This window comes from Rattus rattus, chromosome 8 (assembly GCF_011064425.1).
Source record: "Rattus rattus isolate New Zealand chromosome 8, Rrattus_CSIRO_v1, whole genome shotgun sequence".
NCBI classification, from domain to species: domain Eukaryota; kingdom Metazoa; phylum Chordata; class Mammalia; order Rodentia; family Muridae; genus Rattus; species Rattus rattus.
Genome location: NC_046161.1, coordinates 31,986,167 through 32,058,255, shown reverse-complemented (window position 1 = coordinate 32,058,255; position 72,089 = coordinate 31,986,167). Strand labels below are relative to the sequence as shown.

Genomic DNA, 72,089 nt, shown 5'->3' with positions numbered 1-72,089 from the left:
TATTTCAGTTTTCTTATTTGGATGAAACTTGTTTTGCATCCAGTTACGTGGTGTATTTTGAAGCAAGTTCAAGATGCTTCTGCAAATAAAATACATTTTCTGTGTTTTCTTGAAATGTCCATTTGACTTGTGATTTCAGTTAATTACTGCATTTCACGGTTCAGCTTTCTATCTGTATGATCTCTCTCTATTGGTGAAAAAAGGTATTGAAGTCACCTTCCATCACTGTGAGATGGTCAAGGTGTGATTTTAGTCCTACTAATGTTTTGTTTTGTTTTTTTTCTTTTATGAAACTGGCTGCTCTTTTGCTTGATGCTTAAATGTTTAAAATTGCAATTTTCTATAAGTAGATGTTTTATTTGATGAGTTTTTTCCTATCATTCTGTGGTGACTTCACTTCCCTATCTTTCTGGATTTCAAGGAGACAAAATAATCATGTTGTATGCAAGTCTCTGCTTTCATAACTCCTGTGAGCCTACCCAAACTCCTAGTCCATCCTATTTCTAATGTTAACTCACCAACCACAGAAGCACATTCTACTTGGAAACTCCAGTATCCACACATTTCCTGATCACAAAAATTACCCACCAGACAAGACACAGCCACCACATTTTCCTAAATACTTGAGAAAAAATTGAAACCAAAGAGAAAACACTCACCCAAAAAGACAAAACAAGATATCATCACCTATACTTATAACCATCTCAATTACATATATCTAGATGACAGTATAAAAACACAATCAATAACAGTAAAGAAAATATGTCTTTACCAAAACCCTTACCAGAACAGGCTCCAAATATTCTAACATGGTTTGAGTCCAAGTGGGGGAAGTATTAAGCAGCCTACATGAATATAATAGAGCCCATTAAGGGAGAAAAATAATAACTCATGGAAATCAAGGATAACACCAACAAAATGGGAAGGAAATGAAAAAAGCTATTCAGAATGTGCAAATGGAAGTAGAATCAATAAAGAAAACCAAGTCTAAGGTAATTCTGGAAATGAAAATCTTCAGAATTCAAGCTTCATCAATAGGATACAAGAGATTAAAGAAAGAATCTCAGGCATTAAAGACATGATAGGAAAAAATGGAAACATCTATCAAAGAAAATGTTAAATCTAAACAAAACAACAAAACAAACAAACAAACAAAAAACCCAAACAAACAACAAAAAACACCAGACACAAAATATCCAGAAAATGTGGGACATTATGAGAAGACAAAACCTAATAATAATAGGAAATGAAGAAGAAGGAACCCAAGTCAAGGCATAGAAAATATTAAAAATAATAAAAGAAAACTTTCTTAACCTGAAGCAGATATCTGCAAAAGTACAATAAGCATACACAACACCATAGCCTGTGCCAAAAAAGAAAGTCCTCTTGGAAGATAATAATGAAAATACTAAACATATAGAATAAAGAAATAATATCAAAAGCTGCAAGAGAAAAATATCAAGAAATAGTATAAAAGCTTACATATTAAAATTACCCCTGACTTTTCAATTCAGACTATAAAAGCTAGAAAGGCCTGGGCAGATAGATGGCTGTAGTCTCTAACACACCACAGATACCAGCCAAGACCACTATAGTCAATGAAGTTTTCAATCACCATAGATGAAAAAAATAAAATATCCATGACAAAATCAAATTTAAGCAATATCTAAGTACAAATCTAGCCCTATAAAAGGTACAAAAAGGAAATCTCCAACAAAAGAGGATTAACGACAACAACAAAAGCACAGGAAATAATATCAGATAATCAAAGAACTGTAGTGCACATTCACACACACACACAACACACTACACACACACACACACACACACACACACACACATACACCCGGCACACACACACACAGCACTGCCTCCACCAATAACAACATCAACAATAACAACTACCATGACAACAAAATAACAAGAATAAGCAAATGCTTATTGATATCTCTCAACATCAATGGTCTCAATTTCCCCAGTAAAAAAACACAAACTAACAAGGTAGATGCAAACACAGAATTCAATGTTTTGCTGCATATGAAAAACACACCTCAACATCAAGGAGCGATATTCCCTCTGGCTAAAGGGTTGGAAAAGAGTATTCTAATAGACCTAATAAGCAAATGAAGCCATTTTAATTTCCAACACAATAGACTTCAAGCCAAATATAATCTAAACAGTTAGAGAATGACACAATATACTCCCCAAAAGGAAAAACAACCAACCTGACATTCTAACTCTTAAGATCTATGTCACTAACACAAGGACAGACAAGTTTTAAAAATAAACACCACTACAGTTTAAATCACATACTAATAGGTGGTGACTTTAGTACCCCACTCTCATCAATGATAGGTCATCTGGGCAAAAATTAAACAAAAAATGCTAGAAATAACAGACATTTTAAACCGAATGGACCTAACATATGTACAGAATATTTTACCAATATTTTACATCTCTGTACCTCATGGGACTTTCTCCAAAATTAGCTCAGACTCAGACACAAAGCAAGTTTCAGAGGATCCAGGAAAACTGAAATTATTTCCTGCCTTCTATCAGACTTTCATGGATTATTAACACTTAGAGAAACAATAGAAAGCTTACAAGCTCATGGAAACTAAACAACTCTCTACAGAATGAAAAAGAGGTCATTGCAGAAATAAATAATTAAACACTTTCTACAGTTGAATGAAAAGTAATATATAACATATGCAACCTTACGGGGCACAATGAAAACAGTTCTGAACAAAAAGTTCATAGTACTAAGTACCTACTTAAAAATTGGAGATAATTCATATGGGCAAACTACAGTGGAATTCTAGTAGAATTATTGTATCTAAGGGAACTATTAAAAGAAATAGTTGTTTTTTATTGTGTCTAGGGTAAATATCAGAATGAATAGCCACTCTGTACAAGTACTTTGACATTGAAGAATCATTGTAGAGAATAGTGAGTGTTTTATGTTATCTATAGAGTTGTTTCCATGAAGAAGGTTTACACAGCTTTTGCATGACGTGGTCAAAAGATGGTCCTTGCACACTTGAAATGTTTTATATTATTGTGCATGGCAAACAGGGCACATGATGGACTAAAGTGACACAGATGTGATATTTTCTTTCATAAGACATATAGATTAGATTAGGAGCTTTGATGTGAGGAAAGTGTTTTACCCAAAAATAACTTCGTGTAACAAACAATAAATATGCTTCTGGACTGCTCTTTGTAGCCCAGTTCATTGAAGTTTGATTTCCCTGCTACCTGAAAGGCCATATTTCATTGTGGAATGACACTCTTTCTTTAATCATCCTGAGTGACCCAGAACATGAATAGGTTAAAGAAACACTTAAAAACGGATGAGGATATATGGAGAAAAAACAACACTCTTGCATTGCTAGTGGGATTGCAAACTGGTATAATCACTTGAGAACTCAATCTGGTAGTTCCTCAGAAAATTGGAAATACTTGTTCTTGAAAACTCAGCTATATCACTCCTGGCCATAACCCAAAAGATGCTCCAGCAAATCACAAGGACACATGCTCCACTATGCTCATAACAGCCTTATTTATAATGGCCAGATGAAAACAACCCAAATGTCCCTCAGCAGAAGAATGAATACAGAAAATGTGATATATTTCCACAATGGAATACTACTCAGCTATTAAAAGCAAGGGCATCATGAATATTTCAGGCAAATGGATGGAACTAGAAAATATCTTTCTGATGAGGTAACCCAGACTCAAAAGGACATACATGCTATATACTCAGTGATGAGTGATTTTAGCCAAAAAATTTCAGAATACCCCAAAGCTGTTGCCTGTCTTGAAATAGGTTTCTTTAGCTGGGCTGCCTTGTCTGGTAGCAGTGGGTGTAGATCTGCCTAGCCCTGCAAAGACTTAAGGTACTAGGGTAGGTGTATAGCCAGGGAGAGCCTCCACTCCCTCCAAGGAAAAGGGGAGGGGGATGAATGTAGGGACTGTGGGAGGGGAGATCAGGAGTAGGGGCAGTGATTGTGATGTAAAGTTAATGATAGATAGATAGATAGATAGATAGATAGATAGATAGATAGATAGATAGACTTAAAAATATTCAGCATTCTTAGCCATCAAGAATTTTCAAATCAAATTAGTATATGATTTTACCTGCCCTAAAGACTAAGATCAATAACACAAGTGACCACTCATGTTGACAAAGTTGTGGAGTAAAGAGAACACTCCAACATGGCTTGTGACAGTGCAAAGTTGTACAAGTGCTATGGAAATCACTATGCTGGTTCCTCAGATTACTGGGAGCCAATCTACCTCAAAACCTGATTATACGACTCCTGCGTAGATATCCAAAGTGTCCTTTTGGAATGTTGATCACTGCTCTATTCACAGAAATTGGAAACAACCTAGAAGTCCTTCAACAGAAGAATGAATAAAGAAAATGTACATTTACACAATGGAGCATATTCAGCTGTCAAAATTACATTGTAAAATTAGCAGGGGAATGGTTAGAATTATAAAAATAACCAAGAACCAAAAAGATAAATATGGTATGCATTATCTTTATGTGGATATTGTCATTAAATAAATAATAGCCAATTAAAATCTGTAGACAAGAGAGGTTATCTATAGGAGATGACCCTAGAGGGAAAGAGAGAACTTCCTGGAGGGACTCATAGAATAGATTTTTATGGGTGGACTGGGGTTGGGGAGAATGGAATGAAAGGATCAGGTTGATAGGTGTAAGAAATATAAGAAGCATATATAATTGAGGGGCATTTGAGTGGTTAAATAGAAATCTAGTGTAGTGGAAACTTCCTAGAGCATATGAAGTTGATCCTAGTGAAGACTCCAAATAATGGGCGAGATTCAACTATCCATCTTTTGTCACCAAGGAAAGCTTTCAATACTAGAACTGGATTACATTCAATTAGGTTGTTGGCCGAAGTGGTCCTGTGGAAACCCACAAACAACCATGTCTGTTGCCGAGAGCAATATGTTACTCTATACAAACTTACAAGACCAAATTGCTGAAGACAATATTCACGCAAGTCACAGAATGTGTTGATATCAAGCTATCAGGTACACAGAACCTTCACCCCTGTGTTTTAGTGACATTAATACAGGAAAGTATTCTGAAGGCTTCTGTAAGGGAAGTGTATACACCAAAAAAAAACCATAAAAATATTTGATCTACAATATTATACTGACTATAAAATATGCTAAGGCAATACTGCCATAATGTTCGTGGTAGTAATCAACCAATTTCTGACTTGATTTAAGGCCTAATTCATGAAACAAAATATATACCCAACAGGTGAGTTTGAGTAACCAAGAACCAGAGTCTCAGTATCTCAGAGACCTATGTAAAAGCAAATACTACTGGTATTAAAACAAAATAAAAAACGATTCCTTCTAATGCTATTCTGCTATACTCATATATAGATGTCTTTTTTACCCATCATCAAAAAAGCTTCCTCCTGCAGCAGATGGGATGAAATGCAAATACCCACAGTCAGACACTATACAGAGACAGAGAGAGAGAGAGAGAGAGAGAGAGAGAGAGAGAGACAGAGAGACAGAGAGACAGAGAGACAGAGACAGAGAGAGACAGAGAGAAAGAGAGACAGAGAGAGACAGAGACAGAGAGACAGAGACAGAGACAGAGAGAGACAGAGAGAAAGACAGAGAGACCTTGGAACACACTCTAAATGGGATGTCTCCATCAAGTCCCTCCTCCCCAAAGCCTAGAGAACCCAGCAGAAGAGGAGGCTGAAAGAGTGTAAGAGCTAGAGGGTGTGAAGAACAGCAAGATAACATGGTCTTCGAAATTACCCAAGCAAAGCTAATAGGAATTCACAGAGATTGAAAAAGTAATTATGCTTATGGTTTGAACAAGTCTGTACCATGTCCTTTGCACATGCATTATAGCTTTAGTGTTTTGAAAGCACTCCTGAGTGTGTGAATGAGTGCGTCTCTGATTGGATGACTTCTCTTAGGACTCTTTTCCTTTTGTTGGTTTTCCTTGTCCAAGTTTGATGTGATAGGTTTTTTTTTTTAATCATATTTTTGTTTTATGTTTTGCTGTTATCTTCTAGAAGCCTGTATTTCCTGATGAGAAAGAAAGTAGATCGAAATGGTGACAGAGGTTTGGAGGTACTGGAGGAATGGCTGGAAGAGAAACTATAATTAGGATATTTCATAGGAGAAAAAAATCTATTTCAATAAAAGGAGAAAATAAATAAATAAGTCAGTTGATATATTATGTAAAAATAAAGAAAAAGAAACGAAATAGAATTGCATCCCTTTCTTTGTCTCTGTCTTTCCTCAAGCCTCTTCCCATTCTTAAGCTGGTGTTATTTTTATTTATTATATACAGTTGTAAAATGGAGATACTAATGAATACTTATAGTATGGTATGGTTTGCACGTTAAAGCTAAAACTATAAATTAAACCTTTCAAACTGGTGCTTTTAAAGATAACAACAAAAAATGCATTTCACTATTGAACTTGTGGGAGATAACCTGATCCACAGGGTAGCTCAGCATGTCCTTCGTGGGCCCTCTGAAGCCTGGTTTACCAACTTCTTGATGTCATCATGCTTGGAAGTTTTTTCCACATTGCGTGTCAGATCCATGAGGGATGCATTGAGGATAGGAACACCAGAAGGCTATGTCACTGAGCTTTCCATTCATCTCTGGGATGACCATGCCAATACCTTTGGCAGAACCTTAGGAATGATGTTCTGGGCAGCCCTACAGTCATAATGCCACAGTTTTCCAGAAAGGCCATCCACAATCTTCTGTGTATCAGTAATGGCATGGATGATGGTATGAATCATTCCACAATGCCAACATATCATGGATAACCTTCCCCAGGGATACTAGCAGCTGGTGGTACAAGAACCATTGCTGAAAAGCCTAAGTGAGTTTTCATTCTTATCATGGTTCACAACAATCACTGAAACAGGAGCATCTCCAGAAGGGGCAGATATGATAAACCTTTTGGCCCAACCTTTCAATTGGACTGTATCCTTCTCTGTGGTGGTGAAGACAACTTTCAACTCTGCAACAAACATGGAACTAGCAACATCCCATTTGATGTTGGTGGGATCTTACTCATAGAAGATGATGATGGCCTTCTGGTGATGACACATTTCCATTCTCAGCCTTAAGTCTACCCTGAAACTTTCCATGTGTAAAGTCATACTAGCACATATAGACCATGTAAGTTGAGGTCAATGAATGTTTCATTGATAGTAAAAGTATCCACTTGGCCACAGTTGATGGCAACCCTGATTACCAGGCATCCAAAACTGCCAGATCCATTCACTTAGACCTTCCTCATTGGGTTTGAGGGACTTGACTGGCACTACACACAATGATGATGTTATCTCTGAAAAGTAGAAGTTCAGAGAGCCTCCCCTTAAAAATTATTAACTTTGCCTTTTTTGATGTTCCTTAAGCATTGTGTGCAAAAGTTGTGTTGTTAATGTACCTATTATGGGAAGGCTCCCAAAGATCATTTTGTCTCTGCACCATGTCCTCAATTTACTGATAGGTAATTTCAAATTATAAACAAGGCAAAGCTTATTTCAAATTACATGAATGCAATTCAAAGCCTGATTAAATTGTGTGTAAATAACAAATTTTAATACATGAGAAGGAAAAATTAATATGCTCAAATATAACTATATTTCAAGTTAACATACCAAAGCAAAAGGAGCTAGCATGCTGTATCCAGAAGTCATGGGCATTTAAATAATAACCTGAGGGTCAAGCACAAAATGCCTTCCATGAGTTTACGGCTAGAGAAATCCAAGAAGATCCAAAAAGATGTATCCAAAAAGCTATTATCATTGTTACTCTTGGTTATTTATAAGAACCAAAATGATAAGAGCCTATTTATAAAGACATTGCACATTTTAGATACATGACACAGAGAGGGAAAGGTGCATCTAAGCTACAAACTTCTTTCTTCCTAGTTAGTTTTAGCAAAAGTCTAACTCAACCACAAACTATGCATGCTACAATAATGACCTGCCAGGCTGTATACGATTGCCCGGTGATGCAATGGTGACAATAATATTGGGGGGATAACCAATCATTTTGTGATTTGACTTTATTTCTGTTTCATATGAAATACTATACATCCAACACTATAGCCTTTTTCAAATGTATACTGTGAAAGATAACATAATCCTGAAGGATGACAATATACCATTGTTTCCCTAAATGAATATGTGGTGGTCAAGTTGCCTTCCAATTTTTCATCTTTATACCCATAGAGTAGTACTGCTCTTAGTCTGAGACAAAGAAGTGTTTTTTATTTCATAATTAATGCAAAAACTCATATTTCAAAGTCCTAGAAAAATATTAATGAATATGTCTCAGCTATAAATGAGACTTCTGCATCACTCCTTTTCCTAAGGCCCAGGGAATATTACAGAGAGACAGAGATAATTTAGAAGCTAAGATGATGGAGGAAAGTATCTTGATACTCTCAGCTCTGTGTAATCACCCTTACATGGGAATCCAGGAATAATATGTTCTTTTAAATATTGATTATAACCTTTTAAAATGTTTACATTCAATTGAATTTAAATATATACAATATCTTTTTTCATTTACATACCAAACTTTGAACTGCATAAAATCAATTGCACTTTTCAACTTCAGATATGTCAAACTATCAAAGGCAAAAACCTAATAATCAGAAAGTTTTTACAGTGTTGAACTGCAACTATTGAAGAGGCCACCAAAAATGTCATCTAATATTGAACAGAAGTATCTATATCCATCCTAAAAAGAAATAGACCAAGGCTTCTGCTTGGAGAGGTGATACCACAGAAATGCTTGCCTGTCCTGGAAAAGTCACAAAAGGGTTAGGAGGATGGAAAAGTTTGCTCCTTGGGTACAGGAAATGAAAGACTGCCCAGAAACGCAAGCTACCAGAGTGACCATTGCCCCTGCCTATAACTGCCATAGCTGCTATAAGATGTATGTCCCTGCTAGGTTGTCATAATGCAAGAGACAATGACATATACCCTGTCCTTGCTCCTAATAGGGCCATAGTGTGCTAACATATCATACCTCCTTACTTTTGGCTTCACCAGACTGCTTTCTAGACAACAATACCAGTACAACCATGATGAATTTACAATGGATCCAAGTCACCCAGGACAGGCATGGCCTCAATATCTGAAAGTGTGACAGAGGCTTTTGTTAGAAAACTCTTTCTTAACATTATTTCATGGAAGGGCAAGAGTAAACACCATGGAGAGATGAGCTTGAGGCCTTTCAAGACCATCAAATGAAGAACTTAGAACTCTCAGTGCCATTAGAGGATGGATTGGGCTACATGGGTAAACATACTCTATTTCATAAGCCTATTTACTCTCCTAAACTGAGCCAGGCTGTTTGCTGAATATTCTGCATCTGGTTCTGCTGATGACTGCAATGGAGCATGTGTACACTTTATTTATTTATTTATATTGTGCCCGTGGGTCATATTCTTTCTCTGCTTAATCAAAGTAATGAATAGTAAAAGAAAAAAACATTGAAAAGTCTCTAGGCACTCAGGCTTCCTTAAAAATCTTCAAGAATCTGATCACTATTATAGTGAACAGAAATGTTTAACTCTCTATGTTCCACTAATTTTAGCAGATTGGTTTAACTTTTCAAAGGCATCAATTTTCTATTTCTACAATTCTAGGCCATATATCTTGGAATTTTTCAAATATTGTTCCATAAAAATTATACCTGAATAATTCACTGTATTCTAAGCACTATATATGCACTACTTTGTAACTCTTTTTTTTTAAATTGAAATATTCCCTCCTAGAGATAATTCAGGTGCTTCTAATACCCAAGACACTCACAAAACCTGTTATCTTCATAAGACACTGCCTAAGAACATATTATCAGTATATGGTTTCTGGGGGAAAACAGACTGTAAAATAAAGCTGACCACAAGATGAGCATGGAGCTTTACCAAGGGAAGTTAGACATGCAACAGCAATGCTTCTGGGAGTTCTTCAGTGAACACTGCAGAGAGTTTCTCCTACTCAACACAGATAATAACAAAACATAATACAAGGCAAATAATTAGCTGAGTAAAATCAAAGCCGATTATAGTAACTTACAGATTTCCGCTATCTTTTTGAAGTTAAAATTCTAGAATAAGAACACAATCAAATTGTCTTTTCATATTCTTGAATGAATGTGCAGGTAATAAGCCCTGCAAATAAGGAAAAATACTGAAGTTGTATAGAAAAAAAAAAGAAAGAAACAAATTAGAAATAAAGCACAGAATACCAGGCATTTCATTACCTGAGAGAAAATTGCAACCAGTGACATGAAGAGGATTCAACAGTTAAGTTCTTTTATGGCTCTTACAAAATATCTCAGTTCCATTACCAGCCCCAGCATGGTGTCTTACAGATCCCTGTAACTCCACTACTAGGTAATATAACAACCTCATCTCTCCCCATCAGGCTCCTGCATTCACATAGTACACATAAACTCAAGGATGCTCACACACAGATATATAATTTTAAAATAAATGCACAACTATTTTTTCATGGAAAAGTATTAAGAATTTTTATTTAAATGTAACATAAAATGAAAAAGCAAAGTCTCTTAATCTTATAGAGGCAGTAGACATGGCATCATCCTAAACACATCGAATTTAAGGATGTCTCATATCCTCATTTATACATAGAGACATTGTGCATGGAGAAAAAGGAGGATATGTTGGTATAGTGTAAATGCTATCAATGCTACTGAAGGACAAAAGCAAGGAAAATAATAGAATGTATACAATGTAAATATAAGACAATAGGAGAAAGACATCAAACTGGATTTGATGAGGCTAGGGAAGATATCAATGGGTAAATTAATATGTGAGTCTCTTCCAGGTTTTTTTCACAGCAAGTTTGACATCCTTGTTTCTGAGGCTATAAATAAGAGGATTCAACATGGGCACCAAAAAGGTGTAAAATACCGAGAAAAATTTTCCCTGGCCCACAGTCTCAGCAGAGGATGGCTTGACATAAGCAAGCAGCCCAGATCCATAAAAGAGACTAACAGTTATGATGTGGGACCCACAAGTTCCCAAGGCTTTGGACCAACCCTTACCTGATGACATATGAATGATATTGTAAAGGATCATAGCATAAGAGATTAAGATAATGAGGCAGCATAAAATGATAGCTGTACCCACCACAGCAGAGCTCACAAGTTCATTGACATAGGTGCTACTGCAAGAGAGCCGAAGGAGAGGGAAGATGTCACACATGTAGTGGTTGATGATGTTAGAATCACAAAAGTTGAGCCTTATCATAAAACCTGTGTGGAACAAGGCACTAACAAACCCCATCAAGTAAGTACCAAATATCAACAGACAACAGATCCCAGGTGACATAACAACTTTATAGAGCAGTGGCTTACAGATGGCCACATAACGATCATAGGCCATCGCTGTCAGCACATAACTCTCAGAGTTCACAAAAAATAAGAAGAAAAACAGCTGAGTCATGCATCCTCTGAAGGAGATGGTGTTCTTCTCCAAAACAAAACTCATCAGCATTTTGGGAGTAAAGACCATTGAATAACAGAGATCAATGAAGGACAGATTGAAGATGAAAAAGTACATGGGAGTGTGAAGATTTGAGTTTAGGCAAATGAGATTCATTAAGCACAAGTTTCCCATCACAGTGGCTGTGTAGTTCACCAAGAACAGAGCAAATAAGGGCAGCTGGAGCTCAGGCTGGTCTGTCAGTCCCATAAGAATAAACTCAGACACAGAGGAACCATTTTCCATAGTCATGTGCATCATGTGTGGCATCTGTAGTGTAGTAAGTATAGAAGTCAGTATTAACACATAAACCATTCTTCACGCCAAGGGCAGAGCTGGAATTGTTGGTTTCTATGCCTGAGTTGGGGAACATCAGTCTTGAGGAATCCCTATTTCCTCTTCCCTTTTCTGTCCAGAAAGATGCTGGGAAACCTTATTTTCCTCAAACAAAGCATCCTTTCTTTCATTTATTATTTACCAATATTAAAGGTTGCCAAGATCAATGCATGCACATTTTCCAGAATTTATGATTCATCTAGCAGTGGGAATGAAGACAAAAACTCAAGATAAAGATTACTCAGTGCTCACCTTTGATCACCTGGAGCCATCCCTGACATTGGAGCTCATGGTATCTTCCTCTCCTCTGTGCAGAGAGGGCCAAAGTTGTTAATAATGAAGCAGGTAATTGTGATCAGTGCAGAAAGTGTATCTCACTTGCTAGAAGTTCCCTTGAGAAAAATGACATGGTTACTCTTTGAGAATTTCTCCAAGACTCATGTCTCATACAAAAAAGAAAATAGCTTTTTTATATGAGTCTTCAAAGTCTCAAGGTCAAGATTTTTGACAAAAGTTATTAGAATCACAGAAAAGTATTCTCTTCTTTAAGATAGTCTTCATGTTGGATGAGTAGCTTGAGGGTTAAACTGATGAGTTTGTACCAGAGAACTAACATCAGTTCTTTGGAGATTCAACATTTTATCAATTTATAATTTTCCAGCAGGAGTATCTGATCCCCAGAGCAGAGGCGGCCCCATTGTTTTTCTCTTCATTAAGTTCCACACAGCTGTACAAGAAGAAATGTCCAGGGACATATTTACTTGTCACTTGTTTTTATATGATTTCATTAATAAACTGTAGACCAAGGATTAATACTGTACCAAAACACTTAAAACAGGGGGATAAAAGATTTTTGAACAGGCTTTCCAGTTTTTATTAATTGATATTAGAACTTTTCATTCCCAGGCCATGAAACTAGACCACACAGTTTTGCCATTGTTTGTCTATATGTGAATAGGAATAACTGTAAAATAGATTCATAAATATGGGATTAAATTATGGATCTTTGTTATACAGAATTTCTGGGTACAATTTTACAAACAGTAAGAAATTCAAATGCATAACATAACAGACTTATATTTTGAGAAAATTTATGCAGTATATTAGAAATTACTGAATACATGAAAATATAATAGTATGTGTTAGTACTCTCATACTGTTTTTATTCTTACTAAAATAAATTAAGTTGTTCATTTTTGGTACTGTTGGAAAAGACAAATTCTTGCTGTATGTGATAGAGACAAAGTAGAATTTTTGACCCCTACGATTCCATGCCATGCTCTCTTTCCCATCACCATACACACATTATACATGTACTGTGATATTTATTTAGATATTATCATATATGTTATCATAGACATTGGACTCAGAAAATGTGTTGCTTAAGTATATTTTCTCATGGGAACTACTTTGAAGAAAAAGACATCATTGAACACATGAGGAAGTTGTTTAAGACTGATGATAAAAAGAGTAATGCACACTACACACAAAAATTAAAGTATAACATGTCATTACCAAAATATAAATTCTAAAGCCATAACACTCTTACAAAAGGAGCATAAGTTAAAAAAGAACACTGAGACTGACTGATCTACAGTTTTAAACTAGCTCTATCTTTAACTGAACAAATCTCATTACTCTTTCCAAAGATTAAGGTTTCAGAGGACCTTGATCACATTAAAGAAAGAATTCATGTCACAGGTGGGAAATTTAGGGGGAATGGGTTAATGAGAAAAAAAGTCAAAGAATGTTATCAAAGCAGTAGAGAACAGACAAACAGAGAATTGTCTTTTCAGTCTCTATAGTTGCAGTTACCTTTGGAAACCGTGTGTGTGTGTGTGTGTGTGTGTGTGTGTGTGTGTGTGTGTGTGTGTGTGTGTGTGTGTGTACAGCTGAGCATATGACATGATACACCAGTTCAGGTCACATTTGAATGTGACTCCTCACATTCCATCAGTTTGAGGAAGGGTCAGTGATTCTTGTCTACATATATCAGGATATCTATCTAATCTCCTGTTCCCACATCTTATTTGCTTGGAGGAATACTTGGATTATAGATGCGGGCCCTACTGTGTCTGAAGTTATATAGGATCTGGTGACCTGAACTCAGGTGTTTACCCTAGAGTAGTAAGATATGTCATCAGCTTTATAAAATGACTATTGCCCCTGCAGTGTATGGGTGTCAACTGGGCAAAGATCACTAGGCAATTTATTGAAGGTCAATGTCTGGAGTCTACATTTTATTCCATTGACTCAAGTATCTAGGTTTACTTATTTGTATGCTATGCAAGTTATTATATTTGCTCACAGTCAAAAAGTTGGGGATTATCAGGTGCATTATTTTCTTCAATATTTTGTTGCTACTTATTTGATCATTTCTACACTGCAATATTCTAGAGTGTGAGTTGGACTAGTTAAATCTATACAACAACAACAACAACAACAACAACAAACCCCTGATACATTATATTTTCCAGCAATACTGGAAAATGGAAACATTTTATTTTTCTGCTTCTTTTATTCACTCTCATCAGAGTTTTGTAGTTATTCACATTATGAAACTTTGTTATTTTTATCATAAAAAAGAAACAATTTGAGAGTAAGTGGGAGGTTTATTTTGTTTCAATGTTTCATAGGATATCAGTCCATGCTGACTGTGAAGGCACAGCAAAGAAGGCATGGTGGATAGCAGAGGCTCCATCTTTCAACACTAAAGGGAGCATAAAGCAAAATAGTGAAGAGCAATGGCCAGGAAAATGATGGCTCAGACAACACCTTTAACTGGGTACAACCTTCAATGGCTAGCCACAGCAACACACTTTTCTTACTGAAGTCACATGTAGACCAGGGTCCTAGCCTCCCAAACAGCCATATCATCTGTAGATCACAGTTTTAAGCACATGATCCTTTGGAGAATAATTCACATTAATATCCCAACAAAACCTGTATATATCTTGTTAAATTTGTAGAAAAAGACCTATTTCTATCATTCTTGTCCTATTGTCTTTCTCTCCTTTTCCTCCTCCTCCTTTTCCCCACTTCTCCTCATTTCTCTCACATTCCCCAAATGATATTGTATTTTTAATTCATGTCCACAATTAAATCTAGGATATGGGAATTCACTTAAATTTCTTTCATTGTACTAAAATTTCTATCAAAGAAGGGTTAAATAAATTAGCTAAAATACATTTAATGGCATCCACCTCAGCAAGTAAATGCTCTCACAAATCCAAAACTATGACTTAAATCTAATAAGCATTATGTTGAGCTAAAGATATAGGAAAACTTTAATATAAACAATATAATTTTATTTTATATTTGCCTAGAAAAATAAAATTAAAAATTAAAAAGGTATAAAAGTAACTTTTATTCACCAAATATAATTGTCATCTAGAGTGCTTACTCTATCAGATACTGCTGATAAACTAATCCATTCTAGATTTTTCTGGTTCAGTTCAGCTGTTCTGACCCAAAGTCCTCTCCAAGCTGACTGATTCAAACCATCTTCTCTCATCTTCTGGCTGAATTACTACGCTTGGCCTGAAACTAATTCTGGAAATCTGTTCTAATCTTCTGGTTCCTTCTCATTCTCTGGCAATGGCTGTACTATTAAAACTGACTTCTTTCTTGAGAACTCTGTCTCTGCCTCTCTCTCTCTCTCTCTCTCTCTCTCTCTCTCTCTCTCTCTCTCTCTCTCTGTGTGTGTGTGTGTGTGTATCCCTCTGTCCTGTTTCCCTCTCTGCAATGCACTCCTAAATCTTCTCTCCTGTCTGTTCTTATGAGATTTGGGCATATCCTATCTGACTCATTCTATCAAATCTTTCTCTGATCAAACATGTCTACCTCTAAATTAGATGTCACTTTCAAACATGATTGCTTCCTTCTATAAACTAGCCTTGCTTTCATTGTTTGGAATTAAAAGCATGAACTAAGGATTTATTTGTATTCTGGCTGGATCATACTATAATCCAGAGCATATGAACATTCTACCCTGACTAAATAGAGCTAGAAGGTATTTAGACTTGATTTCTTGTAAAATGAATTGTGTTGCTATATTAAAATTCCATTACAGAAAGAGATTATGGGGAGAGGGTAGTCGGTGGATTAGTAGGAAAAAGGCACTACAAATGAATCTTGGGAATAATGGAGTCACTTTAACTATGGTGAAAAGACTAAGACAAATACAAGAAAAAAAGAGGTGGGAAATACCATAAACGATGTTTTAAAAAAAATCTATAAACAAAATATTTATCTAAAATTACAAGGGGGTTGGGGATTTAGCTCAGTGGTAGAGTGCTTGCCTAGCAAGCGCAAAGCCCTGGGTTCGGTCCTCAGCTCTGGAAAAAAAAATAAAACTACAAAACTGACATATAATTATATACACACATATTATGCTATGTGTAATTCCAAGACAATAATTCTCAAGAAACAAAGAATACCTACATTCATCTCTAAAAGAACTATCTCCTTGGTATCCTTCCTCTCAGGGCTCAAGGTCTCTCTGTAGATGAGTAGACAGACTATGAGATCCAGAAGGGGTAAAGGAAAGAAAGAAAACAAACCCTGCTAAAGACAACATGCATGACCTCACAAAGATGTTGTCCCATTCACAGGATGTAAAGGGGTGTGATCTCAGAGCTGTGAGTAAATGGGAAAATATGTCCCCATCCCTAACATAGAAGCTATGTCCAACTTATAACTATTTCAAATGAAAAGTGATTTTTCTCTGTAGGTGTCTTAGGGAGTAAATTGACAACTATTAAGGGTAGGTATAATGCCCAGTAATAGATGGTCAACAGCATATTTGGAGGTTCCTTCTCCCATATAATGCTATATCAAAGTACTATTTTTTTTTACCTCACAGGTCCTTTGCATATATATTATGACTTTTAATTTTATTTTTATGTAATTTTTGTGTATTCAAGTGTGTGTCTTTACTTCCACATCTGCTTCCTCTGTTTGTTTTGTTTTGTTTTGTTTTGACTCCCGTTCTTCTGTGTATTTGTTTTCCCTGATTATGATTCTTTTGTTTGGTTCTATTCTATTTGTTTTTATTATTAGTCTTTAGATGGCTGTTAATTTTCTAGGGAGTGATAAAATTTTATATAGCTTTGGATCCTGAAAGAGTATAGATGGAGAGAATCTCACAGGAGCTGAGAGAGTGCAAACTATGTTATGCCTATGAGAAGAAAGTTATCCTTGCAGTCAGGAGCCAATGATACCACAAAATCACACCACACAACAAACCACACACAGAGATTTATTGGGAGGAAAAAAATAGAGAAACTGGCTGCCTCTGTTCAGAAGCAGCAGAGAACTGAGCAGAAGACAGGTTTTATGAAATATTTCTGGTGACCTGGAGATTTTTCAGACAAGAAATTTCCAGGGTAGAGTTTGGTGGATTTCAAGTCCAGAATTTGGGAGTTTACTTTGTAGAGTGGAGGCTAGGTCCAGCCTTTAGAGTGTTATGTGGGTAAAGCTGGTCATTGAAGGTACTCAAGGTAGGAATATTGTTACTCATGCACATTCAGGGGGTTATAGAAAGTGTTATCACAATATATTGTATGAAGAAATATATTTTCACACACACACACACACACACACACACACACATATATATATATATATATATATATATATATATGCAGATGTGGAAAAGCTGCAAATTGCTGACTTCTAAGAATGGCATGGCAGTTGTACAAATCAATTTGTAGCATTAAGAGCTACCTGCACAAAACCTATGCAATATCAAGTCTATAGAAAACCATAAGATGACAACATGAACCTGGGAGGATGATGAAGTGGGTACTAGAAGCGGAAGTAGGAAAGATACTAGCAATAGATTGAAATGATTCATATATATTGTAGAAATGTACAAATATTTCCACCATATTTGTGTCAGAGTCAGTGCCTCTCTTTGAATTCATTAGGATAGCTAGCCACAATCCTGTCTCCATGTCTCATCTCTGTGGAAGAACACAAGGAGTACAGAGGTAGAAACTACTCTATTTGACTTTACATAGGTCTGAGAATATGAAATATGGTCATTACCCTAGTGCAGTAAGCTATATAATCAGCCTTATAAAAAAACTGGTGTTGCTGTAATAAATAGCTATCACCTTGGCAAAAATCACTTGGTAACTTTATAAAGGTCAATGTCTGGAGTTTAGATTTTGATTCAGTGATTTAAGTTTCTAAGTTTCATTAGTAGCATTATTTATGTATTATTATAGTTGCACAGTCAGAAAGTTGGGGATTATCAAGTTCAACATTACTTTCTTGAATATTTTGTTAGATACATAAATGATGCTACAAATTCCACTGGGCAACTCCTACAGCTGAAAAATTCTTTCAGCATAGTAGATAGATACAAGATTAACTCAAATCAGTAGCCCTCCTTTATACAAATGACAAACTGAGAAACAAGTCAGGATAACAACATCTTTAAAAGTAACCTCGAATAATGTCTTAGTTAGGGTTTTCATTGCTGTGCACAGACCAAGAACTCTTCTTATAAGGACAGCATTTAATTGGGGCTGGCTTAGAGGTCCAAAGGTTCAGCCCATTATCATAATGCAAGAGCATGCCAGTGTCTGGGTAGGCATGGTGCAGGAGGAGCTGAGAGTTCTACATCTTCATCTGAAGACTGCTAGCAAAATACTGGCTTCCAGGCAGCTAGGATAAGGGTCTTAAAGCTTACACCCATAGTGACACACCTACACCAACAAGACCATACGTACTCCAACAGGGCTATACCTTCTAATAGAGCCACTCCATGAACCTAGAATATACAAATCATCACAAATAATATAAAAGTTTCCTAACTTCAAGAAAGACAAGCCAATAAGAGTAAAAGAAACATACAGAACAGCACATAGGACCAGAAAAAAAGAAGTCCCCTTGCTACATAAAAGTCAAAACATTAAACTTACAGAATGAAGATATAATATTAAAAACTGAAAGGGAGAAAGACCAAGAAAGATATAAAGGCAGACCTAATAGAATTACATCTGACTTCTCAAAGGTGATACTAAAATTTAAAGGTACTGGACAGATATGCTGTAGATTATAAAGAATATAGATGCCAGTCTGAGTACTATATCAAACAAAACGTTTGGGCCAATGGCATAATCGGCCTATGAAGGTGATCTAGCTAATATAAAGGACAGTGCAACCTCGAGGCTCCGCTACTATGAAAAGGACTATAACAAAGATAACAGAGATCAAAGCCGAGATGGCTTTGACTCAACAAGGCTACAGCAAATCACCTTGGACTGCCTAATGTTCACCTTCCTAAGCTTCAAAGAGAACTCATTACTCCAAAAGGTGGCAGCAGTGGTAGACCTGGAGAAGGTTTTGAAATAGCCAAGACAGGTGATGCTCAAATAGAGTTTGTGCGTTTCCATCTGTGGGGAAGTCAACTCTGCTAAGTCACCTAGAAAGAGTGTATTCTGAAGTAGCATCCTATGAATCCACTACCTTGATCACCATGCTTGGTATCATCCAATGTAAAAGTGCCTAAATCCAGCTCCTGGATCTCCCAGGTTTTATCGAAGGTGCCAAAGATGGGAAAAGTCATTACAGTGGACTGAATGTGTAATTTGATCTTGATAGTTCTGGATGCCTTAAAATCCTTGAGGTATAAGAAGATAATTGAAAATGAGTTGGAAGGCTTAAGGATTCATGTGAATAGCAAACTCCCCAATATCAGCCTTAAGAAGAAAGACAATGGAGGCATTAATCACATAGCCACTTACCCTCAGAGTGAACTAGATGCTGAAATGGTGGAGTATTCTGGCTGAATATAAAATTCATAATGCGGATGTGACTTTGCATAGTAATGCAACAGGTAATGACCTCATTGACAGTGTTGAAGGAAACAAATTTTATGTCCCCTATATCTATATATTATGAAACACAGGAAATAGAAAATCACATCATTCAAACAAAAAAGGAAAGCAAGAGCATGCACATACACACACACACACACACACACACACACACACGCACACACACACACACACTCATCATCATCACCAACAACAAAATAACAGGAATAAACAATTATTGCAATCACTGGGCATTGACATCATTCAAAATCAATTATCTCAAGTCCCCAATAAAAAGATTCAAATTAACATAATGGATATGGTTTCTTTATTTTGCTACATCCAAAAAACATACCTCAACATCAAGGATAGTTATCACCTCAGGGAAAATGTTTTGGGAAAAGCACTCCAATTAAATGTGTCTAAGAAACATTCTGATCAACCATTTTAATGACTAACAAAATAGACTTCAAACCAAAACCAAAGAAAATAGATTTGGAAAGATTGTACGTATACATTGAAAGAAAAATCTCCCAAGGTGACATTTCAATAATCTATACCTTAAACACAAGGCACTCAAGTTCATAAAACAAAAACTAATTCAGTTTAAATCACATATTGGCCCTAACATACAGTTAGTGGAAGACTTTCATACCTCACTCTCACCAATGGATAAGACGTCCAGACAAAACTAACGTGAAATTCGAGTGCTAACAGATACTATAAACCAGATGGACCTAATAGATATTTACATAATATTTCACCAACACACAAAATAATATATCTTCTCCATACCTCATTAAACTTTTTGAAATAATTTCCAGCATCTTACCAAACAACCATGCATTAGATCTCAATATCAGCAATACCAGAAACAACAACTTTGCAAACTCATGGAAACTGACTCTTGACTAAATGAAAAAGTGAGTCAAGACAAAAGTAAAAAAGAAAAGATAAAAACCTATAGATTTTCTAAAATCTAAATAAGATTAACAAAAAACATTTGCAGACTAATGAGGCACAATGTAGATCATACTAAGAGGAGAATTAATAGCCTTAAGTACCTGCACAAAAAATTGCAGAGGTCTCATACTAGCAACTTAAAAAATCACACCTAGAAACTGTCGAACAACATGATTTAAATGGATTAGAGGGCAAAAAGTTATCAAATTCTGGGCTAAAATCAATAAAATAGAACAAAAAAGAACAATACAAAGAATCAATCAAAGAGTATGTTCTTTGAGAAAATCAATAAGAGAGATATACACTTATCTGAAGTAACTAAAATACAGAAAGAAAATATCCAAATTAAGAAAATCAGAAATAAAAGGGAAGTCAACCGCAACAGACATGAAAAAATCCAAAGAATAAACAAAACACATATTTTAAAAAGCTATACTGTAACAAATTAAAAAAATCTAAAAGAAATGAATAATTTTCTCAATAGATACCACTTACTAAAGTTATAGCAAGATTAGCTAAACGATTAAAATAGACTCATAACACACAGTGAAAGAGAAATAGTCATTAAAAGTCTGACAAGCAAACAAAAACACCTCAAGGCCTGATTGATTTAATGCAGAATTGATAATATCGGACTTTCAAAGAAGAGTTAATGCCAATACTCCTCAAATTGTTCCACAAGTAGAAACAGAAGCAATGCTGTCCAATTCACTTTATGAGGCCACAGTTACCATGATACACAAACCACATGCCTCTACAATGAAGCATAATTACAGAAAAAATTCTAATGAATGTAGGTTTAGAAATAATCACTAACATACTTGCAAACCAGATATGAAAACACATCAGAAAGATCATTCAATAGGATCACATGGGCTTTATTCCAGAGATGCAAGAGTGGTTTAATATAACAAAATCAATAAATGTAATCTATTGTAGAAACACACTGAAAAATAAAAAAATCACATGATTTTCTCATTAAATGCAGAAAATCTGTTTGACAAAATTCAATACTCCAACATGATAAAAGTTCAGGAGAGACTAATGATACAGAAGACACACCTAAACATAAAATAAGGGTAATTTACAGCCAGTTTATATCTACCATCAAGTTAAATAGAGAGAAACTTAAAGCAATTCTAATAAAAAAAAACAATACAAGGTTGGCAACAGGGGACCATGGAGTTGACCTGGCATAATTGCCTCGAGATACATATAGTTTCAGGTTAGAGTCTATGGTTCCTGGGACATGGAGTGTCCTTTAGTTCCTGAGAGCCCAACACACTCTTTCATGTAATGAAGTATTCAGCCCACTTTGTGTTTTTCCTTATGTTCCCTTGGAAATCAACGCAGCATGGAAACTTGACAGAACAATTCATCTTAGACATTAATCTTGTATAACCTGTAAAGTTTGCAAACATTATTATATTATTCCGACTATAAATTTTGGCAATTGCCACTATATTCTGTTTCTGAAAAAGAAATAAAAACTCTGACAGCTCTCAATAAAATTATCAGGGCATAAGGCTGGCTGTGGCCTCTCAAAATAACCTGGTTTAATTCCTTTAGTCCCTATCAGATGACCTTGCCCTGATAAGTTAGCATGGGTGCTTACAGCTGTCTACTTTCTCCATCTTATTAATTATTGAACTTGAAGTTTTATCTAGAGCAATAAGGTAATCATGGATGTACAAATTGGAAGGAAAAAAGTATAATTAGTTTCTAATGATATGATAATATGCATAAACACTTTTAGCAAAGTGGCTAGATATAAGAGTATCTATCTCTATAGAAGGGTACTATTAGCCTTCCTATGTACAAACGACAAATGGACTGAGAAAGAATTTAGGCAAACATCACCTTTCATAATAGTACTAAATGCCACCTTGGAGTAACTCTAAACAAGCAAGTAAGTGAACACTTGTATAACAAGCATGTTAAGTCTTTGAAGAAAGAAATTGAAGAAGATATCAGAAGATGGAAAGATCTCTCATGCTCATGGCTCAGTAGAATAAGCATAATAAAACTTGCCATCTTACCAAAATCAGTCTATAGATTAGTGCTATTTCATCAAAACTCCAAAACAATTCTTCACAACTAGTGTTGTGTTGGGCAAACTGAATGTGTCTGTGTAGAAGAATGCAAATAGATTCGTACTATTACCCTGTACTAAGCGTAAGTCCAAGTATACCAAAGACATCAACATAAAAGCAGATACTTAGGACCTAATAGATATAAAAGTGCAAAGTAGCTTTGAAACCATTAGCAGAGGAGAAGATTTTCTGAACAGAACACAACTCGAGCATGCACTAAAATCAACAATTAATAAATGGAGCCTCATGAAATTGAAAAGCTTCTATAAAGCAAAGGCCAATGCTATTCAAACAAAGAAGCAGCCAACAGAATAGGAAAAGTTATTTTTTTAACAAGTCCACATCAAGTAGAAGAATAATATTCAAAATATATAGAGAATGGAAGAAGCCAAGCATCAATAAACAAAATAATCAAATTTAAAAATGGGAAACAGGTCTAAACAAAGAATTCTCAATATAGAAATGTCAAATACAAAACTACCTCTCACAACTATGTTTAATCACACACATAAATACAAAGAAAAAATTTAAAAAGACCTAAGCATTCAAACTACTCTTGAAAAAATAAGAATATTCAATAAACATGCTAGTATTAACATAAATAGACATCTTTAATGTTCTAATACCATTAATTTTCATCAGATTGATTTCATATTTCAAAGGCAGCAGTTTTCTACTTTTTGCAGTTCTAAGTCAAATGTCATAGAATTTTTCAGATATTATTAAAATAAAAATTATGCTTTTATGATCTATGTAATTATTTTTAATTGAAATATTCTAGAGATGAAGACAGATGCCTATAGTATTTAGGAAACTCACAAAACACATTGTCACTATTCAGTTCCTGGACAAAAACAGACTCTAAAGTAAAGCTAACAGCAAGATAGGCAGGTAACTTCCCCGAGAGAACACAAGCACTCATCATCCCCATGTCTGTTGGTTTCCTAGTGAATACTCTGAAGCACATAGTCTACTGGAAAACAAAAACAAAAAAAACCTAAAAACATATAATGCAATGTCAATTATTGATTGTGTATTTCATGAATGTATTATACTTTTTGCTAATCAAAGATGAAGCATTTAATAAACTTCTTAACATATATACTAAACAAGAAGAATAGTGACATGATGCTTTAGAAAGGTTAGACAAAACTCCTTACTCCTGTTCACTAAAAATAACAGGAAAAATGTTGATATGTACTTTAGCAGGTTTACACTACATTACTCTGAGGCATGTAGGAATACATGGTTTAAAAACAAACAAACAAACAAACAAAATAAAAAAAATAACTTGGTTTTGAAATCTTGTAGACAAGCTCTCTACTACAGATCCTTTGGCCGAATCCATATTCTCAATGATTCCTGTCTTTGGGAGTCAGGGGGAATAACTGTCCAGCAGTTATCTATTTCTTCACACTCCGTTTTCCTTTTACTGTATTGTTGCATAAGAAATGCAACAATGTTAATCAACCAGAGTCCCCAGAGCTCCCAGAGACTAAACCACCCACCAAAGAGCCACATATGTAGCCGAGGATGGCCTTATTGGGCATCAATGAGAGGAGCCCTATGAAGGCTCAATGCTCCCAAGTAGGGAAAAGGGAGGGCAGGGAGATGGGAGGGAGTGAGTGGGTGGATGGGAGAACACTCTCATAGAGACAGGGGGAGGGGACCCCAGAGGAGAAAATGGGAAAGGGGATAACATTTGAAATGTAAGTAAAGAATATATCCAATAAAAAAAGCCAGTAAAAAAAATGAAGAAAAAAAAAAAAAGAAGAAATGCAGCATGTGCAAAAAATGAACTGTGAATCAATAGTTTACAGTCTTGCAGTAGTCATGTGACCATATCCTCAACTAGATACATCTTTAAAAAAAAGGCTATGTATCTAGATATCTAGATAGATATAGAGATAGACATGGATGGAGGAGTGATATAGAGATCCTTCTCAGTTATAGGAATCCAGTCACAAATGCAGGAACTATATGACTATGTCTTCATCCCATGTGCTGTTTCTTTTACACATTTTTAAGAAAAAACTATCCTTTCTGTAGAACGGGGGAATGGGTAGTCTGTATATTACTGAAAACACTGTGTTCAGTGGATAGAAATGTGTGTAATTTCATAAAAACAGTCAGAGACATAATCCACATATCATAAATAAGAAAGCAACAATTTTCATTATAAACATAACAAAAATGTCTGCTTCCTGAAACAGTCTAAAGTTCTCATGGGGGCAGAGGGGGAGTGATTCATGTGCAGAGGAATAGCCCTAACGTGTATTCTGTTAACCATAGAGGTAAAAACTTATCCCAGTTAATTACAAATTCCCGTCATTTAAAGTTAAAATGTTAGAAAAGGGAACATATCAAATAATTTCTGGAATTTTAAGATATACCATTCCCATACTTGTCTTCTCATCTGTTAGAACAAAAGTACGAGGAAAAAAAAAACAACCTTCTAATAAGGAAACACATCAAAGTTATATCAGGGAAAAAAAAACCCAGGATGAAATGAGTTAGATATAAGGCATAGAACTCCAGAAATTTTATTTTCTGGAAAAAGTAAACAATGGTGGCAGAGTAGAAGGTTCAACTGTTAAGAGCTTGTAATACTCTTATAAAAGGTATGCGTTCCTTTCTCAGCATCTAGATGGTGGTTCCCATCTGCCTATAACTCTACTTCTAGGGAACCCAAAACCCTCTTCTATCCATGACAGGTCCCTAAATGCAAATGGCAGACATACACACAGGGAGATTCAACATATACATTTAAAATTTAAAATAAAACAGGTAAAATAAAAAACTAAGAAATTTTATCCTGAAGTAAAGTAAAAATAAATTGACCATTGTCTTAATCATATAGTCAATGAGCATGGCACAATCTTGGAAAAAGAGTGAATCTGAGGATATCTCATATCCCCTCAGGACTCACAGAGTTACATTGCGTGATTTAAAGAGAAACATGTGTTATAAAATAAATTCCACCAATTCTAATTAAGTTCTATGATAAATAAATAGAATAAAATATAGGTAATATAATAAACAAGAAAGAAATAAAAACATATCAAATGGAAGTGTGTGACTACAGGATAGATCATGGGATAGATCAGCTTGTGATTCTTTTCCAGGTTTTCTTCACAGCAAGTTTGACATCCTTGTTTCTGAGGCTATAAATAAGAGGGTTCAACATGGGCACCAATAAAGTATAAAACACTGAGAAAAATTTTCCCTGACCCACAGTCTCTGCAGATGATGGCTTGACGTAAGCAAGCAGCCCAGATCCATAGAAGAGACTGACAGTTATGATGTGAGACCCACAAGTGCCCAAAGCTTTGGACCAACCCTTACCTGATGACATATGAATGATATTGAAAAGGATCATAGCATAAGAGACTAAAATAATGAGGCAACACAAAATTATAGCTGTACCTACCACAACCGAACTCATAAGCTCATTGACATAAGTGCTACTACAGGAGAGTGGAAGGAGAGGGAAGATGTCACACATGTAGTGGTTGATGATGTTAGAATTACAAAAGGTGAGCCTGATCATACATCCTGTGTGGGCCATCGCACTAGCAAATCCCATCAAGTAAGATCCAAATATCAACAGACAACAGATTTTAGGGGACATAATAACTTTGTATGTTAATGGCTTACAAATAGCAACATAGCGATCATAGGCCATGGCTGTCAACACATAACTTTCGGAGTTCACAAAAAACAGGAAGAAAAACAGCTGAGTCATGCATCCTCCGAAAGAGATGATATTCTTCTCTAAAATAAAACTCATCAACATTTTGGGAGTAAAGACCATTGAGTAGCAGAAATCAATGAAGGACAGATTGAAGAGGAAGAAGTACATAGGAGTATGAAGGTTTGAGTTTAAGCAAATAAGATTCATTAAAGTTAAGTTTCCCATCACGGTGGCTGTGTAGTTCATCAAGAACAGAACAAACAAGGGCAGCTGGAGCTCAGGCTGGTCTGTCAGTCCCATCAGAACGAACTCGGACACAGAAGAGTTATTTTCCATAGTCATGTGCGGCATCTGTAAGAACAATTGTAGAAAGCAATATTAAATCATAAACCATCATTTGCTCCAAGCAAAATGTCGGATTTATTGCTCTACAAGCTTGAATGAGAGAACGAAGTGAGGAATCCCTAGTCATGCTAGGTTTATCTCTCCAGAACAATTCTTTGAACATTACATTATTTTCTTTACCTACTGTTTACTAAGGTTTACTAAGGATTAAGGCTGAAAAGAACAATTTTCCCCAGAACATTTGATAGCCATGGACATGAAGATAAAATGTCAAGGTAAAGATTATCCAGTTCTCACTTTGGTTCACCTGGAGTCCTCTCTGACATTGGAGTTCATGTTGTTTTACTCCACCCTATGGCCACATAGGCAAAGTTGTTATTAATGGACAAGGTGTTTGCAATCAGTGCAGAAAGTGTGTCTCAATTGTTAGAAGACCTTCCCTTGAGAAAATGGCGTCTTTTCCTCTGAGGATTTTACACTCTTGTCTCACACATTAAATATCTCTGTTATCTGAGTCTCCAAAGCCTCAAGGCCAATACATTTAAGAGAAAATTTTAGTTGCACTGAAAATTATACTCTTGTTTATGACAATCCTCATGTTTAATGGTCTCTTGAGTTTAAAATCAATGAGTTTGTGCTACAGAACTAGCATCAGTCTTTTGTATAATTTCCCATAAGGAGTGTCTAGTCCCCAGAGCAGAACTGTAAGTGGTCCCATTTGTTATTCTTTTCATTAAGGTCTGAACAATTCTACAAGAAGAAATGTCCAGGGACATGTTCATTTGCCATTTGCAGCTTTCCTATAATTTCAATAATAAACTGTTTAAAAATATCTAGCACTGTAATAAAAATAATTGTAGGAACAGGGTAAGAGAGAAGAGGATCTTAACTTTTCACACAAATACTGAGCCAGTAGTTCTTGGTTATCATACAGAAATTCATGCGTACAAATTATACAAATAACAGTAATTTTAAATCATAAAAATCTATTATGTTTTGAAACAATCTATATAGTGTGTTAGATTACTAGATGAATAAAAATATACTATTATGTGTAAGTGCCCTCATACTGTTTACATGTTATTTTCTTTTTTTAATTGAATTTTTTAAATTTACATTTCAAATATTATCTCCTTTCCTGGTTTCCCAGCCATAAACTCCCTATCCCATCTTCCTTCTTCTATGAGGGTGTTTCCTCACCCATACACCCACCCCTTCCCACCTCCCAACTCTGACATTCCCTTATACTGGGGGGAGGTCGAGCCTTGGCAGGACCAAGGGCTGCTCCTCCCATTGGTGCCCAACAAGGCTATCCTCTGCTACATATGCAGCTGGAGCCATGGATCTGATAAAAAACATGTTCCTGCTTTGACAAATTTGGAGAAATTAACATTTTGTTGTGCTAGCATTCTATATAGTGGAGAAAAAAAACAGAAACTTTTTAACACCTTCCATCCCATGCCCTATTTTTCTCCTCTCCACCATCTACATATGAATATGGTGAACATTTCACTACATATTATCAAATGTGCTCTGCATAGTATTTGGGCTCCGAAAATGATGCTGAAGGATAATTTCATATGGGAGCACTTTGAAAAAATGGATATTGAAAATGAGAAGAAAGGTGCTTAAGAAAGATAGTAAGAGCAATCATACACACTACACACAAAAATTAATTCATATCTTGTAATATACCTCAAAATAAATTTAAAGTCATAGCACTCTTACAAAAAAAGTATAAGATGAGAAAATACTGGAACTTATAGATCTGCAAACAGTTTTAAATTAGCTGTATGTTAAAATGTCAACAAGTCTCACTAGTCTTTTCAGAGGTGTGAGGGTATCAGAGAACCTTGGGGAAAATATCAAAGAAAGCTCTGAACGCACTGAGATCAGGCGATCCCTCAGAATGTCACTGTAATCTAGATCTCAAGGATTGTTTTGGAGACACAAGAATTTGAAGAAAACATCTTACAACGTACGTGTGTGTGTGTGTGTGTGTGTGTGTGTGTGTGTGTGTGTGTGTGTGTGTGTGTATGTGTGTGCGCGCGCGCGCGCTAATCCCTCCTTTACTTGAGGCAGGGCTATTTAGTTCCTTTGTCAGAAACAGTCATAGAACATTGCTAATGATATCTTTTACAATCTTCGTCATAGTTGAAAAACATTTTCTCTGAGTTATTCCATCGGATAAAAGGTTTATCAAATTCAAGGACAGTTTCTTGGCCAATAATTTTCTAACATCAAAACTAATTCCAAATAATTCTGATTCTTGACCCTTTGCATAAAAATATACAAGAAAGAGTCTCAGTCAGAAGAATATGGAAAGAGATTTCTCCTTCCAGTGTTCTAAGAGTCTATACAACTCCTGAAATTTTGAATTACAAAGACCTTACTCAATGACACATACCTGTCTCATAGAAACATTCACAAGAACATATTATAGAACTTTCAACATGAAGTGTATATACCTTTAGTCTTGAAAATCAATTCACCAGAATTGCATATCAAAGACAGTTAAGATAGCAAAATAAACTAAATGGTGTTACTTTGAAGAAAAAAGCCCAGAGGTTATACTTCACCCAACCCAAACCTTTGATATAACATATCTTATGGGAATACAAATTTGAGGAATTTCATGCCGAGATAATGATGGCACTTGAGGAAAATTTAACCATGCTTTACACTCTACATGAAGAGCTACATACAGTGGGTAGTTGTTGAGAACTGGAAATTCATATAACTTCAAGTGCCATGTTTGTCTTCACTGTCAAACTTTAATAAAGTATTTCCCTTTATACTAATGACATCTAAGGGACAGAAATGTATGCAATTAAGCTTTTACCTAAAAACAGATTTAATGTGCATTTAACATTTGTTAATATGGAATTATGAAACAAAATTTCACATTCGAAATTTGTAAATGATGATATAATGATGCACAAATTAGATAAGAAATATAAGTGTACTATTCCCATATTAATCACAAATATATATGGAGTTTCTCCAAATGCTTATAATCAAGTGAATTTACTTCTAAAATTTATCTTGAATTTAACTTACTTGTAATGCTACTTTTGAAATTAAATGTGCAATCATTTATTTATAATGATTACCAATTTTTAATAATTTATTCATAACTATTATAAAATGCAGGCTAATTAAAATGTTAAATCAACAAATTTTCTATGGCGATATAAATAATTACACCTATAAAATCAACTTATTTGATGTGATAAAAATGTGCCAATAGTATTTCCTCATATTTTCTCAACCTGTCTCTATTTAAACAATGGTGTCACGTTGAGATCTCAACATGCATTCTATTCTGTGAATCATGTAGTGTATTTGAAAGCTCCAAGGATTTCTGGAACAGAAGCTTCATATACCTTATTATCTGTAACTGTTAATTATTCTACACTTTTATTAAAATGTCTTATGATAGAAATGTGAACCAAATGATTTTAATAACTTGCATTTCAGGTACTAAAATGAAACTAACAAGTATACCTTAACACTGATAATTTGCTTTGAAAGTTATACTGCTAATCTACTACTTCAAAACTTTTAAAACACCATGAACTTGAGATAAATATAAGAATTACATTTTGAATAATCTTTCTCTGATTATAGTATCACCACTGATGGGTATGTGCCTGAATTCTCGAAAAATTGAGGTTAAAAATCAAAGTGTTCCCTGTATACTAGATACATATTAGAAAATTTTGTAGAGCATAATTTCTGCTAATTTTTATTGGAACAAATAATTTGGCTTCTCAATAAAGCAGTATGTTTTTTTCTAGAGCTCTCTCCAATTTTTTCATGAAGGAAGCACTCGGAGCTATGAGTTTTCCTCTTAGCAATGCTTTCATTATTTCCCGTAAATTTGGTTATGCTGTGCCTTCATTTTCATTAAATTGTAAAAAGTCTTTAATTTCTTTATTTCTTCCCTAACCAAATTATCATTGAGTAGAGATTCATTCAACTTCAATATTTATGTGAATTTTCTGGGTTTTTTTTTTTGTGGTTTTTTTTTGTTTGTTTTGTTTCATTTTGTTTTATTTTGTTACTTTATTTTATTAGAGAAATAATGATACTCTCCACAAAAAGTCTTAATCAAAACATTCAGCTTTACCATTCATAAAAGAATGGTCATGAATATGAAGAAACAAGTTAAAATGTCACTTTGTACCTTGGTTTACTCACTGAATTTAAAGTCATGCTTTTTCCTGGGCATTTGCTTCTATTCTTACTCATTTCCTAATAATTCCTACTAATGTTTTATGGATAGCATTTCTAATATAACCAACTTGGCTGTACCATCATTCAAATACACTGCAATTTTGACCTATACTAAAACAACTCTCCAAAAGTATTGTGCCTTTACCACTCTATTTCTTTTCATTGTTTTTGCATAAATAAATATTCTTCCTTTAAAAAACATTTATCTGGTTACCTCTTCTTAGAAACAATACATGGCTAAACTTAAAAATTGGTGGTACAATGGTGAAGATTCAGTTTTCTGGGTATTATTCCTAGGATTTAAAATAGTCTCATGGATTTATTTTCATAAAAAAGATATAAAAGGAAACTTTAAAATAGTATTATCTTTATGCATAAAATATATTAGACCAAAGTCTTATTCTGGAACAGGTTATGACAATCAGCATGGATAATCTTAGAGTATAGATGAGTCTTAAATCCCAAGAGTAATGGCACAAGGTTGCCTGGCAGATGATGATGATGATGATGATGATGATGATGATGATGATGACGACGACGACGACAATGATGGTAGATGATGGTGGTGGCAGTGCTAGTTCTTGTGCTGGTACTGATCTTGTGGCGCTCTATGTGGCCGTGTGACTTATGGTGTTGTTGTGCATATGTGTGTGTATATGCAATATAGTTGAAATTCTGAACTAAAGATAAAAGTGATAAAAAAAGGCAAAAAAAAAGAAGAAAGGAAAGAATGGAAAAAAGGTAATGGGGGATGAAAGGCAATGAAACGACCCTACCATGGAGTGAGAGACTACTGAAAACACACCTGTTACATCACATTGTGATTCTCTTCATAGTTCTCTTCACAGCAAGTTTGACATCCTTGTTCCTGAGACTATAAATAAGAGGATTCAGCATGGGAACCATAAGAGTATAAAACACTGAGAAAAATTTACCCTGGCCTACAGAATCTGCAGATGCTGGTTTGACATAAGTAAGCAGCCCAGAACCATAGAATATACTAACAGTTATGATGTGAGAACCACAAGTACCCATGGCTTTGGACCAACCTGTAGCTGATGACATATGAACAATATTTAAAAGGATGGAAACATATGACGTTAAGATAACAAGACCAGATACAATGACAACTATGCAGGCAATAAGAGAGCTCACAAGTTCATTGGCATAGGTACTGCTACAGGAAAGCTGGAGAAGGGGGAAGATTTCACACATGTAATGGTTGATGATATTAGGATCACAAAAGCTGAGCCTAATCATGCAGCCAGTGTGAGCCATGGCACTTGCAAATCCCATTAAATAGGACCCAATCATGAGCAGGAAACACATCCTAGGAGACATAAGAATGGCATAAATCAAGGGCTTACATATGGCCACATAACGATCATAAGCCATTGCTGTGAGCACATAACACTCAGCATTAACAAAAAAGCAGAAAAAGAATAGCTGAGTCATACATCCTGTATACGATATGATGCTCTTTTCTTAACAAAACCCATCAGCACTTTAGGGGTACAGAAAAATGAATAACAGAAATCAACCAAGGACAAATTAAACAGAAAAAATACACTAGAGTGTGAAGGTATGAATTTGGACAAATGAGAAAATCATTAAACACAAATTTCCTATCACAATGGCTGAATAATTCAGCAATTCAGCAGAAACACACACACAGAGAGAGAGAGAGAGAGAGAGAGAGAGAGAGAGAGAGAGAGAGAGAGAGAGAGAAACAAGCAAAAAAAAAAGACAAAGAAAGCTGGAACTCAGGTTGGTCTGTTAATCCCATAAAATAAAAAATTAGTCACAGAAGAGTCATTCTCTACAGTCATTTGCTTTGTTGCATTCACATCTGTTGGGAGAGGGAAAGCAAGTGATATTAAAAGGAAAGTATCTTTTAGCAGGCAGAGATTTTTGAAACTGCTGGGTTTGCAAGTACAGTATTCTGTGAAAATGCTGCAAGGTATTCAGTCATGACAACACAGGTTGAATCCTGAGAAATCTCTGGTCCCTTCGTTGTCTCTCTTTGCAGAGAGAATGCTGAGGAAACTCTAAGTATATCTTGAACATCTTTTCTCGCTTCTCTTTAGTCATCAGTACAGATCAGAAATTTAAAAAGCAATAATAATGTATTATTAAACTTTAGGGGGGTTGGGGATTTAGCTCAGTGGTAGAGTGCTTGCCTGGCAAGCACAAGGCCCTGGGTTCGGTCCCCAGCTCTGAAAAAAAAAAAAAAAAAAAAAAAATTTAGAATTTACCTTTGTGGCCAAAGGAAAATTATGACAACAAATAAATTTGCTTTGTTCCATGGAGACTTTATTGCTCCTGCAACCAAAGGATTCTTCTCTGTTCTCCTCAGGAATCCAAAACTTTTGCTGATAAAGATGATAGTAGCCATAATGAAGGTTTCTTTCTAACACCCTATGAAAATTACACTGTGGAATGTGACAGTTTCTGTACAAGATTTTCTTTAAAAAGTTTTCATTCTCGACCTCAGAAAGAAAATAGCACCCTTATATGAGATTGTAAGACATTTTCTGGTTCAAGCAAGAACTTATCTGGAAGATTATTTTCTTTAATATTTTCTCTCATGTTTCATGAGTCCCTTGAATGAATGAATTACTGAACCTGTATTTACATCACGCAGTAAAAACATAGGTTTGTCACATTTGAGACTCAAAGTTGTGATCACTTTATAATTCTCCATCAGGTGTACTGATTGACAAAGTATTTTGTGGTCTGCTTTGGAAATTTCAGCATAGTGATCAGCACAACACTTCAAGAAAAAAGTTGAGGGAAAACTACATGCTTTTACTTGCAATTTCCAATAAGCAATCGTATTAATACATAGTATATTATGAATTAACATTCTAAATTGTTTTGTAAAAAGTGAGTTGAAATATTACATAAATGTGCCCGCTTCCGTGTGTGCGTGCGTGCGTGCGTGCGTGCGTGCATGTGTGCGTGTGTGTGTGTGTTTGTGTTTGTGTTTGTGTTTGTGTTATTTAAAGTCAGACTTTTCAGGCTCCTAACAATAAAAATGTAAAAATTTATGTCACTCTTCCAGTCTTCATCTGTGCCCAGAGGTAAGGCTGCCCCACAGCCCTCCAGACACAAATCCTGCCCAAATAGAGTTGGATTCCCAGGAGTTCTCTCACTCCTAAGCTCAAAGGTGAGACCTCAGCTTTGCTCAAATAACTGTCAAAAGAGGAACCTGCCAGGAGCACAGAGGACACAGGACCCGAGCAACAGCCTGGGACAGAATCCTTCCAATCTCTGCCTGTGCCTAGACCTAAGGATGTGTCATAGCCTTCCTGTCCCAAATCCTACCCAGATAGACCTGGGCTCCAAAGAGCACTCTCATTCCTAAGATCACAGAATCACAGGCCCACAGGTCCACAGGAGGGACAAGCTCCAATCAGGGACATCAAGACCAACTAACATCAGAGATAACCAGATGGCAAGAGGCAAGCACAAGAAGCTGAGCAACAGAAACTAAGGCTACACAGCATCATTGGAATGCACAGCAAGTCATGGCTATCCCAACATACTGGAAAAGATTTGGATTTAAAATCACATCTCATGATGATGATAGAAGACTTTAAGAAGGACATAAATAACTTCCTTAAAGAAATATAGCAGAACACAGGTAAACAAGTAGAAGCCATTAAAGAGGAAACACAAAAATCCCATAAAGAGTTAGAGGAAAACACAACCAAATAGGTAAAGGAATTGAACAAAACCATCCAGGATCTAAAAATATAAATAGAAACAATAAAGAAATCATGAAAGGAGACAACCCTGGAGATAGAAAACCTAGGTAAAGATCAGGGGTCGTAGATGCAAGCATCACCAACAGAATACAAGAGATAGAAGAATATCAGGTGCAGAAAATACCATAGAAAAGATTGACACAGTAGTCAAAGAAAATGCAAAATGCAAAAAGCTCCTAATCCAGAACATCTAGGAAATCCAGGACACAATGAGAAGACCAAATCTAAGATTAATAGGTATAGAAGGGAGCAAAGAGTCCCAATTTAAAGGGCCAATAAATATCTTCACAAAATTATAGAAGAAAAATTTCCTAACTTAAAGAAAGTGATGCACATGAACATACAAAAAGCCTACAGAACTCCAAATTGATTGGACCAGAGAAGAAATTCTGGCTGTCACATAATAGTCACAACACCAAATGCACAAAACAAAGAAAGAATATTAAAAGCAGTAAGGGAAAATGGTCAAGTAACATATAAAAGCAGAGCTATCAGAATTACACCAAATTTCTAAACAAAGTCTATGAAAGCCAGAAGATCCTGAGCAGATTTCATACAGACACTAAGAAAACACAAAGGCGAGCCCAGGAGAAACCAAGATTTTCCATGACAAAAACAAATTTAAACAATATATTTACATAATCCAGCCCTACAAAGGAAAATAGATGGAAAACTCGAACACAAAGCAGGAAAGTACACCTTAGAAAATGCAAGAAATTAATCTTCTCTAAGCAAATCCAAAAGAAGATAGCCACAGAAACATAATTCCACCTCTAACAGCAATCACTATTCCTTAATATCTCTTAGCATCAATGGACTCAATTCCCAACAAAGAGTCATACAGTAACAGACTGGATACATAAACAGGACCCAGCATTTTGCTGCATACAGGAAATGCACTTCAGTGACATAGACAGACACTATCTCAAAATAAAGGCTGGGAAAAAATTTTCCAAGCAAATAGTCCTAAGGAACAAGGTGGGGTAATCATTCTAATATTGAATAAAAACAACTTTCAAATAAAATTATCAAAAAATATAAGGAAAGACACTTCATACTCATCAATGGAAAAATCTACCACGGTGAACTCTCAGTTCTGAACATCTGTGCTCCAAATGCAAGGGCATCCACATTCATAAAAGATACAACGACATTAATAGAACAGAAAGTGGGGAAGAGCCTCGAACACATGGGCACAGGGCAAATTTTCCTGAACAGAACACCAATGCTTATGTTCTAAGATCAAGATTATAGGACCTCATAAAGTTGAAAAGCTTCTGTAATGCAAAGGACACTGTCAATAGGACAAAATGACAACCAATAGACTGGGAAAAGATCTTTATCAATCGTACATCTGATAGAGGGCTAATATCCAATACATACAAAGAATTCAAAAATTTAAACTCCAGAGAATCTAATAATCCTATTTAAAAATTGGGGACAGAGATAAAGAAAGAATTCTCAACTTAAGGAAAATCAAATGGCTGAGAAGCACCTAAAGAAATGTTCAACTTCATTTGTCATCAAGGAAATGCAAATCAAAATAACCCTGAGATTCCACCTCATACCAACCAGAATGGCTAAGATCAAAAACTCAGGTAACAACAGATGCTGGCAAGGATGTGGAGAAAGAGGAACACTCCCCCATTGTGTGTGTGTGGGGGGCATTGCACGTTGGTACAAACACCCTGGAAATCAGTCTGGGAGTCCCTCAGAAAATCGGACATAGTACTACTTGAGGATCCAGCTATACCACTGCTAGACATATATGTCTATATATAGACATATATATATATATATAAAAGATGTTCCAACATATAACAAAGACACACACTCCACTATGTTCATAGCAGCCTTATTTATAATAGCCAGAAGCTGGAAACAACCCAGATGCCCTTCAACAGCGGAATGGATACAAAAAATGTGGTACATCTACACAGTGGAGTACTACTCAACTATAAAAAAACAATGACTTCATGAAATTCTTAGGCAAATAAATGGAACTAGAAAGTATCATCCTGAGTGAGATACTCCAGTCAAAAAAGTACGCACCTGGTATGAACTAACTGATAAGTGGATATTAGCCCAAAAGCTCATAATATACAAAATACAACTCATAAACCATATGATGCTCAAGAAGAAGGAAGACCAAAGTGTGGATGCTTCATTTCTTCTTAGAAGTGAAAACAAAATACTCAAGGGAGGAAATACAGGGACAAAGAGTGGAGCAGAGACTGAAGAGAAGGCCATCCAGAGACTACCCCACCTTGGAATCTGTCCCAAATGAAGCCACCAAACCCAGTCACTATTTCTGATGCCAAGAAGTGCTTCCTCACAGGAGCCTGATATGGGTGTATCCTGAGAGGCTCTGCCAGATCCTTACTAATACAGATTAAGATGCTTGCAGCTAATCATCGGACTGAGGATGGAGACCCCAGTTGTGTTCTTAGAGAAAGGACCGAAGAAGCTGAAGGGGTTTGCCACCCCATAGGAAGAACAACACTATCAAGCAACCAGACCCCCCAAAGCTCCTAGGGACTAAACCAGAAACCAGTGAGTACACATGGAGGGACCCATGGCTCCAACTGCATATATAGCAGAGGATGGCATTATCTGGCTTCAATAGGAGGAGAAGCCCTGGGTCCTGTGAAGGCTTGTTTCCCCACTGTATGGAATGCTAGGGTGTTGGTATGGGAGTGGGTGGGTGGGAGTAGAAGCTTCATGTAAGTGCGGGGAGAGGAAATGGGAGAGTGGGGGAAAGAGGATAACATTTGAAATGTTAAGTACTACAATAGCCAATAAAAATTTATATCATGTCTCTAATCTTTATTTATTTATATTTATATCTGTGTATTTTATGTATAAACTGAGTCTCATAATAAACGTATTAAGTTGGGTCCCAGTAGTCTATTTTCTTCTCTTACATATATAAAACTATGTGTTAGAACTCTTATACTTATGTGAAAAGGGTGGTGGGTATTTTTCGACCATTTCTCACTCAATCTCCTAATTTATATAAAAATTTCCTATCCTTGGAATTATTGGTATTTCTATTGGACAAGTATTTACAGAATGCTATTCGGTATGTATATACTACATTAATGTACTGCATCCTTATGTACTTTCTATTTTATACCAATATTACCCTTCCCATCACCACACACTCAGAGAAATTTTAGCCTACAAAAATACCCAAAGCATTGTTGAATATTCTATTAGTACCATAGTCCCTTAGAAAATGACATGTTAAAATGGATTGCTTTGTCATTTTGGATACATTGGATGGAAAGACACTGATTTGGCTAAGAAAGAGTTTTATTTTTATTGAATATATATTTTAAGTTAAAAAATATATATTCTTTTAGTGTTATTTGTAGCTATATGATTTCATGGATGACTGCTAGACATTGTACTCTAAATTAGGCAGATCATGCCAGGGGAAGAGTTATTCTTGCCTACTTAACTATCAATAATTGCCTAGTTGTTGTTGTTGTTGTTAATTCTTTGGTTTTTTTGTTTGTTTTTGTTTTGCTTTGTGTAGATATAGAGCCCTGTGAAATTCCCTTCAAAGGTATCATGTTTATTATTTTGGGAATTACTGGCATTTAGATTACACTAGTGTTTGTTTTGTTGCCATTCTATGTAGCAGAATAATAGCCCTATGTACCTGCCTGTTTTATAACAATGTTATCCTGTTACCTTCCCATTGCTAAGATCCTATTTAGATCCTTGGATTGTTGAGCTCTAATGAATATAGTTTCCCTATCATATCTAGGAGATATAAAAGTAAATTTCCTAGTCCTCTTATTCTGATAAGACTTCTGCTCCCTCTTCCTTGATGCTCCTTCAGGGCAGGAGTTGGGGTTGTAGGTTTATCTCTTAGAGCTGGGCACCTCATGATCAGGAGCCCTTTATATTTGTGGCTATCGGTGATGCTCCGTATGCATCGCAAAGCAAGGCTTCTTTGATGAGGAGTGACAGCTACACTTAACTGTGGATATAAGAATGAGTGTATAGAAGGTAGTTAGGGATTATGCTGCTCTAACGAATGGTAATAGGGTTTCTTCTAACATTCATGACTTCACTAACCCCTGGGAGTTAGCTAAATTTACAGTATCAGATAAACTTAGAGCAGAAAGCTAAAAGTAATGAGAATCAATAGCTTTTGAATTTTATAAGGAAATAACATTTTGTTAAAGGGAAATTGTGAGCCTTCTATTCTGAAATAGGAATACATAAGGATGACATCATTTTACTTTGGAAGAGTTGATGTTTTTAATGCATTGTCCCAAACATATCAGAAATTGGTTTGGGTTCTGTAAAATAAATAGATAAATACATACATGCATATATACATAAAAATTTTAAAAACCATTAAAATTCAAACAGAATATACTATAATTTTTGTTTATAATCATGTGCTCATGATTATGTAAAACTATGCAAAAATTAGCTAATAAGTTCATTTTACGTTTTTTATCTAATATATCATTGTAAATATTTTCTTACTCTTATTTTTTATATTAACACTTGCAGCTTATTATGCTAATTTATCTAAATATTTGGTTCTTATCAGGGTTTTCCAGCACAAGAGCATCTTAGCAGTCAGAAACAATGGAACTCCACAAAGTCACACCATGCAGCCAACCTCACACAAAACATTTTATTGTGAAGAAACAGCTGCCCCTGGATGGGCAGAGAGACAGCAGAGGGCTTGGAAATAGGGAGGTAGGGGGAGGGTTTATAACTTTTTTCAAGTATTCCCACGGTACTAGTGAGCTAGAGGAGAAATACAGTTAGACCAAAAGTATTGCTTGTCCCTTAATGCTGAGTTATAAATGCATGGATATCCAAGACCCACATGTTTTTAAGGTGTTTTTTCCTGGCCCTTTTGCCAGTGTGAAATTTAATCAGGGACAAGGTATGCTTTCTTTGGCCCCTTTCCTATATTCATGTCTTCCAGAGGTCTTACTCTTTTAAGTCTTTCTTATGTGAGACATTTTCAAGGAAGATGTGGACATATGCCCACTCACTCCAGACCAAGTAGCCACCCACAAAAGTCCAGCCAAGAAAAACCTGACATGGGTCACAATCCTCTGGGAAGAGGGAACCACAATTGGCAGGATGCCTGTATAAGATTTGACAACGGTTAAGCCTTTAGTGCATTTTCTTAAATAAAGATTGTTGTGGAGGGGTCAAGACCGTTGAGGGTGGGGCCATTTTTGAGCTGATTGCCCTGGGTTCTATTAGAAAGTAGGCAGTGCAATTCAGTAAGTAGCCCCCCTCTATGGCCTATGCACAGCCTCCAGCCTCCTGGCCTGCATTGCTCTCACTGCTTTTAATGACAAAGCATTGCATGAAACTGTGAGTAAAATAAACACTTTCCTGCCAAAGTATATTTCAGTCATGGTGCTGTATCACAGTACTAGTACCCCTAACTAAAACAGAAACCATGTGTTCATCGGACTTACTTCCAGGAGTATAGTTGGGGAAAGATAGATGGATAGAAGACAGATGCATAGTCAAAAAGCCTGCCAAAGCCTAGATCACTATTCAAAGACTGCATCTCTAGAGTTGACTGCAAAGCTAGCAGGAACTTTTACAGGTGGGGAATGTCCCCCAGGCAAATCAGCTATTCAGTCTATAGCAGCTATTTCCTGCTTCCATGGTATTTAGGAAATCATTGAAAATTTGTTAAGTTTTAGCTTTCCAAGATTTGTAAGATTTATTTACATGCTCCAAACCATCTCTCCTCCCTCCAAAGTTGAATGTTTCATTTGAAAGAAAATTGCTACGAAATAGTCTTACATTTAACTTGGTCAAATTCAAATATTTTTGAAAATTTATGTAATAGACAGAACTACTATATATAGATACACAGTCATCCTGAATTATCTGTTTACTGAAGTATGGTAATTCTTTCCTGATTTGTACAGTCTTTTCCTCTCTTTGAAATTAATAAATCATAAGTTCAGGGTTTAGTTTTGAACAGTTACTTCCTAGCACATTATTGGGATTCCTATAATTTTGTAGTAAATTGTGAAATTTGGAAATATGAGTACTGCAACTTTGTTCTTTTTCAAAAAATTGGGTTAGACTATAAATCGTACCTGTGAGTTTGCCTAAAGTGCTTTGGCTCCTCGTGGGCTGCTCACAAGTTCTGTACCCGCCCAGGAGATCTTAGGGTTCTCAAAAGAAAGACACACTTTAGCTTAATTTTAATATACCACGACTAGCTTAATGACTGGGCACTTTTAATTCTTCCTGCTACTATCATATATTCCCAGGCTGCTGAGGCAGGAGTGGATAGGCAGGTGGAGGAGAACCTTCATAGAGGCAGGGAAAGGGAGGAAGGAAATAGAGGGCTTGTGGAGGGGAAACTGGAAAGAGGATAACATTTGAAATGAAAATAAATAAAATAACCAATAAAATACTCCTTAAAATCTATGTTTCGTCTCAGCTATCCCAGACCCAATCAGGGAGTGGCCTTTAAGGCCATTTCCCCTGATTCTTATCTGACAGTGAACCGTTCTGGTCTTCTTCTACCCCATCAGTGATCGGGGTCCTCCTGCATCTCTCACCTCTCTCAGTCCTCTCCCACAAATGCCCAGGCCCCACCTCAATCTACCAGCCTAGCCATTGGCTGTGTAGCAATTCTTTATTGCCAATCAAATCCAGTTGGAGACAGAGACCCTCAGCATCTGGGAATGCCAACTTTGGGAGCTGAAATGAATTGAAACAGCATTAGAACTAAAAACAAAACAAAAAACCAAAACGAAAACCAGTTCTTCTCTCAGACATAAATTGAGCATAACCACATAACAATTATGTAAATTACAAAGTATGAGCTACAATTAACTAGTTTAATTAATTAATTAGTTTATCAATTTGTAACTAAAGTACTCTACCACTTATGGCATTCAGCACTCTTAGCCATTTATATTTGAGTACATTAGAAACACTTCAATATAACTAAATCAGAATCTTATATAACCATGAATTTTACTATGTGGCCCTTAGCTTATGTTAATCATTCTAAACGGTTTATAATAACAGCTATTAGCAAGACTGGGCCAAACCCTTTTATTCTTAAAGAGGTTGTGTAGGCACAATGCCTATCTAAGAGTAACAATATTAATTTCAAATTTTATATCAATATACAGATTTATACCAATGAAAACCCTATTTTTATATCAATATGCAAATTCTATAGCAATGTATTAGCCCAGGGAATGATATCAATAACTGATAACTGTTTTCTCATGAAACTTCCAGGCTTCTCTACATCATAGCATATATCTGAGGGATCACAGTGATAACCCTGACCCAGAAAGATATTATGGTATGTGCTTACTTGTAAGTGCACAGTAGCATTTAAGTAAATGATAAGCAAACTGAAATCTAAAGACCCAGAGGGATCAAGTGTACTTATATCCACTAGCGTTACCCAGATTCTTAATTTACATTCTATGCTGTTTTAAAACTCATTGGCATGTATTTTAAGAACAAATATTTATGTCGACTTGTTTAAAGTTATTTCATTTCCCTAAGACACAACGAACAACTACACATGTCAAATAAGGTTGTTCACTTCCCAGAACTAAGCCAGGCTCTTTGCTGCCTTTTTCTGCACCGTACTATGCTAATGGCTGCAATACAGAACTCAGACCACACTTTATAATTGCGCCTGAGGCTCACATTCACTTTCTAGCTTGGTAATAACCCTGTATGGATGAATATTGCATATATTGTTTTATGTCTTTTATAAACATTGTTCATGTTTTAAAGTGTGTGCTTCTGAATAAATACAAAACCACTTTTGCCAACTCTGTTTAATGTTTAATCATACACAGATGACAAAGCAAAAACAAAACACTGTAAAAGTCTGAAAGACTCTAGGATTTCACACTACTCTTGAGAAATTAGGAACATTCAAGAATCATACCACTCTTAAAACAAATAGAAATGTTTAGCTCTCTAATACCATTAATTTTTATCAGAATGACTTAATTGTTAAAGACATTATTTCTTCTAATTCTGCAGTTCTAATTCAAATATTGTAAAAAATGTCAAATATTATAAATATAAATTATACTTACAATTTCCATTATACCCTAAGCATGCCATCCCTTATTATATAGTTATTTCCTTAAAATTGAAGTATTCCCTCCCAGAGGGAAGACAGGAAACTCACAAAACACATTGTCTTCAAAAGGCCCTGCCTAAGAACAGATTAACAGTATGCAGTTCCTGGAGGGAAACAGACTCTAAAGTAAAATTTACTGCAAGAAGCACAGAGAACGTCACTGGGTGAGCTTTAGATGACTGTGGGTTTTTCATTGAACACTAATAAGCATGTATACTACCTAATACAGACAATAAGAAAGTATAATGAAATGGTGATTTTTTGATTGTACACTTCATGAAAGAATTATTTTTCTGTCTCATGATAAAATGTGATATACTTCTTAAACTATATACTAAACTATAAGAATAGTTACAAGGCTTAACAAAACTCCTCCCATCGTTTCAGAAAGAGAATCATTAATCTAAAATAACAGGTAAAATGTTGCTTTTTAGTTCAGCAGACTATACTACATTATTCTGAGGCTTCTGTAGGAAGATATACCTTTTATAAAACTTGAGCTCCAAAACCTTGTAGACAAGGTCTCTGCCACAGGCACCTCGAACAGGTTCATATTCTTATAAATTCATTTCTTGGAGAGTCATAAGAAATAACTCTCCGGAAATTATCCTTTTTTTCCCTTTCCATTTTCCTTTTCATGTATTTCTACTTAAAAAAATGCAGCATGTGTGAAAATAAACTGTGTGTCATTACTTGTATTGCCCAGCCAAAGTCATGTGACCATTTCCGCATCTAGACGGCAGACAGATATAGAATTAGACATTGATGGAGGAATGAAGATAGAGATTCTTCTTGGTTGTGGGAACCCAGTCCCAAATACATGAACTATATCAATAGGTTTTTATTCCATGTGCTATTTCTTTTACAGAAGTAAAATGATAGCTTTTCAGAAAACACTATCCATTCTATGTAATGTGGAGAAACATGTGCAGAGAAATGGGCCAACACATGCTATGATAACCATAAAATTAAAACCATTTCCTAGCTAATTACAAATTCCCCTCATCGCTTTCAAGCTCAAACATTAGAAAAAGAACCATATCAAAGAGTAGCTGGAATGGTGAAAATTAGATCTGAAAATTCTCTTCTCATCTCTTTGTGCTGGTAATAAACTCGTAAACTCGTCAGATAAGGAAGTTATCTTTCACATCACGTGAAAGATATATCAGACAATCGAGAAAGAAAAGATTTGGTAATTAAGCATAGAACTCCAGGAAATTTATTAAATTTATTTGCTTGGTAAGAATAACAGTGGGTGCAGTGGGGAGGGCTCAACTATTAAGAGCACTTAATGCTCTTACAGAAGGCTGTAACTGCCTGAAACTCTAAAACTAGGGAATCTGAAACCCTTTTTTATCCACGGCAGGCCTGTGAATGTACATGGTAACTAGACACTGAAGGAGGTTCAAAACATACAAATAAAATAAAAAATATGTACAAATATTTTGAACAAAAGACATGAAAGATAAGGTACTAAGAAAAATTATCCTTGGATTAAAAGAAAAGACTGACCAGGGACTGGGTTCCAACAACCAAGAAGAATCTCTATCTTAACCTGGTATGTCTTGGAAACACATTGAATATGGGGATGTCTTATATCCTCACAATACATACAGAGTTATATTGCATGATTGAAAGAGAAATGTGGTGTTATAGCATGAATTTTATCAATGCTATTGAAGGACAATGATAAATAAAATAATACAATATAGGAAATGTGAAAGACTATGAAAGACAAGGATGAAGGAAAACATATCAAATGAGTCTAAGGAATGAGCCATAGCACATGTCAGCTTGTGATTCTTTCCCACGATTTCTTCATAGCAAGCTTGACATCCTTGTTTCTGAGGCTATAAATAAGAGGGTTCAACATGGGCACCAATAGAGTATAAAACACTGAGAAAAATTTGGCCTGACCCACAGTCTCAGCAGAAGATGGCTTGACGTAAGCAAGCAGCCCAGATCCATAGAAGAGACTGACAGTTATGATGTGAGACCCACAAGTGCCCAAGGCTTTGGACCAACCCTTACCTGATGACATATGGATGATATTGAAGAGGATCATAGCATATGAGACCAAGATAATGAGGCTACATAAAATGATAGCTGTACCCACTGCAACATAGCTCATAAGCTCATTGACATAGGTGCTACTGCAGGAGAGCTGGAGGAGAGGGAAGATGTCACACATGTAGTGGTTGATGATGTTAGAATCACAAAAGGTGAGCCTGACCATACAGCCTGTGTGAGCCATGGCACTAATAAACCCCATCAAGTAAGATCCAAATATTAGCAGACAGCAGACCTTAGGGGACATAACCACCTGGTACATTAATGGCTGACCAATGGCCACATAGCGGTCATAGGCCATGGCTGTCAGCACATAACTCTCAGCATTTATAAAAACACAGAAGAAAAACAGCTGAGTCATGCATCCGCTGAAGGAGATGGTGTTCTTCTCCAAAACAAAACTCATTAGCATTTTGGGAGTAAAGACCATTGAATAACAGAAATCAATGAAGGACAGATTGAAGATGAAAAAGTACATGGGGGTATGAAGGTTTGAGTTTAGGGAAATGAGGCTCATTAAGCTCAAGTTGCCCATCACAGTGGCTGTGTAGTTCATCAAGAACAGAACAAATAAGGGCAGCTGGAGCTCAGGTTGTTCTGTCAGTCCCATTAGAATAAATTCTGACACTGAAGAGCTATTTTCCATAGTTTTCTCGATCATGTGTGGCACCTGCAAGAATAAATGTAGAAAGATGATATTAACCCGGAAATCATCTCTCACTGCAAGAGTGGAGTTGGATGTATAGTTTCCAGTAGAGTTGGATGTATTTGTTTCCAAATATGAGTAAGGGTAGAAGGTGTCCTAAGTAATTATCAATTCCTCTTTCCCCTACCCATGATTTGTTTAACTCTCTAGAAAGTTCCCTTGACTTGAAATCTTTTCTTTTACTTAGGGTTTACTAAGAATTATGGCTAAAAAGATCAATACACATATTCCTCAAAACATATGTTGGCTAAATAGATGATAGATAGATAGATAGATAGATAGATAGATAGATAGATAGATAGATAGTGTGGTTTTGAATAAAAATGTCAAGATAAAGGCAACTCAATTCTCACCTTGTTTCATCTTGAGATTTCCCTGACATTGGAGGTCACGGTGTCTTCCTTCACACTGTGCTCAGAGAGTCAAAGCTGTAAATAATGAAACAGGTGATAATAATCTGTGCAGATCATATGCCCCACCTCTATCAGGGGTTTGTTGGGGACATTGGCATGCTTTCTATTTGAGAAGTTTACAAAGATGCTTGTCTCATATAAAAAAAGACTACAGTGTTTTCAATGAGTCTTCAATATTTCATAATCAATATTTCTGGGAAGCATTCATTAAAAGTACAGAGAATTATTGTCTTTATGAGTGCTCTTTGGGATGAGTCCCTTGATGGTAGTAATTGTTGGTTAGGCTTGTGCCTTAGAACTAACATCAGTTCTTTAGAGATTCAACATTCTACTCCATTTGTAATTTCCCAGCAGGAGTGTCTATTCCCCCGGGCAGAACTGTGGGTTTGTCATCTCTTCCTCAAGCTCTGCAGAGCTCTACAAGAGGAACTGTCCAGGGACATGCTCACTAGCAATTTGTAGCTTTCCTATACCACATATTAATATTACACAAAAATAATTTTATGAAGGGGATAAAAATTATGAAGAAGCACTCAAGATAGTACAAAATTACATTAGAACATTTGACTTCCCATCTATGAAACTTTAGACTATGCTGGTCATTGCTTTTGTCCATCTGTATTTCCTTATGAATAAGTATAAATATAAAAATTGAGACATCTACATGAGTGGTAATATTCTAGGTTAGCATACAGAAATCTAAGGGTACAATTTATATAAACAAAAATAATTTTAAAATACATAAAATAAGAAATCTATTATATTTTGAGATTTACATTGTTATTGGATGTTTACTGGATATATTAAAATATACTAGTATGTGTAAGTCCCCTATATTGTTTATATGCTTACTCAGATAAATAAAGTTGTTCTCACTGTGACTCAACAGGGAGGAACTAAATTCTTCCCATGCTGTTGTCTTGTATAGTGAGACAAAAGAGATCTTTGACTCCTACAATCCCATTCCACATTCTCCTCACTACCATGCACACATTAACCATAGTCTAAGATATTTCTCTAGTTATTATCAAGTATGTATGGCATAGTAATTGGACTCACAAAATAAGGTGCTGAAGCACATAATTTCATAGGGATTATGTTACACAGAAGGACATTGAACATGTGGAGAAAGGTGCTTAAGAATAATAAGAATAATCATGCACATTACACAAAAAATTAATTTATATTATGTCATTTTTCTAGATATAAAATCTAAATAAAATATTACAAAAACAGTGTAAGATAAGAAAATCACTGGCATCTATGAGTGTATAAACATTATTTCTTTTTTACATTATTCATTATGTTATTTACTACTTTATAGCCCAATTACAGTTTGCCATTTTTCCCTCCTCCCAGTCCTTCTCTCTCACCTCACCTCTCCTCCTTCTCTGACAAGTGAGGCCATTCATGGATATCAACCACCCTTCACAGCAACTTGCACTAGAACTAGATGCATCTTCTACTGAGGCTAGACAAGGCAGCCCAGTTAATGGAAAGGGATCCAAAGGCAAGCGATGCTGTCAGCGACAGACTCTGCTCCTGCCTTAAGAGTTCTACATGCAGACCCAGTTGCCCGACTGTTCCATATGTTCAGATGTCCTAGGTCCATCCTATGACTGCTCTCTGGTCGGTAGTTCAGTATCTATAAACTATATATATGCCCAGGTTAGTAAATTTTGTAGGTTTTCTTGTGGTATACTTGACGATTCTGGCTCCTTGGATCCTTCCTCCTCCTCTTCCACAGGCTTCCCGAGATCCACTTGAGGTTGGGCTCTGTGTCTCTGCATCAGTTTCAATCAGTTTCTGGGTGGAACCTCTCTGATGACAGTCATGCTAGGCTCCTGTCTGAAAGCATAGCAGAATACCCTTATGTCGGGGTTGGGATCCCTCTGATGGCCTGGGTCTCCTGCTAGTACAGTCACTGGTTGGTTCTTATTTCAAATTCTGCTCCATCTTTTACCTCTATACATCTTGTACGCAGGACAAAGTGTGAGTCTAAGGCACAAAGAGTTTTAAATTAGGTATATCTTTAACACTGAGCAAATCCCATTAGTCTTTTCAGTGGGATGAGGTAATTCAAAGAACTTCTGCCAAATTAGGGAAAGAATTTTCCTATCAATGCATGGAGTAGGCAAGACCAAAGAATGTCTTTACTATTTCTTTCTATAATGGAGGGTACTTTTGGGAACCATGTTTGTGGTGAGTGTGTGTATCCATCCACCCTTCATTTCTTACTGACGATATATTTTGTCTGTCAAAAACTGTCATGGAACACTGCTAATGATATATTTTTACATTGTTTGCCCTAGCTGAGATCTCCCATAGGACAAAATTTTTATTAATTTCCAGGTCAGTTTCTTGGCAATACTTTTCTATCCTCAAGCCTAATCACAAATTGATCTGACTCTTCACCTTCTGCATCAAATGATACAAGAATCCCAATAAAAAAGTTTTTGGAGAAATTTCTCCTTCCAGTGAGGGAGTGCTCTAATAGTCTAGATAGCTCCTGACTTTGTTGAATTACAATAAAATTATAGCACATCCTAAGGGAGTACAAATTTGAGGAATTTTCACATCAAATCCCACGACTTTCTGTAAGGAATAGACAGCATTTTAACATTGATCTGGCTTTATGAGTCACATTTACGGTGTCTCATTCTTCTACCCAGGAAAATTGTTTAATCTGATACAAATTGAGCTTTATTTACAAGATAAGACACTGAAAAATCTGAAATTTTACAGTTTCTATTTCACTGTAACAAAAATAACAACAACAAAAACAAAAACGTATTAATCTGAAGAAAGATCTCTTTCCAATACAGTTCGGTAAAAGATCACCTATCTGTAAAATGTGCATGAAAACTTGACAGAGAAAAACTCTGAGTTAAAAGTCTCTTACGACAGTTGGAACTCTGCCACTGTAACCATTGCAACTTCCCAGTAGTCTACACTTGATTTTAGGCAGAAGTCCAAGAACCTCACATTCTTGTGCCTGGGACTGACCCTTTTGTTATCAAAGCAAAAGAGTCTTTCTTCACCAGATAATAATTCTGATTGTGCCTTTAATTGGAAGCTGCATTTTCCTTTTTTTAAATTTATTTTTGCATTCCACATTTTATTCCCCTCCTGGTCCACCCTCCGACTGTTCTACTCCCCAGACTTCCTCCCCACCCCTCTATCTCTATGAAGATGTCCCTACCCCACCAGACCTCTAAACTCCCTGGGGTCTCCAGTCTCTGGAGGGTTAGGTGCATCTTCTATGATTGAACCCAGATCCTAGAGTCCTCTGTTGTATATGTGTTGGGGGCCTCATATCAGCTGGTATATGCGGCCTGCTTGGTGATCCAGTGTCTGAGAGATCTCAGGGGTCCAGGTTAAATGAGACTGCTGGTCCTCTTACAGGGTTGCTCTCCTCCTCAGTTTCCTCCAGCTTTTCCCTAATTTTACCACAGGGGTCAGCAGCTTCTGTTCATTGCTTGGGTGCTCATATCTGCATCTGACTCTTGCTTGTAGGGTCTTTCAGAGGGCAGTCATGATAGGTCCCTTCCTGTGAGTGCCCCAAAGCCTTAGGAATGGTGTCAGGTCTTGGGGCTTCCCCTTGAGCTGGATCCCACTTTGAGCCTGTTGCTGGACCTTCTTTTCCTTGGGCTGGTCTCCATTTCCATCCCGAAGTTCTTTCAGACAGGAAGAATTGTGGGTCAGAGATTTAATTGTGGGATAGCAACCTCATCCCTCACTTGATGCCACCCTGCCTTTCTGCTGAAGGCGGGCTCAACAAAGAAGCTGCACTTTCATCCTGGTGCACATCACCAAAAATGAAAGGATCTGCAAAACTGATTAGGTGGCTCCTCACTTGGTAGGACACTGTAACCTCCTTCTGACATTCCAAAATAGAAAGAAAGAAAGAAAGAAAGAAAGAAAGAAAGAAAGAAAGAAAGAAAGAAAGAAAGAAAGAGAGAAAGAGAGAGAAAGAGAGAGAGAGAAAGAAAGAAAGAAAGAGAGAAAAAGAAAGAAAGAAAGAGAGAAAAAGAAAGAAAGAGAGAAAAAGAAAGAAAGAGAGAAAGAAAGATTTATTTGTTTTATATGACTACATTGTAACTATCTTTGCAAACACCAGAAAAGCATATAATATGCAATTACAGATGGTTGTGAGCCACCATGTGGTTGCTGGGAATGAAACTCAGGCACTCTAGAAGAGCAGTCAATGCTCTTAACAACGGAGCCATCTCTACAGCCCTCTACCAACGTTCTTTAACTGCCTATAATTTTCTGTCTACAGGTAGAGCCCTGAGAAATTCAACCCCTCAATGCTAGCACATCTGCCTGTGCTGTACTCATTCTGGTCTTATTTAGGAAGTTGCACTGTTTCTGCATCATCAGTGAAGTTTCCTGTAATTTTTATTAGACACAATCTCATAGCAGCTGGCTAATTCTTCTAGTTTTTACAGTCTTCCCTGCAGACATGCACACCCTTCATTTTCCTCAATTTTTTGAGCATTAGGTGCCAAAGTAGCACTGCAGATGTATCTATAGGAGCTACACATCCCACAATCATTTAGGTCTACAGTTCTACTGTTGTTGTTTTATAAAATCATATCGATAGATGTAATACCAGTGGCACTAAACTGATGGGAATGGAAATGGGAAGTTCGGAGGGAGAGAAAGAAGAGGAGGAAATCTATATAATTTTATTTCACTTCTCAATAAATTAAATTTTAGAGGAAGAAAACTTTACAATGCCAATCCTGTAACTGTGTGTAGCAGTACACTGAGCTTTTACAAGACCAGGATTCTTTTCTCTACAAACTTCCTGTTAATAACAAAATCGATGATAAAAACCACATGATCATTTCATTTGATGCTGAGAAAGCACTTGACAAAATTCAACACCCCTTCATGATAAAAGTCCTGGAGGGAACAGGAATTCAAGCCCATACCTAAACATAGCAAAAGCAATATACAGCAAGCCAGTAGCTAAGATCAAATTTAATGGAGAGAAACTTGAAGAAATCCCACTAAAATCAGGAACTAAACAAAGCTTCCCACTCTCTCCCTACTTCAATATAGTACTTGAAGTTGTAGCCAGAGCAACCAGATAACAAAAGTAGGTCAAAGGTATACAAATTGGAAGGAAAGAATTCAAAATATCACTATTTGCAGATGATATGATAAGATGCTTAAGTGACCCCAAAAGTTACACCAGAGAACTACTCAACCTGAAAAACAACTTCAACAAAGTTTCTGGGTATAAAATTAACTCAAACAAATTAGTAGCCTTCCTCTACTCAAAGAATAAACAGGCTGAGAAAGAAATTAGGGAAACTACACCCTTAATGATAGTCCCAAATGATATAAAATATCTTGGTGTGACTTTAACCAAGCAAGTGAAAGATCTGTATGACAAGAACTTCAAGTCTCTGAATAAAGAAACTGAGGAAGATCTCAGAAGATGGAAAGATCTCCCATGCTCATGGCTTGGCAGGATTAATATAGTAAAAATGACCATTTTGCCTAAAGCAATCTACAGATTCAATTCAATCCCCATCAAAATTCCAACTCAATTCTCTATAGAGAAAGAAAGAGCAATTTGCAAATTTATTTGGAATAACAAAAATCCCAGGATAGCAAAAACTATACTCAACAATAAAAGAACTTCTGGGGGAATCACCATTCCTGACCTCAAGCAGTATTACAGAGCAATAATCATAAAAACTGTACGGTATTGGTATAGACAGGCAGGTAGATTTACAAAACAGAATTGAAGATCCAGAAATGAACCCACACACCTATAGTCGCTTGATCTTCGACAAAGGAGCTAAAACCATCCAATGGAGAAAATATAGCATTTTCAACAAATGGTGCTGATTCAACTGGAGGTCAGCATGGAGAAGAATGCAAATCAAATCACTCTTAGCACGCTGTAAAAAGCTTAATTCCAAATGGATCAAGGACTTCCATTTCAAACCAGAAACACCCAAGTTAATAGAAAAAAATGTGGGGAAGAGTCTCAAACACATGGGTACTGGGAAAATTTTCCTGAACAAAACACAAATGGCTTATGCTCTAAGATCAAGAATCGACAAATGGGGTCTCTTAAAACTGCAAAGCTTCTGTAAGGCAAAGGACACTGCCATTAGGACAAAACAGCAATGAACAGATTGAGAAAAGATCTTTACCAATCCCACACCCAATAGAGGGCTCATATCCAAAATATGAAAAGAACTCAAGAAGTTAGAATCCAGAGAGCCAAATAACCCTATTAAAAATGGGGTACAAAGCTAAACAAAAAATTCTCAGCTGAGGAATGTCGAATGGCTGAGAAGTACCTAAAGAAATGTTCAATGTTCTTATTCATCAGCGAAATGCAAATCAAAACATCCCTGAGATTCCACTTCGCACCAGTCAGAATTTCTAAAATTAAAATATTCAGTGACAGCAGATGCTGGCAAGGAGGTGGAGAAAGAGGAACACTCCTCCATTGTTGGTGGGATTGCAGACTGGTACTACCCCTCTGGAAATCAGTCTGGAGGTTCCTCAGAAAATTGAACATTTTACTGAGGACCCAACTATACCTCTCCTGGGCATATACCCAAATGATGCTCCAACATACAACAAAGAAACAAGCTTCACTATGTTCATAGCAGCCTTATTTATAATAGCCACAAGCTGGAAAGAACCCAGATGCCCTTCAACAGAAAATGGATACAGAAAATGTGGTACTTCCACACAATGGAGTACTACTCAGCTATCAAAACCAATGACTTCATGTAATTCATAGGCAAATGGAATGAACTAAAAATATCATCCTGAGTGAGGTAACCCAATCACAGGAAAACACATGGTATGCATTCATTGATATCTGGATATTAGCCCAAAAGCTCAAATTAGCCAAGGTGCAATCCACAGACCACAGGAAGCTCAAGAAGAAGGATGACTAAAATGTGTATGCTTCCACTCCTTCTTAAAAGGGGGAACAAAAATATCCTTGGGGGGAATATGGAGGCAATGCTTAGAGCAGAGACTGAAGCAACAGCCATTCAGAGCCTGCCTCACATATGGCTCATATAGCCACCAAAACTAGATAAGATTGATTATAAGAAGTGCATGCTGACAGGAAACCGATATAGATCTTTCTTGAGAGACACAACCACAGCATGTCAAATACAGAGGTATGCTATCAGCAAACCACTGAACTGAGAATGGGACCCCCTTTGGGGGAATTAGAGGAAGGATTGAAAGAGCTGAAGGGGCTTGCAACCCCATAAAAACAACAATTCCAACCATCTAAAGCTTCCAGGGACTAAACCACTATCCAAAGACTGTTCATGGACTGACCCAGGGCTCCAATGGCATATGTAGCAGAGAATAGCCTTGTTGGGGGCACCAGTGGAAGGGGAAGCCTTTGATCCTGCCAAGTTTGGACCCCCCAGTGCAGGGCAATGTCAGGGGGCACTAGAGGGGGACTTGGTGGAAACACCCTTATGGGGGACGGGCAGGGGATAGAGGGCTTATGAACAGGTAACCGGGAAATGGAATAATAACGTTTGAAATGTAAATAAGGAGATATGTCCAATAAAAATATTGTACAAATTTAGACCCTAATAACCCAGGTACTAAAAGAAGAATAACTTGTTCCATGCTACCACACAATCTTGTGCTTTTAATTCACTTTTCTTGCTTCTTATTTTATCTCTTCTATGAAATCTTAACAGTGCAGAAAAATGTAAGAATTTTTCTTTCTCTAATTTGGAAAATACTACTATGAGTAATTTTATTTCATTTTGCTTTTCTGTTTTCTAATATCTTTGTAAATAGGAAGAGATTCAAGAGAGAGATTACAGATATAAATGTGGATAACAGTTTTGGCTTAGTTGACCAATGGAAATATCATGGTTAACAAAATTCAACACTTGAAATACTGCTCTCCGCTGCAGGCAATACCTCTTCAGTAATAATAGCGTAGGTGACCTGTGAATGCGTACTGATAAATAATTTAAGGAAAATGCTCTTAGTCTTTATCTACTTTGAAAGATTGGGGCCCTATTCATTCATCATCAAAGAGGCTTCCTCCTACAACAGATAGAAGCAAATGTGTAGACCCTAGGCCAGGAATTATGCAGAGAGAGAGGCCTCAGAATGCACACCTCGAAACAAGATGTCTCCATGCAATTCTGCTCCTCAGAGTTCAGAGAACTCCACAGAAAAGAAGACAGATGAATGAAAAAACAGAAGGGCACAGGGGACAGAAGACACCAGGAAAGCAAAGCCCATTAAATCAACTGAGCAAAGCCCATATGAACTCAGAGACTGAAGTAGTAAGCACACAGCCTATAGAGGTCTGCACCAGGTACTTGGGAAATATCCTAGAGCTTTCAGTTTAGTGCTTTTATGGGACTCCTGAAAGTGTAACTGAGTGCATCTCTAATTCCTGTGTTTTATTTCAGGGCTTACTTGTTTGTTTGTTTATATAGTGTTGACTTGGATTATCCAACTTTGATAAAATGGGTTTTTGTTCTATCTTATTATGTATTGTTTTAATTGGTTATTTTACTTATTTACATTTCAAATGTTATCCCCCTTTCCAGTTTCCCCTCCACAAGCCACCTATTTCCCCTCTCCCTCTACAAGGGTGCGCCCCCAAACGCCCACACACTCCTGCCTCAGTGGCCTAGATTTCCCCTATCCTGGGTCATCAAGCCTCCACCGATCCAAGGGGCTCCCCTCCTAGTGATTCGAGATAAGGCAATTCTCTGCTACATACCCAGTTGGAGCCACCACCCACCCTGTGTACTCTTTGGTTGGTGGTTTAATCCCTGAGAGCTTTGGGCGGGTCTAGTTCGTTGATATTGTTGTCCTTCCTTTGAAGTTGCAAACTTCTTCAGCTTGTACAGTCCTTGTCCTAATTTCCCAATTGGGGTACACATGCTCAGTCCAATGTTTGGCGGTGTACAACACATCTGTACTGGTCCAGCTCTGGCAGAACCTTTCAGGGGACAGCTATACTAGGCTCCTGACAGTAAGCACTTCTTGGCATCAGCAATAGTGTCTGGGTTGGGTGTCAGCAGACGGGATGGATCCCGAAGTAGGGCAGTCACTAGATGGCCTTTCCTTCAGTTTCTCCACCCTTTGTCCCTGCATTTCCTTTCAACAGGAGGGATTCTGGTTTAATATTTTTGAGATAGGTGGGTGGCCCCATTCCTCAACTAGGGGCTGTGTCTATACATTGGATGTGGTCTCTACAGGTTTTATCTCCCCTTTGTTGAGTATTTTGGCTAAAGTCCTCCCTGTTGTGTCCTGAGAACCTCTTGGATCCCTGGCATCTGGGACGATCTAGTAGTTACCCCTAGTTCCCTCCTCCCCCCACCTCTACAGACCTACTTTCAAATTCCTGACCACTATCTCCTCCCATATCGGAACTGCCTCCATTTCCTCCCATCTCTTTCCCTCCCAGATACTTTCTCCCTCTACTTCCCAGAGATTATTCTCTTGCCTCTACTGAGTATTAGTGTAGCATCCACACTTTGATGTGATCTTCTTCTTGAAGAGTTGTATTACTTCTTGTGAGTTGTATTACTGGTGGTATTCCAAGTTGTTTTTTGTTTGTTTGTTTGTTTGTTTTTGTTTTGTTTTGTTTTGTTTTGTTTTGTTTTTTGCTAATATCCACTTATCAGTGAGTACATACTATGTGTGTTCCTTTTTGACTGGGTTACCTCACCCAGGATGATACTTTCTAGTTCTAGTTCCATTCATTTGCCTAAGAATTTCATGAAGTCACTGTTTTTTATAGTTGAGTAGTATTTCATTGTGAAGATGTACCACATTTTCTGTATCCATTCCTCTGTTGAGGGACATCTGGGTTGTTTCCAGCTTCTGGCTATTATAAGGCTGCTATGCACATAGTGGAGCATGTGTCTTTGTTATTTGTTGGAGCATCTTTTGGGTATATGCCCAGGAGAGGTACAGCTGGGTCCTCAGATACAACTATTTCCAATTTTCTGAGGAACTGCCAGACTGATTTCCAGAGTGGTTGCACCAGCTTGCAATCCTACAGAAATGGAGGAGTGTTCTCCTTTCTCCATCTCCTCATCAGCATCTGCTGTCTGCTCTTTTTCAATGAGAGGCAGAGGATGGATCCAGTTTTAGGAGGAGTATGGAATAAGTGGGAAGAGTAGAGGGAGGAAAAATTCTATTCACATTATATTGCATGAAAAAAGAACACATGTTTAAAAGGGGTGGAGGTTAAGGGAAATCCATCAAAGGCATTTTCATCAGCAAACAATGCTGAACTTTCAGCAGAACAATTGAAATTAAAAAAAACCCACAAAATTATATAAGCAATACACTTTTGCCAATATGCCATTTAAAAACATACAAGTGCTAAAATAATAGAAATCAAACCAATATTTACTTCTTGTCATTGACACAGGTGGTGATTGATTGGAAAGAGCACAAGAGAACTTTTTGAATGATAGGAAATTTTATATCTTCTTGCTGGAGATGATCATATATATACACATATACTTCTAAAGAAATTTAAAAAACTGAATAATTTCTTAAACTTCTCTCTGCAAATGGTCATGAAGTAAAATTTAAAACGTGTTGCAAATATATTTATTGACAACAGAGTATATGAAATTAGTATAGTTCAACATTACAGGCAATGGTACTCGATTAATGTGTAAGATATTTAATATGGACAACTAGAGTATATTTTAATTGCATAAATTTGTCTCTGATGCTGAGTTTAAAATACCCAATTCATCTACATTTTTGGCCATTCAGGAGCATAAGGCTGGGATTGAACATACCTAGAAAGAATATTCTGGTTTACAGTGGATCCCCTTCTAAAACTTAAAAGAAATTACCTGATACTAATGCCAATAGAACAAAAGTGCAATCAAGTGCAGACAAAGATGTTCTTATGGTCTTGTCTCATCTATGCACCTCTTGAGTTCTGCAAAGACTGCATGATATTTATATTTCTTTCATCAACAATACCAAAGTTCAACTTCTGTTTTTTAAAAGAACAGTAAAATATGAATTTTATAAACAGGTCAACACTTATTTCAAATTAAATGAAACTTAATTCATAATTTACTTAAACTAATATGCAAAGAAGTAGGAAAGATCAAATAATAGGCAATAAAAGCAATTAGTCGAATCATACTCATAATTAAAATATTTTACAAAACACAGATACCTATCATGAATACATTTCATGGTTAAAAAGAAAAGGAAATTTTAAATTCATGGCATGCAGTTAGGATGTGGAATATTTGTCTTGATGTCATAGAAATAATGATTATAATTTCTGAAATAGAAATGCCTAATATGGTTTCAAACTACATATACTCACTTAAATCATGAGATAATGAAACAAAATTTCAGTTGAGAAACATTCTACAAAGCTCAGGGCTATTATTGCGACTTGCAATCGCCCAAGTCTTATAACATATCTGAGGTGAAGGTAGTAACTACAAGTAAGAACAAAAGTTGGTGTCCCCATGACCCCAAGAAGGCATCTGGATGATACCCAGGAACACAAACAGGACTTTAGTTAACTAGAATGATATGAATTACAAGCACACACTAAGACATGTGTGCCAGTATTTCCTGTGCAAGTATAGTATTGATAATTTTTCTTTCTTACTTAGTGAAAAGTATTGGTTTGTATTTTTTATTTGATGTGTCTTTACCTAGTATTGGTACGAGATTGATAATGGCTTAAGAAAAGAAAATTTCAAGTGTTCTTTCAGTTTTTATTTGCTTTCATAATTTAAGACATATCAGGATCTTCTCCCAATTATGTCTCCCTGGATTTATAAACCACACAAAGGTACAAATGTTTAGAAGTAGATAACCAAAACAAAACAAACTTATTGGTAGTGTTTTTGTAGACATTTTGTCTCATATTTCTTTGTGCATCTCTTTTAACCTACTGCCATCATACTTGATGTGACGATTTCCAATTTGGTGGCTTTGTGGGTTTTGGTGTTAGTTTGTATTTGTGTATATTTCCTATGAATTTTTGTTTGTCTCTTTGTGGTTATTCTGATTATTCTGATTATCATCATCATCATAATCATTATTATTATTATTATTATCTCATTTGGTTTTCTAAAGTGAGAGAAAAAAGAATAAAGTTGCATGGGAAGGAGGTCTAATGAATGAAGAAAAAGAGGTGGGAAAAGAGTTATTTGAGTATATAGTATGAATTATCAATAAAATATAAGAAGTATTGGTTGCAGATATTTTTTGAGAGTCTGAAAAAGTTTTCATTTGAAAGGTTTTATATTACTGAATTAATGTCCTTCTTTTTGATGACTCACTTCTACTTAAGGTATCGATCTCTTCCTAGCTTAATCTTAGTCATTTGGGTGAAGATTCATGCATTTTATTTAAGGTTTCTACAGTACTGCAATATAGATTTTAACATTATTCCCTTATCTTCTGAATTTCTCCGGTATCTATTTTAATGTTTCCCTATTCACTTGGGATTATGTTAATTTGAATATCTTATTTCTATTTTTGTTAATTATGCAAAGGGCAATCTGTGAATCTTGTTTATCTTTTCAAAGAATGTGATCTTAGATTTTTTGATTTTTTGAATCATTTTATTTATCCCTATATTACTTACTTTTGCTCATTGTTTGCTCAGACCTACTGGATTTGTGTTTGATTTGTTCTAACTTTTGTAAATCCTTAAGTTACATCAATAAAGCACTTATATGTGGTTCTTCTGGTTATTTAGTAAGGGCACATAAACCTGTAAATTGCCCTCTTATGTTGCTTTTAGTGTGTCAAAGAGCAGTTTCCTCCCATTGTATCAGAATGTGCTGTGCAAGTTATACCAGGGATATAAATAGTTTTACCAATGATAAAGCCTATTAATAAATCAATATTGAGCCTCAAAGGTATTCTCAAATGTGTAATAGTGGCCATTTTATCTTCATACTGAGCAAGAGCTATTTGAGGTACTGAATGGGTGGTAATTTAAACAGTAGTATAAACCTAGCCAAGTATTTATAGCTGAAGAGATCATCAACGATAAGAGAGAAATATTGCTGCCATTTTCCTAAACCCACATAATTTCTAACTCTAATGAAATTATTTGTTCTTAACTGTCATCCTTTATGAAAGAAATTTCTTTTGCAGCAGATGGTGACTATTACAGAGATCCATAACTGGTCAAAATACAGGGAAATTTATACCATCCCTAACTGCTATATCTACAGGACAACAGCTACAACTAAGTGTAAGGAATAATGATGTGAACAGGATTAGAATGGTTGTTGGAGCCAGAACATAAGAATACCTGCTGACAGATGGTATCTTTAAGACATGACAGAAACGCTGTACCATGTATCTCAACAATATGGTTTCCTCATAAGGCCTAGAAAATGACAGCACTTGAGGAAAATTTCACAAGGCTTTAACCCTAGATGAAGAGCTACATGCAATGGGAAATTATTGAGAACCAGAATATTCACAAGATTGCAAATACGATACTTATTTGACTGTCAAATTTAAAGATGTTCCCCTTTATATTGACATCATCTAAGAAATTAAAATCAATGCAATTAAGCTTTTATCTAAAAATGCACTTACCATTTGTTGGAGTTATGAAACAAAATTTTTCATCCCAATTATGTAAATGGATATGTAAAGATACAGGAATATATGTACACTATGTCCCTATTTTTAACAAATCTATATGGAATATCTCTAAATACTAATTGTCAAATGGATTTCACTTTAAAATTTATCTTGCATTAAACTTACTTGTAGTGCTTTGGAAATTATAATAATTGTAATAATTTATCTATAATTATTACCAAAGTTTAATAATTCATCCATAACTATGATCAAATGCAGACTGATTAAATTTTTAAATCAATATTTTTTTCCAAGTTGATATAATGATTACTCCTATAGAACCAGTCTTTTCGACTTGAGAAAACTCTGCTAAGAGTATTTGTTCATATTTCTCCACCTGTCTCAGATGATTATGTCACACTCAAACCACAGAGTAAATTCTATATTAGTGATCATTGTATATTTGCAAGTCCCAAGGAATTGTGGAAGTGGAACTTCATATACCTTATTATCTGTATCTGTTAATTATTCTAAGCTCTTATTAAAAAAAGTCTTAGGATCAAAATGTAAACAAATAATTTGCTTTGAAAATAAGGATATATATATACATAAATGTAAATATAAAGACAAAACATTTTGATGAATATATTCAGTATATGTAATGAATATGTAGCAACATTATTGCATCAATATTGTTAATCAGGTTGAATTCATGTTCTAAATTTGCTCCTCTTCTAAGCCTATATTACTAATCTACTATTATACAACTTTGAAAACACCATGATCTTGAAGTAGATATAAGAATTACATTTTGAATAATCTTTTTCTGACCGCAGCATCTCCACTAATGGGTATATGTCTGAATTCATGCAAAGTTGAGGTAAAAACTGATAATGTACCTTCTATAGTAGATACACACATAAAAATTTTGGAGAGCATAATTTATGTTAACTTTTATTGTGAACAAATAATTTTGCTTCCCAGTAAAGCAGTAACATCTAATAAGCTTCTTAAAGTATATATTTTATTAGAGAAATATTAACATTATTCACACAAAAAACTTGATCAAAACACTGAACTTCACCATCTTGGAAAATTGATCATAAATATGAAAAACAAGTTAAAATATTACTTTGGAACTTACTTTACTCACTGTTCTTCAAAGTCATGCTTTTTCATGGGCATTTGCTTTTATTCCTACTTAGTTCCCAATAATTCTTATTGAAACTTCATAGATAACATCTTTAATATAGGCAACTTGGCTAGACCATCATTCTAATACACTGCCATTTGGACCCATACTGAAACAACTCTCCAAAAGTTCTATGTCTCCTTACCACTCTATTTCTTTTTATTATTTGTGCATAAATAAATACTCTTAAAAAATGTGTATCTGGTTATCTCTTCTCAGAAACAATACACAGACGAACTCTAAGACTCAAATGGTGGTAAAATGGTGAAGACTCAACTTTCTAGGTTTTATTCCTAGGATTTAAAAGTCTCATGAATTCATTTTCTTAAAGAAGATATAAAAGAAAAATATAAAAAAAGTTTTAATCTTTACATATAAAATATGTTAGACCAAAGTTTTTATCTGGAAAAGGTAATGAAGACCAGTATGGATGATCTTAGGCTGTAAATAAGTCTGAAATTCAAGAATAGTGCTACAAAGTTGCCAGCCAGATGATGATAATGACGATGATGATGATTATGTTGATGATGATTGGAGTGGTAGTGGTCGTGGTATGGATGCTTGTGTAGTTGGTGGTATTAGTTAAAATCTGGTACTACATATATATGTGTGTGTGTGTGTGTGTGTGTGTGTGTGTGTGTGTGTAATAAAGTAGAAATTATTGACTGAATAATAAAAGTGATGAAAAGGAAAAAGGGAAGAAAGAAAGAATCGAAGAAAAGTAATGAGGAAGGAAAGGCAATGAAAAGACCCTACACACAGTGAGAGACTACTGAAACACACCTATTACATCACATTGTGATTCTCCTCATAGTTCTCTTCATAGCAAGTTTGACATCCTTGTTCCTGAGACTATAAATGAGAGGATTCAGCATGGGAACCATAAGAGTATAAAACACTGAGAAAAATTTACCCTGGCCTACAGAATCTGCAGATGCTGGTTTGACATAAGTAAGCAGCCCAGAACCATAGAATATACTAACAGTTATGATGTGAGAACCACAAGTACCCATGGCTTTGGACCAACCTGTAGCTGATGACATATGAACAATATTTAAAAGGATGGAAACATATGACGTTAAGATAACAAGACCAGATACAATGACAACTATGCAGGCAATAAGAGAGCTCACAAGTTCATTGGCATAGGTACTGCTACAGGAAAGCTGGAGAAGGGGGAAGATTTCACACATGTAATGGTTGATGATATTCGAATCACAAAAGCTGAGCCTAATCATGCAGCCAGTGTGAGCCATGGCACTTGCAAATCCCATTAAATAGGACCCAATCATGAGCAGGGAACACATCCTAGGAGACATAAGAATGGCATAAATCAAGGGCTTACATATGGCCACATACCGATCATAAGCCATTGCTGTGAGCACATAACACTCAGAATTAACAAAAAAGCAGAAAAAGAATAGCTGAGTCATACATCCTGTATACGATATGATGCTTTTTTCAGAAACAAAACCCATCAGCATTTTAGGGGTACAGACAAATGAATAACAGAAATCAACCAAGGACAAATTGAACAGGAAAAAGTACATTGGGGTATGCAGGTGTGAATTAAGACCAATGAGAAACATTAAGCTCAAGTTTCCCATCACAGTGGCTGTATAATTCAGCAAGAAGACAAAAAACAAAGGCAGCTGGAACTCAGGTTGGTCTGTTAATCCCATAAAAACAAACTCCATCACAGAAGAGTCATTCTCCACAGCCATTTGCTTTATGGTGTCATCTGCTGGGAGAGGGAAAAAGCAAGTGACATTAAAAGGAAAGTAACTTTTAACAGACGGGATTTTTGAACCTGATGGGTTTGCAAGCACAGTATTTTGTGAAAATGTTGCATGGCATTCAATCATGACAACACAGGTTGACTCCTGAGAAATTCCCAGTCCCTTCCTTTCCCAACTATGGGATGTTTCTCTTGGCAGAGAGAATACTGATAAAACTCTTAATGTCTCTTGAATGTATTTTCTTCCCTACTCTTTATTCATCAGTACAGATCAAAGATTTTTGAAAAAGAAATAAAAATTTAGTTACCTAAGATTTATATCTTTGTGGCTGAAGAAAAAATATGAATGCACAGAGATTCAGTGATCAGCTTTGTTCCACAGAGAGTTTATAGCTTTTGCAACAAATGGACTTTTCTCCATTGTCCTCGAGAATCCAAAACCTTTGACGAGAGAATGGTAGTAGACATGTTGAAGATCTGTCTGTAACACCCTACTAAAGTTACACTGTGGAATGTGACTACTTCTGTATAACATCTTCGTTAGAAAATCCTAATTCTTACCTGCAGAAAGAAAATAACATCCTTATATGAGACTGGAAGATGTTTTCTGGTTAAAGTGCTTACTTATTTCATGATCCAGATTTCTGTGAAAATTGTTTAGAATTCTTTAAAATTATTACCTAAGATTTCCTCCCAGGTTTCATGAGTCCCTTGAGTAAATAAATTACTGAGCCTTCGTTTACGTCATGCACCATAAGCAAAGTGTTGGCTCATTTGAGATTCAAATTTGTGCTCAATTTATAATTTCCCATCAGGAGTATTGATTGACAGAGTACTGGGTGGTTTGCTTTGGAATCTTCATCACAATGGTTTGTTCAGTTCTTCAAGAAGATAGTTGAGAGAAACATGACATACTTCTACTAATAATTTTTAATAAGCACCAACAGCTGTATTAACACAATATATTATAGATTAATATTCAACATTGTTTTGTAAAAAGTAGGTTGAAAGATGTAAACGTGTATATATATGTATATATATATATGTATATAAAATAAAACTAGAGTTCCCTAATTCCTCACACTGAAACTGTAAAAAGTTATGCAACTTCTTATCCTTTATGTATGTGTATGTATAACTGTACATTTTTATGTTTATAAACTGAGACTAGTAAGAGAAAGATTAGGCCAGGTCCCAGTCGTATGATATTTATCTTACATGTAGAAAGGATTAGATGCATATACATCTATACCCTAGACCACAGTAAATAATAATGATAGAATAAAATATAAATGGACTTTAATATTAATTAAATGAGATGATTTACTCTCTGTGTTAGAACTCTGATAGATACATGAAAAGAAATTGTTGAACATTTTTTCATCTTTTCTTATTACTAAAAATTTTCTTATCCTTGGAATTATTACTATTTAGATTGTACAAGTAATTGTGATGCTATTCCGTATAACATAATAAACAGCATCCTTAGTTCCTTCCCATTTTATACCAATATTATCCTTCCCATCACCATACACATAGAGAATTACATCCAACAAAAATACTTAAAGCATTATTGACTATTTCATGAATACCATGGTGCCTTAAAAAATGAGAGATTAAAATGATTTGCTTTGTCATATTGGATAAATTGACAAGACAGGAAAATACTGACTGGGCTAAGAAAGAATTTTCTTTCAATTTTTTCTTTCAATAATTTTTCAATTATATATGTGTATATATATATATAATTACATCATTTTCCTTTTCACTTGCTTACTCATACCTATTCCATGCACATCCTCATTCCATCTCAAATTCATGACCATTAACCATGTGTTTATTGGACTTACTTCTAGGAGTATAGTTGAGGAAGACAGCTGCATAATCTAAAAGCCTGCCACAGACTAGGTCACTCTTCACATAGTGAATCCTCAGAGTTGACTGCAAAACTAGCAGGCACCTCGACAGTGAGGAAAGTAGCATAAACAAATCAGTTAGTCAGCCTATAGCAGTTATTCACTCTTCCATGATATTCAGGAAGACCTTAAGAATTAGTAAGTTTTAGCTTTCCTAGATTTGTAAGATTTCTTTGCATGCCCATAACCATCTCTCCTCCACCCAAAGTTGAATGTTTCATTTGAAAGAAAATTGCTATGAAATAGTCTTACTTTTAGCTTTGACAATTTTGAGTATTTTTGAGTATTTATGAAAAAAGGCATAACTATTATATATAGATACACAGTCATCCTAAGTTATCTGTTAACTGAAATAGGGTAATTCTTTCCTTATTTGTATAGTCTTGACATGGTTGTTGAAATTAACAAACCATGAGCTCAGGCTTTACTTTTGGACTATCAGTTCTATTTCATTAATTTATCTGTAGTTATTCAATAGCATATTATTCTGACAATTTACAGCTCTGTAGTAAGTTTGAAATTTAGAAATATGAGCACTGCAACATTGTTCTCTTTCAAAATTGGTAGTTAGACTATAAATGATGCTGTGTTCTCAGCTATGAATGCATCATCTCTATTCTCACCAAACAAGGCTCAATGTATGTTTGGCAAGAGCAGGAAGAAAGAAAGGCACATATAGTATGTATTTACTATATGAAAACATTAGGTGTTAAGTCATTGATAAGAAAAGTATAATCTATGTCACCACAGAGTTTAGAGATGCACTAATGGGGGAGAGATGGATCTTCCTAGGAAGAAGAAATACAACAGTTATGGATGGATGTGACAGGGACTAGAGGAGAATATTTAAATGAAGAATGGGAGATAAAAGGAGACAAGGGAGAGTATGTGAAGCAACACAGCTAAAACAGCCATTAGAGGAGGCAATTTCAAATCTAATACAATAAAAATGTCCTAAAACATATACTTATATGAAGCCAATCTAAATGAACCCACCAAAAATCATGGAAGACAGAACTCCAACCAAAATAATATTTCTAGTACCAGGAATGGATTGCATCTAATTGAGTTGTTTTGTCAAAGAGGTCATGGGAACCCTGAAACAACACAAGCTATTGAGAAGACTGTGGGTTGCTTTTCATTAGCCAACAGCAAGGCTCTGTTAAACACACACACACACACACACACACACACACAGAGAGAGAGAGAGAGAGAGAGAGAGAGAGAGAGAGAGAGAGAGAGAAACATCTAAACAACCCATTAAAGAAAAAGAAGTGGACCACCTGGTGCCTACCTAGAGTCCTAGAGTATTTATTCCTATGGACAAATGTTCATACTACTATAAAGAGAAAGTTAAATAGTACCAAATAAAAACTGTAAACACCACCACAGCTATAAACCTTCAATCTAAAATGATGACTGTCAGCAAAATAAGCATATGTAACAATAGCACAAAGCTTATGGGAGTTATTGACAATACCTGATTACTGTCAAACTCTATGACATGGAACACCTTTCTAACATTTGCTGAGTAGCCAAGACCCTGGGACCAGATAGTCCATCAACCTTGAGTAAATGCAAATCATCCTTTTTGCCTAAAAGAACATATCCATAAAATGACTCTTAATGGCATTCTGCAATACCCATAATTCTGTTCCTTGATCAACTATCAAAAAAGAATCTTCCTCCAAAAATACATAATAATAAATATAGAGACCTACAGTCAGAAAATGTGCAGAATAAAAGACCATGGTTTCTTCATCCCTAAAAGGGATGTCTCCTTTAAATCCATGTCTTGGGGCTCAGAGAATTCTGTAGGAAAGAAAACTGAAAGAGTATGAGAGTTCACAGGACACAAAAGAAACAAGACTACCTAAACACAACACAAATGATGCATGTGTGAACTCCCAGAGACTGTAGCCGGCATTCATATGAATTTCAGGTGTCTGCAACTGATAGAAATAGGATCTTGGAGCTGAGAAGAGAGTGGACATGTCACCCGTCACTAAGAAAAGCTATTTTCAATTGATACCCACTTCAAAAGAAGAGAAGAGAGACCTGAGAACAGGAGTGCAGTTGTTCCCTACCTGTCTGTGTACTTTCTCTGGAACACGTAACCAAGACACCTCACTGAGGACCAAGGGCACTGAGTCATGTAGCATAACATCTATAGTTCTCTATGTGAATGGAGATAGCCCTGAGCCTTTAGTCAATGAGTTTTGCTTCTTTGGTATTTCTTCCCACAAAAGGCATTTGATCCTTTTGTTCACCCTGAATAAAGTATATGTATATCCACCATTATATAAACCAGTATAAAAAAGCAAGGATCCTCTCAAAGAGCTGTTCGTTAAGGATAACCACAGAGAAGGCTTTCATCTTACCGAGTTGAACCTAAAACTCCCTATGAAGGCCTTCTTTCCTACAGCCCCACCAGCATACTGGCCCTTGCTCCTAATCAAACTGGTTCTCATTCTTCCTGGGCTCTGTCTTCCCTTTTCTCCCTTACTAAGAATGTGTGGGAGTCTAGAGGTGAACTTGCTATTATTCTTTAGATACATTTCCATGGAAACAAATAACCTTCAAATATTTAAAATTGTAAAGTTTCTGTAAGGAAAAGGACACCGTCAATAGGACAAAATGGCAAGCAACAGATTGGGAAAAGAAATTGACCAATCCGACATGATGATAGAAGGCTAATATCCAATATATACAAAGAATTCAAGAAGTTAGATGCTAGAGAATGAAATAAACCTATTAGAAATGGGGTACAGAGCTAAACAAAGAATTCTCAGCTAAGGAATATGGACTGGCCATGAAGCACCTAAAGAAATGTTAAACATCCTTACTCTTCAGGGGAATGCAAATAAAACAACACTGAGATTCCACCTCACACCAGTCAGAATGGCTAAGATAAAAAACTTAGGTGACAACAGATGCTGGAGAGGATGTGGAGAAAGAGGAACACTCCTCCATTGTTGGTGGGACTGCAAACTGGTACAACCATTCTGGAAATCAGTCTGGAGGTTCCTCAAAAATTTGGACATAGCACTATCTGAGGACTCAGCTATACCACTCCTGGGCATATACCCAAAAGATTCTCCAACATACAATAATGATACATGCTCCATTATGTTCATAGCATACTTAATAACCAGAAGCTGGAAACAGCCCAGATGTTTTTCAACAGAGGAATGGATACAGAAGATGTGGTACATATACACAGTGGAGTACTACTTAGCTATTAAAAACAATGACTTCATGATATTCTTAGGCAAATGAATGGAACTAGAAAATATCATCCTGAGTGAGGTAACCCAGTCACAAAAGAACACAAATGGCATGCACTAATAAGTGGATATTAGCCCCAAAGGTCAGAATACCCAAAATTCAATTCACAAGCCATATGAAACACAACAAGAAGGAAGACCAAGGTGTGGAGGCTTCAGTCATTTTTGAGGGGGAACAAAACATTCACAGGAGATAGAGGGTTGGAGAGACTTGGGAGGAAGTGAGGAGAAGCAAGGGTGACAAGGGGGCATGATCATGTATGGGAGGACATTAGGATGATATACAGAGGAATTTGCACAGAGGTGTGAAGCAATGCAAAGTGGGGAACTAGGGGCAGCCACCATCAAGTCCTAGATGACAGGAAAGCAAGAGGCTCCCAGGACCCAACACAGATGAGATTAGCTGAAATGTCCAACAACCCGTAGAGACCATATCCATAGGTTAGGCAAGTCTCTTAGCTGGTAGATGGGACCACCCACTCATCTCCAAATTTTTAATTCAGAATTGTCCCTGTCTAAAGGAAATACAGAGACAAAGTGTGTAGCAGAGACTGAAGAAAAGGACATCCAGAGACTGCCCCACCTGGGGATCCATTCCATATACAGACACCAAATCCAGACACTATTGCATATTGCAGATGCCAAGAAGTGCTTGCTTACAGGAACCTGATGTAGCTGTCTCCTGAGAGGCTCTGCCAGAGCCTGATAAATGCAAAGGCAGATGCTCACAGCCAACCACTGGACCCTAATGGAGGAGTTAGAGAAAGGACTGAGGTAGCTGAGGGAATTTGCAACCCCATAGGAACAACAATATCAACCAACCAGAGAACCCAGAGCTCCCAGGGACTAAACCACCAACCAAAGAGTACACATGGAGCTACCCATGGCTCCAGCCACATATAAAGCAGAGGATGGCCTTATTGGGCATCAGTGGGAGGTGAGGCCCTTGGTCCTGTGATGGCTCAATGCCCCAGTGTAGGGGAATGCCAGGGCGGGAGGCAGGAGGAAGTGGGTGGCTGGGTGTTAGAGCACCTTCATAGAAGGAGGGGGAGGGGGACTGGGATTGGGGTTTCCGGAAGGGAAACTGGGAAAGGGGATAACATTTAAAATGTACATAAATACAATATCCAATTAAAAACAAAGTAGATATTATATAAAAAGACAAAATTATATCTGATTGATTAGAAAAGATGCATTGGTTGAAAAAATATTTATTACTATGTTCATAAATAATTTCCCAGCTTTACTGCCTTAATATCCTCTTCGCAATGAATTCTCTGAATTCAGAAGTGTATGTCTGTTTAAAATGCTGAAAACAAGTGAGAGTTGCATGCTCACCCCCAAAGAAAACATGACACTACCTCCTCTGGGGCTAAGAGACCTCACAGAAATGGAGGCAGAAAGCAATCAAAGAGATGGGAGACTCAAAGAAAGGTCTATGTGTCTTTGAGATATGACATAGTCAATAAAGTAATGACCTCACATCAGCTGTGCCTGCTTCTTGTGACCATATACAAAATGACTGGATCTATCCACCCCTTCCATTGATTGTAGACTTGCTCACAAGGCTGTAAATTCCCTTAATGAGCTATTGGTCCTGTCAAATTACTGGGGGAAGAGCACACATTAGCTTCATTTGTGGACCCACTGAGAAAGCAACCAGGCTCAGGCACGTAAGATTACTACTGCAGCTGGACTGAGGAAGCACATAAATAAATTAGTGACTTCTAACTAGTTTTGTCTGCAATATGTTCATAAATGGATAATCTCTGTAAGGCTATTCACAATTTCCATCTAATTTCCATCTTAGGAACTGCAAAAGATTACTGGGTAAGAAACGTGATATTACTCTCTGAACGCTACCCATTTTAGCAAACTTCTAACTCTCCATTGATCAATCTATATTTACTGTGATCATTCTCTATGTGCAGCTCATTTTCTTCTTTGACACAAGGCTTCTAATGTCAGTAGATCATAGCACCTTTAATGCCCAGTGAAAGTCTAATACTGTAGCTTCTGATTTAAGTTCACAAAAACTGAAAATGTCCCCTCAGAGTTCATGGCACTAAGTACAAACATTTAACAAGAAATGGAGAGAATGCACACTAGCATCTCAACAGCACACTTGAAAGTTCTGGAAAAAGAAGAAGAAAAAAGTAAGTACACTCAAGAGAAGTAGACAACAAAAAATAATCAAGTTAAGAGTTGAAATAGAATTAAAAACAAGGAATTAAAATACAATAAAATGAATCAATGAAATAAAGCATTATATATCTATGAGAAAAGCAATGAGATAGAAACACCCTCATTCAAACTAACTAAAAGAGAGAGACTATTTAAAGCAATGAAATCAGAAACAAAAGGATGAAAATATAACAGCCCCTAGGAAATCCAGTGGATCTTAAGGATGTATTTTAAAAACCTGTATTCCATCAAACTGGAATAAATGAAAACAAACAAACACAAGATATAACTTTCTTTTAAATACAATTTACAAAAGCTAAATCAAGATCATGAAGCCATTTAAATAGATATATGCTCCCTAGTCAATTGGAGCAGTTATTAAAATTCTCCCAACAACAAAAACCACAGTGCTATATGGTTTTAGCATAGGATTCTAACATATTTTCAAAGAAGATTTAATGCTGATGCTGCTCCTCAAATTATTCCACAGGAATAGGCAGATGACTGAGACAGAAGCAGATAATTACACCCAACCAACGGACAAGCTGGAGACCCCTCTGGTTGAATTAGGGAGAGGCTGGAAGAAGCTAAGGAGGAGGGGGACCTCATAGGAAGACCAGCAATCTCAACTAACCCAGACCCTGAGATCTCTCAGACCTGAGCCATCAACCAGACGGCATACAGCTAGTCCAAGGCCCCCTTCAGCCCCCTCCCCCCACCCACCAAAGCATACACAGCAGAGGACTGCCTGTTCTGGCCTCAATGAGAGAAGATGCATCTAATGTTTGAGATGCTTGAGGACCCAGGGAATTGGAAACCTGGTGGGGGTGTGAGGGAGTGTGGAGGTATGGGGACATCTTCTTGGAGACATGGAGAAGGAGGAATGGAATGAGGAACTATGGGAGGGCAGAATGAGAGGGGCATAATGACTGGACTGTAAGAAAAGTTTAAAGATAATAATAATAATAATAATAATAATAATAATAATAATAATAATAATGGCAGAATAAGTACTCATGTTGATTTGTTTAAAATGTCAAGTCATTTCATTTCCCCAAGACAGAACATAGAACCCTGCATGTCCAGGAAGATTGTCCACTTCCCAGGACTAATCCAAGCTGTTTGCTGTTTTATTCTGCACCAGGCTATGCCAATGCCTGCAATACAAAACTTAGCCCACACTTTATACATTGTTCCTGTGGCACACATTCACTTTATAGCTTGATAACAATCATATATATATATATATATATATATATATATATATATGAATATTACATACTTTATATCGTTTATAAACATTTTCATGTTTTAACATGTGTGCTTCTGAATAAACACAAAACCACCTCTTCCAACTCTCTTTCATCACACACTGATGATGGAAAACAAAACACTCTTATGACAAATAAAATGCTCAATTCTCTAATATCATTAATTTGTATCAGATTAATTTCATTTTCAGAATCATTAATTTTTCTATTTCTGTAGTTCTAAGTAAAAAATTATAGAAATTTAGAATATTATAAATAGTTATTCTTTCAGTGTCCATTGATCTCTAAGCATGACAGATCCCATATTATGTAGTTACTGTCTTAAAACTGAAATATTACCTCCCAAAGGAAAGATAGATGCTTACTCAGGAACCTCACAAAACTCGTTGTCTTCAAGAAGCCCCGCCTAAGAACACATAATCCGTATGCAGTTCCTGGAAGAAAACAGACTCTAAAATCGAGCTGGCTGTGAGATGGACCGGAAGCTGCAAGAGAGAGCTTTAGACATTCATCATCCACATTTCTGTGGATTTTTCAGTGAACCATCCAGGGCATATATGCTACCCAACACAGGAAGTAAAAAATATAATACTAGGCTAATTATTAATTGTATATTACATGAATGAATTATGTTTCTGTCTAAACATAAAGAATATTGACATGACAATTCAGAAAGACATAACAAATCTCCTTCTAGAAAAAGAATCATTAATCAAAAATAACAGACACGATGTTG

General features: G+C 36.1%; 4 protein-coding genes and 2 pseudogenes across 4 annotated transcripts; 1 reads left to right on the top strand and 5 right to left on the bottom strand.

Annotated features, from left to right (window-relative positions):
- Window positions 1-10,843: 10,843 nt before the first annotated feature.
- Window positions 10,844-11,832, bottom strand: LOC116907374 (olfactory receptor 143-like). The gene has a single exon (XM_032910327.1). The coding sequence runs from the start codon at window positions 11,830-11,832 to the stop codon at window positions 10,882-10,884; it is 951 nt and encodes a 316-aa protein (XP_032766218.1). The 3' UTR covers window positions 10,844-10,881.
- Window positions 11,833-19,090: 7,258 nt separating this feature from the next.
- On the top strand, window positions 19,091-19,812 carry LOC116908138 (annotated as a pseudogene).
- Window positions 19,813-25,886: 6,074 nt separating this feature from the next.
- On the bottom strand, window positions 25,887-26,834 carry LOC116907418 (olfactory receptor 143). The gene has a single exon (XM_032910379.1). The coding sequence runs from the start codon at window positions 26,826-26,828 to the stop codon at window positions 25,887-25,889; it is 942 nt and encodes a 313-aa protein (XP_032766270.1). The 5' UTR covers window positions 26,829-26,834.
- A 5,040-nt stretch (window positions 26,835-31,874) lies between these two features.
- LOC116907961 lies at window positions 31,875-32,890 on the bottom strand (annotated as a pseudogene).
- An 11,876-nt stretch (window positions 32,891-44,766) lies between these two features.
- LOC116907457 (olfactory receptor 143-like) lies at window positions 44,767-45,723 on the bottom strand. Its single transcript, XM_032910441.1, has one exon. The coding sequence runs from the start codon at window positions 45,706-45,708 to the stop codon at window positions 44,767-44,769; it is 942 nt and encodes a 313-aa protein (XP_032766332.1). The 5' UTR covers window positions 45,709-45,723.
- A 16,025-nt stretch (window positions 45,724-61,748) lies between these two features.
- On the bottom strand, window positions 61,749-62,684 carry LOC116907397 (olfactory receptor 143-like). Its single transcript, XM_032910350.1, has one exon. The coding sequence runs from the start codon at window positions 62,679-62,681 to the stop codon at window positions 61,749-61,751; it is 933 nt and encodes a 310-aa protein (XP_032766241.1). The 5' UTR covers window positions 62,682-62,684.
- Window positions 62,685-72,089: the final 9,405 nt, after the last annotated feature.

Coding starts and splice junctions, on each gene's coding strand:
- LOC116907418 (XM_032910379.1), bottom strand. CDS start 26,828: ATGCCGCACATGACTATGGAAAATAACTCTTCTGTGTCCGAGTTCGTT.
- LOC116907457 (XM_032910441.1), bottom strand. CDS start 45,708: ATGATCGAGAAAACTATGGAAAATAGCTCTTCAGTGTCAGAATTTATT.
- LOC116907374 (XM_032910327.1), bottom strand. CDS start 11,832: ATGCCACACATGATGCACATGACTATGGAAAATGGTTCCTCTGTGTCT.
- LOC116907397 (XM_032910350.1), bottom strand. CDS start 62,681: ATGGCTGTGGAGAATGACTCTTCTGTGATGGAGTTTGTTTTTATGGGA.